Genomic DNA, 72,089 nt, shown 5'->3' with positions numbered 1-72,089 from the left:
AGCCGTTTATGCCAGATTGTTTATCCCAGATCCAGATTGTTTATGAATAAATTAAATAGGATTGGTCCCAGGACAAAGCACTGGGGGACCCCACTTTCCATCCTGGGCCATTCTGAGTACTCCCCATTTATTACCACCCTCTGAACTCCCCCTTGTAGACAGTTTTCAATCCATGTACTCACCCTTTGGGCCATGCTGATAGACCTTAGTGTGTACAGTAAACAGTTATGGGGAACTGTATCAAATTCCTTTGCAAAACCCAGATACACCATGCCTACGGTTCTTCCTTTATCTAGATGGCAGCTCACCTCCTCATAGAGAGGTTGTATATAATCCCTTATCATCCCCTCCGAGAGCTTGCATACTATTGATGTTAGGCTTAGGCCCCTTTCACACTGGGGTGGTGGATGTGTCAGCGGTAAAGTACCGTAAATTTCCAGCGATATTCGGCCACTAGTGGGGCGCTTTTAACCCCCGCTAGCGACCGAAAAAGGGTTTAAAATACCGCCCTGCTAGCGCACCGCTCCAGTGTGAAAGCCCTCGGGGCTTTCACATTGGAGAGACAACAGCAGTTCTTTCAGGGCGCTTTGCAGGCGCTGTTTTTAGCATTATAGCGCCTGCAAAGCACTTCAGTGTGAAAGGGGTCTAACTGGTCTGTAGTTCCCAGGGATATATCCTGGTCCTTTTTTAAATATTGGTATTACATTAGCTTTTCTCTAATCGGCTTTTACCATTCCAGTCAGTAGACTGTTCGTAAAAAAATAGGAACAATGGTCTGGCAATTACTTGACTGAGTTCCTTAAGGACCCTCAGGTAAAAGCCATCTGGTCCCTGTGACTTATTATTGTTACGTTTTACAAATCTATTCCTAAGTATATCCTCTGTTAGCCATGAGGGTGGTTCCTGTGACGTGTCACAATGTTAAAAATTGCAGTCTTGGTTACTGATTTCCCTCCTTTTCCCTCATGAAGACTGAGAAGAATAAATTCAAAATCTTTGCCATCTTTCCATCCTTTGTACCCATATTCCCTTCATCATTCTTTATGGGGTCAATATTATCTGACCTCTCTCTCTTGCTGTTTATATACTTAGAGAATTTTTTTTTTTTACATTTATACGTAACCTGGTTTACATACATCAGCAGAATTCCAAACTGATTAATTTCAGCAAATTGATTTTTTAAAAGCAGTTTTGTCAATGACTTGTTTTCATCAAGTACGTAAACTGCTGCTGAACCTTTGTTGTCTGTTGCTCTCTTCCTGCTCTCCCCCACCTAGAGATTAGCTGAACCATACTCTCCTTTATTACTCTCTTTCTCTGTCAGAAGAAAGGAAGACTTGTGCATTGCTTCCTCTTGCCACATATTTTAATATGGTATAGTCAATGAAATCTGCCAACTACTCATAGTCAATCTGTGGGGCTATGGTGGGCTTAGCAGAGAAGGAGCAAGATGAGGGCACATTAGTATCACTGTAAACCTAAAAGGAGGTAGATTAGAAAGGTTTTGTCAGCCACTCAGTTACTTCCTGTGTGTGGCTGTGTTCAATCACTTTGGGAAAGGCAGGCATGCCCACCCCTAGTTTGTGTTGCCATACCACTTTTTGTCCATGATTTGTCCATGCAGCACCTCTGCCTTTTATTATGAATCCACCAGTTATTGTTATCTTTTTAGTGATGATTGCTTAGATTTGAATTAAACTATGGAATCAGGGAGGAGAATGTTTGGATGCATATTGTTTACACATTTTTGTGGTTTTCTTTAACCCTAGCAAAAATTTTAATAAAATAGAGTTAAATTAAAAAAGACACCAAATAAATAACACAAAAAATGTGGCGGGCGGAAGCATCTAACAAGCAATGGGCAGTCACAAAAGAAGTAGTCAAGTCACAAAAAGGTCTTCTGGATATATTAATAGCACTGTGAATATGGGGAGGATACAAAAAGATATGTACATTGGCTCACCACACCGCAATCCACAGCCTAGTATACATAGGGGGTTATTTACGAAAGGTAAATCCACTTTGCACTACAAGGGCAAACTACAAGTGCAAAGTGCACTGGAAATTTCACTGAAAGTGTTCTTGGAAGTGCAGTCACTGTAAATCTGAGGGGTATATCTGAAATGAGGGGGGAGCTCTTCTGATTTGATCATCCAATCATGTGGAAGCTAAAATGCTGTTTTTTATTTTCCTTGCATGTCCTCCTCGGATCTACAGCAACTGAACTTCCAAGTGCACTTTGCACTTGTAGTTTGCACTAGTAGTGCAAAGTGGATTTGCCTTTCGTAAATGACCCCCATAGTATCTCTGTCTACACTTTCTCTTCACAAATTGTTTGTCAGCGCTACTTAAATTTTCAAACACACTCACAATATGGCTACTGTAACTAAGATTATTGGCTTATATCACTCGCTTACCGGGGGAAAATGCTGATGTATGTATTATTGTTTGTCTTGATTTCTCATGCAAATTTATCATCCAATAGTTCGCCATTTGGCCCAAATGTGAATTCCAAGGATCAAACTCAAACTTAAAGGGTAACTCGAATCTCATCCTTTGTATTGGGTCAAGCTTACTACAGAGCAATGCTGATCTGCAAAACTCTGTAATCAATAATATTTCACAACTGACCAAATATGGTCATGTGGCTATACTAGGTCAAAGATGTCCTTTTGTGCACTTGTATGGACCAAAACTTGAGCTCATCCCTATTTGTCATTAGATCACCAGTAGTGTTGGGCGAACAGTTCAGCCCGAGCATGATTTTGGACTAAACATTGGCTCTTCGGCCCATTCGTCCAACACCCAAATTTGCAGGGTGTTTGGTGGGCGTTTGCCCCACAAAACACCCTACAATACACTGTGCACTTCACGGTGCAATTTGCACCCTGATTGGGAAAAGCTTTGCCCAATCAGGGCGCAGTATATACTGGTTGTTAAGAAGCCGGCTGCACCATCCTTACCAACCAATGAGTCATCAGCTGTGAAAGGGTTTCCCAGCTGACTAAAAAAAACAGTGTGGGGTCCCCCTTCAATATCCATACCAGACCCTTATCCAGGCATGCAGCCTAGCAGGTCAGGAAAGGGGGAAATGAGCAAGTGGCCCCCCTCCTAAACCATATCAAGCCACATGCCCTCAACATTGGGGGTGGGTGGCATGTTGATGGGGACAAGGACCTCATCCCCACAACCGTGGCTGGTGCAGTGTGCGGGGTGATTGATAATGTATTTACATTGGGGACACTATTATTTTTATTTTTTGATAAAGGAATTGTCAAAAACTGTGTTTTTATTACTTTTTGACACTTTTTTGATGAATGGGTAAGGGTACTATGTACCCGATACTCATTCACATGTGGGGGGCCTTGTTAAACGGGGCTTCCATATTCCGAAAAGGCCCTCTTCCCGCAGAACTCCATAACCACCAGACATGGTTGTTGGGATGAGGCCCTTGTTCCCATCAACATGTGAACAAGGTGCTTTGGGGTGGAGGGGAAGAGACCCCCCTGCCCCAAAGCACTCACCCCCCCAATGTTAAGGGCATGTGGCTTGGTATTGTTCAGGAGGGGGGGTAATTGCTTGCCCCCCCCCATTTCCTGGCCTGCCAGGCTGCATAACATTATAAGGTTCTTGTATGGATTTGGCACAGTTTTTGCAGGGTGCGGCAATTGCAAACACGAGTCATTTTAAATGTGATTTTATTTTTCTTTAGAAATTTAATTTTTGCTGCAGCATGTTCTATATGTGCTACAGATGCGCCACTTTTTAAGCAGACTAAGGGAACTCCCAAGAACTATATTTAAAGGGAATTTTTATTTTTAGTGTCGCTCTTTAGACATCATTGAAATCAGCGCCCCTGAAAAAATTGTTTTTAGTTCAATCTGATTGTATTGAGAAAAAACACAGATACAAGTATATAGCGCAGTCAGGTATCATGAAGCATAGAGAAGTTCACTGTCTACAATTCACAGTGTGTCACACAGAGTTAGAAAATAGTAAATATACACAGTGTATGAAGATAAAGTAGATAAGCAATAAGCACAGTTAAGGCATCAAATATTGCAATTCAAGAATGATAAACGGCAAAATATTATTGTTATCAACATAATAATAACAACACATATATGCTGAGGGGATCGCATAGCATAGTATAGTATATTTCACTGATGCCATGTTACATGGGTGTAATAGGATCATAGGAGAGGAGGTTTCAGGGAAAGAGAAGGAGGAGCGGGTTTAATTGAAATGCAAAGAACAGATCAGACACTTTTGACACTTTTTTTGGGACCAGTGACATTTATACAGCGACAAACTTGTACTGTATAAATGTCACTGGCAGGTAAGGGGTTAACACTAGGGGGCGATCAAGGGGTTAAGTATTCCCTAGAAAAAAAAAACTTGCTGCTCCAGGTGAGACAGGATTTCACGGTTGCCCGCCCCCGGCTTGCCTCCACATACGACCAACAATGAAACAGATGGCTGCACTGCAAGATCAATCAAAATTCTTTAATTTCCAATCATCCCAAGTGTTACAAACAGACAGGCAGGTAGACTAGTTTCACACACTAAGGCCTCGTACACACGATAGGTTAACCAGAGGACAACGGGCTTGGAAGCATTGAACTTCATTTTTTTCAGCACGTCGTTGTGTTTTACGTCACGGCGTTCTGACACGATCGGTTATTTAACCGATGGTGTGTGGGCGACGGACCAGTCAGCTGATCAGTCAGCTTTATCGGTTAACCGATGACAATGGTCCTTCAGACCGTTCTCATCGAATGGACTGATCGTGTGTACGAGGCTTAACAGGTGCGCTTATTCATTACACAGAAGAGTCGGCATTGTCCTCTTTATATAGTCCTACCCAATTACATGGCAGGTGACACAAATCATTAATTTGCAGACTTTGACACATGTGATTCACATAAAAACTAATAAAAGGAAAAACAAATGAGAAAAACCATAAAACCATAGAGGAATATATATTTGCACATATTCGTGTATCTATATTTATAAACACCAAGTGAAAAGATTTTTATGTGCTGTGGAAAAACAAAGAAAAATTCCAATAAGAAACACCAACCTTAAAAACATTGTAATATTTTATGATCGCCCTAATTGTTTAATGGTAAGGTATGTATGTGTTTACTATACTCCATTGTATATTGGTAATTATATACTTATATATTTTGACTAACCCCATAATAAAATGTATCAATAGTATAGGGAAGTTATCCAAGGTATAAAGGTGGGAAAAGAGGAGTATAGTCCGAGACAAAAACAGAAAGGATACAACGACAAAAGGCACAGGGTTCTTTGTAGGACAAGTACAGATAAAGATATATGAAAATTCCTATCCTATGCAACTTCAATCCCATAGCCGGTCACATACAGTACATAGAGAGAAATAGAAGGAGAAATATGGGCAGTAAAATCAAGGCCCAATTGAAAATTACCCCTCCACCCTCAAAAAATCCAAACATGAAGCTTGCAAACAATTAATGTATTAAATGGCCTGCTATCAAAATATATGGCCTTAAAAATATTGTAACCATAGGGCAAATATTGTGCATACATCCATATATATAATTTCAATAAAATGAACATAAGAGTACATGAGTTTATTGGTATAAACCAAACACATATATACATAACATGTATCCTTTCTAGTACTCCCATATAGATGGCTGTACCAACATTTGAATGAACATGGATGCAGAGTAGGCTAAATGTAGATTTGATATAAGGTGAATATAAATAAAAATATGATTATATAAAAAATAGAAGATATGTAGATATCAACACAGGATGAATAAATACTGCCAGAGAGTGTATTATTTGTTCTAATCGTAAAAATGGGTCACATCCCATTCAAAATTTAACCCATGCAGGGAGCAAGTCTGGAGATGAAATTTCCAGAAAACCTCTCTCCAGCAGAATAATCTAAACATATCACCCCCCCCCCCTAGCTGAGATCACAGCTGATCATCGCGTGAACCAAGAAGTGCCAGTAAATGGCTTTCCTCGGTTCACACTGACAGGGAGAAGCGATCGGTGGCTCTTCCTGTCACAGGGGGGAGGGTCTGTGCTGATAATCAGCACATTGAATATCAGCACAGCCCCCATCAAAGGGTGCCCATCAGCTGCCAATCCGTGCCCATCATCTGCCAGCCTGTCAGTGCCCATAAAAGTGTCGAGCAGTATCCACAACAGTGCCAATCAGTGCCCAAAAAAAAGTTCAAATCAGTGCCCCATCAGTAATGCCTGTCAATACCCCATCAAAGTGCCAATCAGTGCCACTAAGTAATGCCTGTCAATAGCTTCTCATCAGTGCTGCCTATCCAGTGCCACATATTAGTGCCTATGAGTGCCCATCAGTGCCGCCTATCAGTGCCATCAGTTCCACCTATCAGCGCCATCAGTGCCACCTATCAGTGCCGTCAGTTCTGTCTATCAGTGATGCCTATCAGTTCCCATCAGGTTTTTTTCTTCAAAATGTACAGCCTTTTTTTGTCTATAGTGCAAATACCAATACCAAAAGAAAACTCTATTTGTGGGGAGAAAATTATAAAAATTTACTTTGGGTACAGTGTTGCGTGACCACGCAATTGTCGTTCAAAGTGCGACAGCACTGAAAGCTAAAAATTGTCCTGGGCAGGAAGGGGGGAAGTGCCTGGTATTGAAGTGGTTCAGTACTGTGTACAGAATCAGTGCAATACGCTGGATTTTTGGGGGAAATAGTTACATTATATTTGTTTCTTTTGGGTTGGAATATCCTCATCTTCTCGATCCTAGGTTTTTTAATATGTGTATATTAATCTATACTTTATCGTGTGTGTATATATATATATATATATATATATATATATTGCAGACATATCAAGCATTCGCTAACAATGAGGCCCCGTACACACGGTCGGACAAATCCGATTAGAATGGACCGAGGTTCAGTTTCATCGGTCCAAACCGACCGCGTGTATAGCCCATCGGTCTGTTGTCCTTCAGTCGAAAATGTTAAAACATGCTTTAAAATCCACCCAATGGCCCGCTGCCCGATCGGTCCAAACTGATGGTTAGTACAGAAAGCATCGGTTCAAAACCCGCGCATGCTCAGAATCAAGTCGACGCATGCTTGGAAGCATTGAACTTCATTTTATTCAGCACGTCGTGTGTTTGACGTCACCGCGTTCTGACCCACTTCAGCGGTGAACCGATGGAAATGGCCCGTCGGACCATTCTCATCGTATTTGTCCGACCGTGTGTACGCGGCCTGAGAGGCTCAATCTATGAAATGCGTCAAGCTTTACTGAATGCAGCTCTGTGTTTTTATATAAGATTTGTTTTATTTTATGTCCAAGTTTTTGACTCTTATACATGATCAAATCTCACCAGAGTATAGTCAGGCCATTTTACTCCATTACAACGACACGTCTTTTCAAGTGGTTATCTGCTGTCACAAATTTTATTTAGTCAACAATCCTCATGCTACGTCTTGCATTTTAGAATCGACTGTTCTGAATGTAATTTATGCAATGTTTTTTCATTGTCTATGCCAATAAACATGCCAATATTTTGTTACTATAAAAGTTATTACTTGCCTCATTTAAAGTCCCAACCTCTTTTATTTGCATCTCTATGAACAGGGATGGAGGGACACATCATTGTGTGTTCATCATATGTTCCTCATTTAAAGTCCCAAAACCCCTCAATCATTTAGCTATTGTATTTACTTTAATTATGTAATCACGTGGAAATAAAAATTTATGTCAACTCTATATGTCTCCCATAAATGGTTTCCCTTAAATTCGGAGCACTGATATTAAAGCATATCTAAACCCCAAAACAAAAATGTAATATATTGCAGCTTAGCATCCCTTAGATGTGATGGCTTCATTATTTTTCCTTTCTGTTTTCACCCAGATATCGACCTTATAACAAGATCGTACTTAACCACACAGATACTGTTGGCTGGTAACTCTTCTCATCCAGCAATTAGCTTCCCTACATACATCAACACAGAAAAGCCCTATTTTTTAGTCATTCAAAGTTCTTATTTCAACTGAAGCCTTGATGCAGGGGGTATTTTTTCTGACCTTCAAAATGCAGTGACTGTTTTTAGTATAAACCAATAAATTAATTTTGAATCTTTATCTTTGATCTCGTGTTCCTGCCACCGGTACATGTTTTTTCTTGTAACCTGCTGGGTATCCATTGGAGAGTAGCCCTGTCTGTTGTGAGAAACCTAACCTGCACCAGTGTTGAATATTGTGTGTATATACAGTAAATATGCAAATACATTTCTTCCAATGTTTGTGTTTTCTCACTACCGTATTTGCCGGTGTATAAGACGACTGGGCGTATAAGACGACCCCCTAATTTTCCAGCTAAAATGTTGGTTTTGGGATATACTCACCGTATAAGACGACCCCCTTCCTACTAGTCATGCCTCGCCTCGCCTCACCTCACTGTGCCATTACATGCCAAACTGTGCCACCATTACATGCCAAACTGTGCCACCATTACATGCCTCACTGTGCCATTACATGCCTCACTGTGACATTACATGCCTCACTGTGCCATTGATACATGCCTCGCTGTGCCGTTGATACATTTCTCACTGTGCCATTGATACATGCCTCACTGTGCCGTTGATACATGCCTCACTGTGTCACTGCATGTCTCCATCCCTTACCTTATCCCTGAATCTCAGACCGCGGCCGTCCATTTTCAAAAGCCGCGCCTCCTCCTTCTGCTGTTCCCTGATAGGCGGAACACTCAGCTTTCCAGGAGACACTGTGTTCAGCTTCACGCCTATCACGGATGCCCTCTCGTCCGAGAGGGCATCCGTGAAAGGCGGAACACTGAACAAATTGTCTCCTGGGAGGCTGTGTGTTCCGCCTATCACGGAACAGCAGAAGGAGGAGGCGCGGCTTTTGAAAATGGACGGCCGCGGTTAGGTTACCAGCGTATAAGATGACCCCCAACTTTTAAGAAAAATTTCAGGGGTTAAAAAGTCATCTTATACGCCGGAAAATGCGGTACTTTGTATGAATGTACATCAAAGTTTTTTATTTCAATGGCTGACTGAATCTCACCTTAGGCTGCTCTCCTAAATTCACCTACAAATATGTTTTTTTTCTATGCATATGAATTACATGGGGGGAGGCTAATGGGTAGTTTACAGAAGATAGGTTAAAAGTAATATAGTTTGTGCTTTCTGTTTAACTTACAGGTGGTGACAAGGACCAGATTCCCACCAAGATCAAAAAGTATTGTAGTACAGTATATTTTTATTCTGAAAATAAAAACTAATATGGCCACCACATGGAAGGACTAGTAAGCTGCAATATATGTATTCTTGTATTTAGATATCAAAAATCAACTATTATATTGGAACTAAACATAGTTTTAGATTTAATGAATCTGTTTATGCACATGTATTGTTCTATATTCAATTCCATCATAACCTACAAAGAGCATTTTTTCAAGCAAATAAATATTTTGAAATTCAATGAGAAATGCATACAACAAATATTAAAATTATGTTTACTGAGTATAGTAGCCTTTTTTTATTGTAATGAATTTGTATTTCATGTACCCAGTGTCATGCATAAACAACACTCTCAAAGTGTTTTAATGTTTGCATATTGCATTCTTTTCAGAACAATCCTGAAACATTCACAAACAAACTCAGGTTTAAGCATGCTTATGCAGAATATTTTGCAGATGTAAAATTTCACCAGCAAAAGAGAGAGAGAGAGAGAGAGAGACACACACACTGAGATAGATACAAATCAATAATAAGCAAGATATATAGATATACATTCTGCTATTGCTTTTGAATATTGTATATACAGTAAATATACAAATACATTTCTTCAAACAATGTTTGTGGAACACTTATTATTGTGATAATAAATGTATATTGTTGCTTTGGTAACATCTTATGATGTACAGACAATGGGCCAGATTCACATAGGTTAGCGGATCTTTAGATCCGCGTAACCTATGTGATTTAAGATCCGCGGCCGCAATTTTTTAAAGCAAATGCTAATTCACAAAGCACTTACCTCAAAACTTGAGGCGGCGTATCTTAAATCCTCCGGCGGAATTCAAATTCCGCAGCTAGGGGGAGTGTAGTATTTAAATCAGGCGCGTCCCCGCGCCGATTTAACTGCGCATGCGCCGTCCGCAAATTTTCCCGGCGTGCATTGCTCCCAATGACGTCGCTAGGACGTGAATCGACGTAAGCAAACGACGTAAAATTTCAAAATTTGACGCGGGAACGACGGCCATACTTAACATTGGCTGCGCCTCATAGAAGCAGGGGTAACTATACGCCGGAAAAAGCCGAACGCAAATGACGTAAAAAAAAAACGCCGGGCGGTCGTTCGTTTCGGAATCGGCGTATCTCCTCATTTGCATAATTGTCTCGTTAATAAACTGAAACGCCACCTAGCGGCCGGCCTGGAATTGCAGCCTAAGATCCGACGGTGTAACACAGTTACACCTGTCGGATCTTAGGCATATCTATGCGTAACTGATTCTATGAAGCAGTCGCATAGATAAGACCGAAGTAAATCAGAGATACTACGGTGTTTTAGGAGATACACCGTCGTATCTCTATGTGAATCTGGCCCATTATTCATATTGCTAAAGTGCCATTTTCAGAAGTATGTCTTTGTTGTTTTGAATATTCTTGATTTTATGTTAGCCAAGATGAGCAATGTAGTTACACAATGTAAGTGTTGAAAATGTGTAGCAAGTATAATGACTGGCATTTAAAGAAATGTCACCAAGTCTGCTATTCACTGCCATTTACTTTTTAAGGTGACTTTTAAAAGTGTTTCACCAAAATCTACACTGCTTTTCATGGCTTGAGAGATGTGACTTTTTTTTTACAGTCTCTTTAATTAGTGTCAGGGTTGATATTTTAAAGTCTTTTAACAAAATGCATTGTTATATTTAGCACAAATACTGCCAGTGAATCCTGTAGAAATAAAGCTAACGTTTTAGATTGAGACTTTCTTCAGTGTTAGAGATTGTTAGCAAACTACTAACAGCAGTATAGGTAGTAATGGTAGTAATATTGATAATAACAACAACACAAACAGTAACAACAATAATAAAATAACACTATTTATAGAAATAGGAAACAAACAGTATACTCCTTAATTTATAATATATTTTGTTGTGTTCTATTGCAGTGTTTATGTGCTTGGCTTCTGGAGAGAGGGCACTAGAGATAAAGCTATATAACAGCTTCAATCATCGTCCCTGAAAAATGGATTCTTCCAAGGAGACATTTTTTTGCCACTGCTGTACATAATGGTTACGATACCCATCAGCATTCACTCTCAACTGTTTCAAATATGATGAGATGAGGAAAGACAAAAAAATGTCAGCTGTACAGGGGGTCCCCGACTTGCAAATGCCCGACTTCCGAACAACTCCTACTTACGAACGAGACGTATCTGCCGTTCTGCTCATTTTCAGCGGTGGGCACATTCGAGGAAACATTGGAAAACATCAGAAAACTACGTATCCCGCGTTCTGCGCATGCGCGGCCATTCAACGGAACATCGGAAAACATTGGAAAAAAACATAATTGCCGTTCTGCTCAAGCGGTTTACGACTTATGAACATTTCTGACTTCAGAACAACCCTAAAGTCCCTAACTTGTTCGTAAGTCAGGGACCCCCCTGTACATGGGAGGCCATAACATGCCTTGTTAATACTGTCCAGGTGGTCAGGGAGGGCAATGGCATGACTTTTGGTCTGGACAAATGTGAGAAATGTGTAGTGAAGACAGGATTCAGCAGTAGAAAGAGAAAAAGCATTGTGACTAGATCTTCCAAGAAACATCATTGAGGATAACGAGTAGTCAGTGCACTAGCTTGTAAATAGCTACTTGAGAAAATAGACAGAGTCTGACCATGATGGAGAAAGGAAACCTCATATTTGTAGCAGATCTAATTTTGTGCATGTCAAATTTCTTTGGGGGTGGGCTCTTGTAGAAAGCCTACTCGGGGGTTCCTCAGGGCACAGAGTTTAAGCCCCAGCCTGATTTTTCAACAGGGCCCCTGATGATGGGGATGGACTTGCAACAAACGGAAACCAGGTAACGACCCCCAGGTACGTCCTGAGATCACTTGTGTGTGTAGACTTTAGATGGCAGGAGACAGAATTTATATCTACATATAAACAAAGCAATGTAAAACAATTTAAAGGTTACGACACAAAAATATATATATATACATACCGTATATATAACCCAATGCTGCACCTAAAATTAGTGGTGTACTAAAAATGACCGAATCAAATTAAAAGTGCTTCTGCATACCCTCCATGAGCTGTTTTGTGAATCCAATACGAACCAATTATATATTTTATTAATACAGCCCAGAAAGACATCGATACAAAATGTATATGGACGTCTCCACCAGGGCTAATACATACATTTCACATAAAATATAATTTAATCTATACAGGCATATTACACCTATGTAACAAAATATAAAATTTTTAATTTTTACAATCATTTATGTGGATATTAAGCTATCTACGAATTGCATGCATAAATATATCATTTGCCATTTCCAGAAAGCAACAGACAGGTGATACCACCATCTAGAGGACAAACATGCAATTGCATTGTTAAATTCATACACAATTAAAACAAGAAGAACCCATAAATTTGCCTATATACCGTATTTATCGGCGTATACCGCGCACTTTTTTCCCCTTAAAATAAGGAGAACATCGTGGGTGCGCGATATACGCCGATACCCGCTTCCCACGCTCAGTTTGAATGCCTGCGCCGACATATACCGAGTGCAGTACACTCGGCTACATTCGGCCAGGCTCGGCTTCGCTTGTGGTCATGCATAAACGTCACAGAACGTGAGCACGAGCGAAGCCGAGCCTGGCCGATTGTAGCCGAGTGTACTGCACGACGGTATATGTCGGCGCAGGCATTCAAACTGAGCGTGGGAAGCGGTGTTTCGACGGGTAACAGCGCGGGAGAACACCACCGAAGCCGCAGACGGATGCCGGACCCGACGAGGAGGACACCACCAAAGCCGCAGACGGACGCCGGACCCGACGAGGCCACCGATGGACGCCGCACAAGACACCAAAACTGTAAGTACTAAAATGTTTTTTTTACAGGAATGTGGGTCCACATTAGGGGTGCGCGCTATACGCCGGAGCTCGCAATACCCCGATATCCGGTATATATATATATATATATATATATATATATACAGACTACATATAAATCTATAAAGCACAGGTGTACATCCTATCATTATGTTTCACAAAATATTAACTCCAGGTGTTCCTTAAAAAAAGGGGCGTGAATGAACTTTTCTAATTAGCTCAATTCTATATATTACATATACAGTATTATTTAAACCATATGTCACTAAAAAACAGTGAGGAAACAATTTAGATCTATATAAATATTAAGATCAGCGGGCATGAGCGAGCCAAGCTCAAAAATCCATCTAGTTTCAGCCTGAGAGACAAATGCCCTCATGTCACCCCCTCTCCAATGGGGCAATATTTTAGCAAAATCAAAAAAGGGAAAAAATAACAAAAAAGGAGATATATACACACCCTAAAGAGTTAAACTTCCGTTTTATTTCATTGCTAAAAAGAGCAAAATACAAAAAGGTAATAGCAAAAATACCCTGACCCCCTATATATAGGCCAAGAAGGAAGTCCCAGAACGGAAAGGGGATAGTGGTCTAAAACCTCCCCACAACTATAAAACAGATGATCTATGTAAGAGAAATGCCACCCCTCATGTATTGAAGAGGGCAAAGGTAATCCTCACAGTCCACAGATCCCTCCCTCCCCTAGTATAAAAGCACCCCCTATAAATACCTGATTGGTATCCAAAGCCACCTATATATGGGACCCAAGCAGAAAAAATCCTAAAAGGGACAGTGTATCTCTGTGAATCACAGGCTATATTCACACTGTCTTATCAGTTTAGTTGCCCTTCTCTGCACTTTCTCCAGTTCCCCAATATCCTTTTTGAGAACTGGTGCCCAAAACTGAACTGCTTATTCCAGATGAGGTCTTACTAATAATTTGTACAGGGGCAAAATTATATCTCAAACCTCACTTAATACAAGAAAGGACTTTGCTTGCTTAGGAAACTGCAGCTTGGCATTGCATGCCATTATTGAGCTTATGATCTACCAAAACCCCCAGATCCTTCTCCACTACGGATCTCCCCAGTTGTACTCCCCCTAGTATGTATGATGCATGCATATTCTTAGCCCCCAAGTGCATAACCTTACATTTATCAACATTAAACCTCATCTGCCACATAGTCGCCCAATTAGACAGAGCATTGAGGTTGGCTTGTAATCTGGACGTTATTCCACTGCATAGCTTGGTGTCATCTGCAAAGACAGAAATGTTACTTTTGATCCCATTAAAAAATAAGGGTCCCAACACTGAACCTTGGGGTACACCACTGATAACCTTAGACCATTCAGAGTAAGAATCATTAACCACTACTCTCTGAATTCTGTCTTTTAACCAGTTTTCTATCCATTTACAAACTGATATTTCCAATCCTGTAGACTTTAACTTACACAGGAGCCGTGTGTGGGGAACTGTATCGAACGCTTTTGCAAAATCAGAGTATACCACGTCCACAGCCACGCCTCTGTCCAAGGTTTTATTTACCTCTTCATAAAAAGAAATCAGGCTTGTCTGACAACTTCTGTCTTTCATGAATCCATGCTGTCTGTTGCTTAGTTTTTTCTAGCAATAACTCATCCATGTGGTCTTTTATTAGAGCCCATTCACACCTAGGCGTTTTGTCGCCTGTAGTGTGACGCCCGCTGCCGCCCCGACACGCCAGAGGGATGATGTAACATTGCCCTCTATGGAGATGGTTCACATCTCCACGCCGAACGCCTGCCGCCTGTCGCCTGAAAAAAAGTCCCGGACCTTTTTTTCAGGCGTCTTTCGGCGTTCGGCATAGGAGATGTGAACCATCTCCATAGAGGGGGTGAAGGCTGCATTCACAATCTCGGCGTTTTGTCGCCGCGAATCGCGGTACAAAACGCTGCTATTTGTCGCCGCAATTCGCTGGACAAAACGCCGCGATTTAGTACGCCGAGGTGTGAATGCAGCCTTAATCTCTCCAGTATCTTCCCAGCTATAGAAGTTAAAATAACAAGTCTATAGTTACTTGGTAAATACTTTGTTCCCTTTTAAAATATAGGCACCACATTGGCCCTGTGCCAATCCAGTGGTACTATTCCTGTCATTAACGAGTCCCTAAAAATTACATACAGTAGCTTTGAAATTACAGAGCTCAATTCTATTAGGATCCGTGGGAGGATGCCATCTGGTCCAGGTGCTTTATCTACCTTTATTCTGTCTAAATCTTTCTGGACCATATCACTTTTGAGCCATTGTGGATTTGGGGCTGTGTCACTACCACCACCATGCTCCATTGTATACACAGAGCCTAAGAAAGTATTTAATAAATTAGCCTTCTCTTTGTCCCCAGTCACCCACTCTAGATTATTTTGTAAAGGGCCTACATGCTCAAACCTGACCTTTTTACTATTAATATATTTGAAGAATTTCTTGGGGTTTTTCCTACTATGTTTTGCAATCTGTCATTCATTTTGAATTTTTTGCATCCTTGATTTCCTTGTTACATATCCTGTTATATTTTTTGTAACATTTAAACAACACTAGTGTTCCTTTATTTTCTATATTTTTTAAAATCTCTTTTCCTATTGTTTATAGCTTTTTTAACTTTGACAGTGAGCCACATAGGTTTTATTTTTAGCCTTTTAAACTTATTGCCCATGGGAATAAACTTTGCAGTGAGGTTCCAAACAGTCTTTTTAAAGAATTCCCATTTCTGTTCTGTGTTTATCAATGCCAATATTCCCTCCCAGTCTAAGTCCTGGAGAGCAGCCCTCATCCTTGGAAAATTAGCTCTTTTGAAATTAAGTGTTTTTATCTTTCCTGTATGTATTTCTTTCTTACAGCTAACATCAAATGAAATCATGTTATGATCACTGCTACCCAGGTGTTCCTTTATCTGAACATTAGTAATAAGCTCTGCATGGTTTGAGATTACCAGGTCCAACAGAGCATCATTCCTAGTTGGGGCCTTAATAAACTGGACCATAAAATTGTCCTGTAATAGGTATGTAAATTTTTGCCCTTTAACTGTCCCAGCAGTGCCATTACTCCAGTCAATTTCTGGGTAGTTAAAATCCCCCATTATTATCTCTAGAAAGTGTAATCTCTATTTCCTGGGTGCCTAACCCTCCATGTATCTACCAGCTGATGCTCCGGTATTTTTTTTTTACGCCCTTCTGTCTCTTAACTATGAAGCGAGAGATCTTTATTTACTTTGTACCTTTTTCTTGGGGTATTTATTCCCCGTACATTATAAGTAATTATGTTTATTGTGGCCATGGTTCATCATAGAAGAGCAGCTGGTAAATTGCGGCAGGTCCAGAGAGAAGGAGGAGAACAAAAAAAACAATCCACCCCCATCCCTCCCTGCCCTCCCCCTCCTTTCTTCCTCCCCCACCCTCCCCCTCCCTTCCTCAAAGTCCTCCTCTCTCAGGAAGATGGACTAACTCCATGTTGTTTCATGTGCGGGTCCGATGACATCTGTTCAGATGTTGTGTGGTTCCCATGTCTCCTTGGGGGAGGGCACTCCCACATCACCAACCCCTCCACTGTCCCTCCGACCCCCGTACCCTCCACCACACCCACCCACACCACTGCCTTCCCCTTTTAGCTCTGGGCCATATCCCAATATTTCTTACTCACAAGCTTCTCTTGGCGTACCTGTCTTGTACTCTGCCCCTACCTCCCCCTACTACGTGTCCAGTGCATGCTACTTAGAGCTATTTGTTTTAAGACTGCATTCCTTTAAATGCTTCCTCAGGGGAAAAAGCAATATAAAATACAAAGAAAAATTGACTCCTGGTGACCCCTGGTGACCCCAGTTATCAATAATGTGAAAAGAGAAATAGGAGCCGGCACCAATAAATACAAAAATAAATATATCTGTGTTCTAGTGCAGCTCCAAAAATTTGTAATAACTAATAAACATAATATAAAAAGGTGAGAGAGTGCAGCAAAAATATAGGCATTAACCAAGAAATTAATTAATTAATATAAATTGCATAGTGCCAACAAAAGATCAAAAATCTATATGGATAATATGTAAACAGTATGTAAACAGTATAATAAATCGGGTTTTCTAATACTCCAACGCTGTGCTTCCTAAAAGTGCAACGTGCTTCAATCAAAGTGCTTCATCTGAAGTGCCATACAATTGTGCTCACCAGATATCCAAGGCCATAGAATGACCACCAGGCATATAAAGGAAAATTTCCTCTGTAGGTATTTCCTCCTTCAAGCCTCACACAGGCTAAAATCACTGTTTCCAGATATTGGCAGGATTTTACTTCAATCAATTATAATGTGAGAATAAATTCTTCAGCCAGCCAGTCAGCATAACCATATACATCCATGTCCCCCTTTCCATTCAATCTGCAAGGATTTTGCTCCCGAAAATGAGCCACATAGAGGCAAAAATAGTGTAATACAGTCTTTTTTATCAGTTAAAATCACTTACAAGACTTGTAACTTGTGTCAGGTACAGCAGGTTTTGCAGCACAACTTGAGGGTAGGCAGAGGCTGGTCCGTCACAGGTGTGTGATAAAAACAATGAGGCATTTGCCTCAGCTGTATCAATGGGTGTGGAGAGCTCCTAGTATCATGCGTGCCAAGCCACACCATGACCTGATCTGTTTCTCCATGTCATGCTTAAGTTGGCTAAAAGTCTGGTCTAGATTTATAGAATTTTCATTCTGTTCTTGAAATATATTGTCTATATTTAGGTGTCTATTATTCAAAATACTATTATACAATAATGTGTACAAAGAATGTGTAAATTGCTTAGTAAATGAAAAGCTATACAAAAACAGTCACTTCCAGCGCAAATAGGTCTTCCAAGGTGTGGTGTAACAGATATCAGCTAAAATGGTGGTGTGAAAGATATATATGATATCCCAAAGCTAGGTGGATGCTGCTTTCCTCAGATGGTGTAATCCAAAAGGAACTACAAGAAAAACAGAAATGTAAGGCGTGCATACCTAGTGCATTACCAGAGATAATTTAATAATAAGATTTTTTTTGTAAAAGTGGGTACCGTATTTTCCGGCGTATAAGACGACTTTCTAACCCCTTAAAATCTTCTTAAAAGTCGGGGGTCGTCTTATACGCCAGTAACCTAACATCTTACCTTACCAGAATCGCGGCCGTACGATTTTTCAAAAGCCGCGCCTCCGACGTCTTCTGCTCCATGATAGGCGGAAACAATCAGCTTCCCAGGAGGCACTGTGTTCAGTGTCCGCCTATCACGGAGGGCCTCTCGTCCTGTGTTTAGTGTCCGCCTATCACGGAGGCCCTCTCGTCCTCGGACGAGAGGGCCTCCATGATAGGCGGACACTGAACACAGTGCCTCCTGGGAAGCTGAATGTTCCGCCTATCACGGAACAGAAGACGTTGGAGGCGATTCGCATGGGATAAGGTAAGGGCACAGTCTGGTCATGTAATGGGGCAGATCTGGTCATGTAATGGGGCACGGTCTGGTCATGTAATGGGGCAGGTCTGGTCATGTAATGGGGCAGGTCTGGCATGTAATAGGGCACGGTCTGGTCATGTAATGGGGCAGGTCTGGCATGTAATGGGGCACAGTCTGGTCATGTAATGGGGCAGGTCTGGCATGTAATGGGGCACAGTCTGGTCATGTAATGGGGCAGGTCTGGCATGTAATGGGCACAGTCTGGTCATGTAATGGGGCAGGTCTGGTCATGTAATGAGGCAGGTCTGGTCATGTAATGGGACACAGTCTGGCATGTAATGGGGCACAGTCTGGCATGTAATGGGGCACAGTCTGGCATGTAATGGGGCACAGTCTGGCATGTAATGGAGCACAGTCTGGCATGTAATGGGGCACAGTCTGGCATGTAGTGGCATAGTCTGGCATGTAATGGTGGCACCGTGAGGCGAGGCATGACTAGTAGGAAGGGGGTAGTCTTATACGGTGAGTATATCCCAAAACCAACATTTTGGCTGGAAAATTAGGGGGTCGTCTTATACGCCGAGTCGTCTTATACGCCAGAAAATACGGTACTCACAAAATGCAACTGACAAAAGGCCATAAACACAGTGCATTGACATGCACAGAACACAGGGTACAGCTAACGTGTTTCAGGGGCGCTAGGCTCTGAGGAAGGGGGTGCGCCCCGGAAACGTGTTAGCTGTACCATATGTTCTGTGCATGTTCTGTGTTTATGACCTTTTGTCAGTTGCATTTTGCGAGTACCCACTTTTACACAAAAATGTCTTCTTATTAAATTATATCTGGTAAAGCACTAGGTGTGCGCGCCTTACATTTCTATTTTTCTTGTAAATGAAAAGCTATGTTCACTTAGAATCCCCACCTAGGCACAATGGAATAAAAAATAAAAAAACATTTTTTTGATTTTATGTGTTTGAGTGAGTTAAGTGAACAGAGCTTCACCTTATTCACTAAACTAAGTCACACTTAGAAGCACACCGATTTAAAAAAAACTTTGGTAAATGCGCATTGGCTCTTGAAACCTGGGTTAGTGATATTGAGGACACTGTTGCTCCACTTGAGGCTGAAGTTAAAGTGGTCATAAACAAACTCAATTCAAATACTACTAAGGCAGAGGACCTTGAAAACCAGATCCACTGAAAAATGTAAGAGTGGTGGGCCTTCTTGAAAAAGGTTATAGTAATAATCCCTCTGCGCTTGCCAAACGCATGGCTTTTAGATGCTTTTGGTAGGCACCACCCCTCGTCGGTATTTGTTGTGGAGCATGCTCATAGGGACACCACTCGCTCTCTTCCATCAGATAACCTTCCAAGACCTTTTCTCATTCGACTTCTGAATTACAGAGACCAAAAAAAAATTGTGCAGTGTTAGGGCCCTGAAAGAAATCGGCTATACTGGCTCTAAACTTATGTTTTTTCCCGACTTCTCTCCAGAGGTGCACAAATGTTTGGCCTGTTTCCAAGTAGTTAAGAAGCAGAAGCAGTAACTGGGTGTTCAATATTCCATTCTGTACCCTGCCCATCTTCGGGTGACTTATGATGGTCATGTACAGTTTTTGGACTCTCCTCAGGCTGCTCAAGACTGGCTGAAACGCCACTTCAATATTTGCCCACGGGTTAAAAATAATTAAAAACAAATATTTTTTTCTTATCCTCTTTGTATTTTCTTCTTTTCTTTTTAAAATCTATGATTTTTTTGATTGCAGTAGTATTACATTCTGTATTTTCAAGATACATTTTTCCCCTGGAATTGAGTTGGCCGGACTCATGTTGTCTTCCTGCAAAGAGCTATGTATCTCCCTTTTATTTTATTTTTATTGTGCTATTGGGTTAGACTAGACCCAGCATGATGTGGTAACTCAAGGTCCCAATAAGCTTACTGTGGTGCTGCCAAAAATCTCCAGAGGTATTGACCTGATGTTATGGGCACACTTAATCTACTTTTAGATGTAAACCTTTTAGTGGATCCACGTACATGCTTACTGGGCTATGTTCTCTTTTCTGTGCTTAAGCCGCCAATGTGGATCACTGTTGTACGTGTGCTGTTCATGGCCCATGGGCAAATTGGCTTTAAGTGGACTTTCCCACACTGTCCGACCCTATCTGACTGGATATTCGATCCTAATAAGCGTATTTCTTATGAGAGACATACTTTCATTTTTTGAAACTCATTAAAGAGGTTTAATGCAATTTGGTATAGGGTTAGGTTTCAAGTCCTTTTAATGATGGCTGCATTGTTTATCTTTAAAAGCAGGGCTCCTATGTAGAGTTGTATTTTTGTGCCATTTACTCTTTTATTGGTTTGTTGGCATATAGGTATTATTCTCTGTGTATTTGTAGTTCTTTGTGTTTTTTTTATTTTTTTTGCTTTTCCCCCCCTTTTTTCAGTGGTTGTTTTTTGTGGTGTACTGTATTTTGTTCATCTTGTTTATTTGTTTATGTTTCTTAAACGTTTTCAAACAGAAAAATAAGTTCTGATTGGAAAAAAAAAGAAACACACTGCAGTGAACATTCTTTATTCCTATAGTAAATCAACCCAATTAAGTCATTAATAATTTGTTTATTATATTTTTCTAAATTCTAAATGCATTTTTTTTTATCTAGAGGCATTAAAATATCTTCTTATATATCTAAACATTTTGATAATGTTTGATACTGTAGAGCACACAATTTTACTTTAATACACAAATACAGAAACACAGAAAACACAAAATAACCACAACAAATATTTTTGTAAACTGAAGGGACAAAAGTTTTTGCATAGTTTTATATATACTGTTTCTGTGGTCAAATTTCCATCAAATTTCCTTTTTCTTTATGTTAAATAAACTTTGCCAAATTGTACCTTTTTTGACAAATTGAAAAAGCTGGCAAAACATTAAAGAATATAATAGAATATATATATATATATATATATATATATATATATATATATATATATATATATATATATATATATATATATATATATTAGGGCTGTGGAAATTAACTATTAATTCATCAATTAATCTTAAATTTTTTTAATCGATCAAAATCTTTTTGATCGATCAAAATTCTTTTGTTTGGTACTCACCTCTCCGCCGGCTTCCGGGCCTTCAGGGAGTTCCTTCGGAGATCCAGTGACATCATGGACATTGGCGGTGCTTGCCGTGTCCATCTGAAGGGCTCTTTTGCTGTGCCTTCATATCTGCATGCCGGCGGGACCTTACTATCTGCCACACGCAAAGGCTGTTAAACTTCCCTCTATCACTTTCCTCTATCAACCTCAGATTCTACAGCCATCCACTGGAAGTTCTGATAGTTCCCTTCACGGGACATCTACATGCCGACGGACTGATGTTAACCCCTCCTCATCTGGATTCAGCAGTGGTATCTTTGTACACATTTTTATACCAGTATCATACTTAGCTACATGTTTTTATGACTGCTTTTGCTACCGTTTGGTATTACTCGCACCATTTTTACAGTTTATGTAGCTACATCGATTTTATCTCCAGTGCAATATATATTTTGTTACCTACTTGAAGACTATAAAAGTTTTAATGCTATTCCCATCGAGCACTGCCTTTGTGTTTTTGGTATCCTGCTATCCATTTTTACAGTGGTTGGTAGCTGCACTGGGAATCAGCCTGCAAGGAGATCAGCTAAAAGTAGTTGGATCTGTATGTGCATTATAATTAATCAAAATTAGTCGATTAATCAATTAAAAAAAATTGATTAATCAAACACAAAAATTTTAATCAGTAACAGCCCTAATATATATATATATATATATATATATATATATATATATATATATATATATATATATATATTTTTTTTTTTTATTTTTATTTTTTATTTACCAAATACAGTGTAAGCTTCATGTCTTTAATAAATACTGGTTACTGTGGCAGGTGTTTATGCATATGGATTCATTTGTTCCAGTACGTTGTTCTAATATATCTCATGATAAAGGTTTAACTTTGTGCATATATGAAAATATGACACATTTGCAAGCATGCAGTAAAGTGGATGTAGCAAACGACATATAAATATTCTATTAATATACAATTTTGACAGATTGAATTGTGTTACCTAAGGGCTGCACTGTTTCTGTTTATAATAAGAAGTGCAAATGCTTCCTAGGCATATCAAAATTTAGCACAAGAGGTCATGAAATTGCTGAGACCCCAATTTTTTCCCTTGCTTCAATAATCACAATGTGCCCTTAGGCACAATGCATTGATTTACATTTGAATTGCAGAACTGAACATTTTTCCTCTTTGTTCCGTGGACTAAAGTTTTTTTGAAGTAAAAGTTTAGTAAGATATATTATATGGGAGCTTTACTAAGTAATGTTGTTTTTTTTTTTTTTTTATGTCAAGGTGTAGCTAGAGTCGGCAATTACCAATGTCATTCCAACAACAAGAAGCTAACATAAAATTGTACACCAAACTTAAACATAGCTACTCATGCTTAGTCAGTGTAACTATACCAGAAATACTTCATATTTACTAAACAAATGTGTCTATCAAAAATCCATAACTAATAATAAAGGGATGTACTGTATGTACTGTAAGAATGTGGTATCTCTAATGTCATCTCCACATACAGTAAAACCTTGGTTTGAGAGTAACTTGGTTTGAGAGCGTTTTGCAAGACAGGCAACATTTTTTAATACATTTTGACTTGCTATACAAGCGATGTCTTGATAAAAGAGTAGCGTCATGTCACAACTGAGTATAAAATAGAAGAGAACTGTAGCAATATGGTTACATTTAATGAAGGTATGCAGGCATCCGGGGTAAAGCTGTCCACATAGTCCATCCTCTGCACCACCATTGATGTCATCCCTTCCACGAGCGATTCAAGCCTTGTTTTCAGATCGCTACACTGCAGGGTAGTCTTCCTGATCACGATTGCAGACTGACAGCGGTGAGAGCCAGCGGTGAGGAGGACGGTCTATGTGGATCGCTTTACCCCAGATGCCTGTCCCATGTGCCTCTTTTAACCACTTAAGCCCCGGACCAATATGCAGCTAAAGGACCAAAGTTGTTTTTACAATTTGGCACTGCGCTGCTTTAACTGGTAATTGCGCGGTCATGCAATGTTGTACTTAAAAGGAAATTTGCGTCCTTTTCTTCCCACAAATAGAGCTTTATTTTGATGGTATTTGATTGCCTCTGTAATTTTTTTTTTTTTTTTTTTGCGATATAAACGGAAAAAGACCAACAATTTTGAAAAACAATGATATTTTCTACTTTTTGTTATAAGAAAAATCGAACAAACTAAATTTTAGTCAAACATTTAGGCCAAAATGTATTCAGCCACATGTCTTTAGTAAAAAAAAAAATCGCAATAAGCGTATATTTATTGGTTTTCGCAAAAGTTATAGCGTCTACAAACTAGGGTACATTTTCTGGAATTTAGACAGATTTTAATTTATGACTGCCTATCTCAATTCTTGAGGTGCTAAAATGGCAGGGCAGTACAACCCCCCCCCCCCCAAATGACCCCATTTTGAAAAGTAGACACCCCAAGGAAACTGCTGAGAGGCATGTTGAGTCCATTGAATATTTTTAGTCCCAAGTGATTGAATAATGACAAAAAATAATAATTATGGGGGTACCTAACGCTATAAAAACCTGGCGGCGAACCTAAAAAAAAACTAGCTACCTAGCGACACCAGTGACACTAATACAGCGATCAGAAAACCGATCGCTTAGTGACGCTGGCAATAGGGGGTGAAAGGGTTAACTAGGGCGGTGATCAAGGGGTTAAACCTTTATTAGGGGGGTAGGGGGCTACACTGGACCTAAAGGGGCCTAAGACTAACTGCCCTGCAACTTTTAACTGTCACACTGACACTAAATGCAGTGATCAGTAAATAATAAATGATCACTGCAATTAGTGACACTGTGACAGGGGGCTGGGGGGTGATCGGGGGCTGTTGGTGCAACTCACTTTGTGATGTCTTCGCTCCTCTCGCCGAACAAAAATACTGCTGAGGAAGTCCTTCGGCGGAAGGAGATTGGCTGGGAGCGATCACGAGGGGGTGGCCAGAAACGAACAGCCGCCCCCTCATCCCGGATCGCTCCCAGAGGCTTACCGACCGCCGCATGTACCGGGGGGTCCCGATCTGACGCACGGGAAGGCAGGCATGTACAGGTACGTACATCTGCCTGTCCGTGCCATTCTGCTGACGAAAATGTACATGCAGCGGTCGTTAAGTGGTTAATCATCAACCATGTAAGTTGCTAAATGTTGTACCTTCATTAAATGTAAAAATATTCCTACACTTAGAGGCGCCTCTCTTCTCTTTTATACTCTCTAGCTCCTGCTGGATTTTGCTTCTAATCCCCTAGTGGAGGCTTCCATTTGTGGATGGACATTTTATGGTTACACAACCTATCACATTGCTATAATCTTTTTATATGGACTATAAACTAAAAAACTTATGAATAGATTGTTGTGGATCCAATCATTTGAGTTTTCATTATTTCTTATGGGAACATTTTCTTTGATATACAAGTGCTTTGGATTACAAGTATGTTTCTGGAACAAATTATGCTCCCAATCCAAGGTTTTACTTTACTGCACATTGGGTTATCTTCAAGGTGGGTGGCCAGCAACATTATTTCGTTTTCAAAAGAATGAGGAATGGTTCAAATTTCTATTTTCATGTCCTGCTGACAATGTTTAACCAGATGGGAATTGGGATAAACCCTCCAAGAAGTTACAAAGGCAGAAATTCTTTCTTTTTTTTTATATATAGTAGAGTGGTATGGTAAAAGAAAAAGAGGGAGGATGATATTGAAAGAGCTCAGAATAGCTAAAAGGAGAAATACTGTACATGGAGGCACAGCAGACTGGAGAAGAGAAAGCAAATAGATGGAGAAAGGATAGGCAGAACTCAGACGGGGAAATCATACTACAGTATTAATGTCAACCAATAATTGAATAATAGTCATCAATGATTGTTGTCATGTAATAAAGCCAGGACCTTAGGAGGAGGACACTTCTTTCTCTCTCAGATTACTAAAAACTCTGGGCCAGATTCACATAGAATTGCCCAGGCGCAGCGTATCAGAGATACGCTACGCCGCTGTATCTTACCTGGCTCTAAGTCGAATCCAGGAAGATTTCGCGCCATAAGTTACGGTGGCGTAGTGTATTTCTCGGCGCGTATTTCAAATTGGGCGGGTAGGGGGGCGTGATTCATTTAAATGAAGCTCGTCCCAGCGCCGATTGAACTGCGCATGCTCCGTTTTGAAATTTCCCGCCGTGCTTTGCGCAAATTAAGTCTCACCAACGTAATTTTTTGAACTTAGACGTGAGTTACGTCCTTTCCTATTCACGGACAACTTATGCAAAAAAAAAAATTTGACGTGGGAACGACGGCCATACTTTAACATGGCAAGTCTATCTATACGCCACAAAATAGCAGCTTTATCTATACGCTGGGAAAAGCCGACTAGAAACGGCGTAAGAGAATGCGACGGCCGCGCGTACCTTCGTGGATCGATGGAAAAAGCTAATTAGCATACCCGACGCGGAAAACGACGCAAACTCCACCCAGCAGGCGCCGAAGTATTGCACCTACGATCCAAAGGCGTACGAAGCCGTACGCCTGTCGGATCGAAGCCAGAAGCCGTCGTATCTTGGTTTGAGGATTCAAACTAAAGATACGACGCTGCAAATTTGAAAGTACGCCGGTGTATCAGTAGATACGCCGGCGTACTTGCACTGTGAATCTGGTCCTCTGTTCTATTGATGTCTCCTCTGACTACACATCTTTCAAATGCTACAATTAATAGTTATATTTATATGTATCTTTAGGTGACAAAAAAATGCATTTTGCCCAAATCAATGCAAGTTATTTTCCAGAAAATCTCTGCGTAACATTGAATAGCCATAGAACATGAGAGTTAAAATATCTTCTACAATACATTGCACTTCATGTTGTGCTGGCTTGAAGTGATCATAAAGGAAAATGTCAAATCTGTAAATTGCTGTCTTTTTCTTCTAACCTCTTTCGTTCCTCTTCTGAGAAGCCTTCCTCAGTTTCTATTAAAGTAAACTGTACTGTTTAAAGGACACATTTTGCTAAAAGCATTGAAGGAAAGATCAGAAGCTAAAATACACAACACTATTTTCTGACAGATATTCAAGAAATATTGTCACTTTTTTGTTTTATGAAGAAACAAACTAAATAACCACAACTTTAGACTGAAAAGCTGATATATGGTCTAATGTTAATTAGCTGAGTGTTTTTTTGAATGTACGTTTGAAAGAAAAGATACTGCTTCACAACGTTTTGGGTTCAAAGCATCAAACATAGATTGTTTCAGAAAATGTATAATCAAACTATCACTGCAGCTGTTAGGATGCACTATTAATCTATAACCACTAGTCCTGACTATTCACTTTTTATCATCTTATTATAATTACCTTATCACCGGCCGACTCTGTTGACCACACCCACAAATTTCTGTGCACAGGGAATAGCATATATAAATGATTGACACAACACCGGTTGATTCACAATATACTGTCTGTTTTATTCCGGCTCAGACAGGGTGTTAAATATGAATGAAAGATGGATGTTATCAACCATTTTCCACCAAAAAGGTGTACATGTTCAAATTATATATTTCCTTTCTGTCCGAGAAATAGCGTTCGAAGAATAGGCTGTAGAAGTACTGGCAATCTTTCCAGTAGAAGAAATGGACGTCATAGGCGCATCACGTGACAGATGGTTCCCCCTGCTGGCCTATAAAAGGCTGCCACTGTCTGAACCACATTGCTGGATTGTCTTCAGCTCTTCCTGTTCCTGTGTTATACTTTCAAGTGATTCCTGTTGTGACCTTGGCTTGCCTTCTGACCTGCTCTGATCTCCTCTACAGTGTTTGATCCCTGGCTTGGCTCATGGACTTTGCTATACTTACACCTGCCTGATTATCAGTGTTTGACCACCAGCTTGGCTCACAGACTTTGTTATAGTTGCACCTGCCTGATTACCAGTGTTTGACCCCCCCTGCTTGGCTCACAGACTTTGCTATACTTACACCTGGCCTGATTACTAGCGTTTGACCCCTGGCTTAGCTCACAGACTTTGCTATACTTGCACCTGCCTGATTACCAATGTTTGACCCCTGGCTTGTCTTATCACTTACCTGTGATTGACTGTCAGCTGACCTGCCCACATCCTACAATCTGCTCCCCTGTGTTTTACCCTCAGCCAGGCTGTTACTAGTGTCTGGATTACTCCTTGTCATCTTTGCAAGCAAAGTCTCCAAGTAATCATCAGCTCAAGCCTTCTCAACCTTCTGGCAGCCCATGCTTCATTGAGCCCTATACCTCCTGTACCACCTTCAGGGGTATACTGTGTTTAGCCACAAGGGGGTCCTCTCTCAGCATCTTGGCCTTGGAAAAGGTACCTGACAGTACAATCCAGCCATGTCAGAGGCCAACAGAGTTGGCTCCCCACTCGAGGCTCTGTGCCAGCAGGTCACCATCCTCACTCAGGCATTACAGAGACTCCAGGAAGGTTACATTCAATTGGAGGGTAGTCTGCAGCACCTGACGGTCTAGCCTTCTCCTGTAGATTCAGGTCCATTAGCTTCCAATACAGAATCCTCCTCTTCTCTACAAAACTAGGCAAGTTCAACTTTAGCAGTAACAGGAACACCCTTGAACCAATAGTTCCTACACCTGAAAGCTTCCTGGGGAATCGGAAGAAATTCAGAGCCTTCAAAAATGCTTGCTCATTGTATCTAGCCCTCCAGCCCAGAACCTTCTTCTCTGAGTCTGTGAAAGTGGGATTTATCATCTCCCTGCTATCCGAGGAACCCCAAGCATGGGTCCATAGCTTGCTTGAACAAAAGAGCCCTGCATTGAACTCTGTAGACACCTTTTTCAAAGCAATGGCAGAGCGCTATGACGATTCACAGTGCTCAGCAACGGCCGAAGCCTCTCTGCATACCTTGCTTCAGGGTAAACGGCGGGTAGAAGATTATACCGTTGACTTTCGAAAGATGGTCTGCTGACACTGGGTGCAATTGTGTCTGGTTTAGCTAATTGTTAACACGGTGCTTTTTGGTGGTAAAGCAAATGTACGAGATTATAGGGAAGAGATTGTTTTGTTGAAAGAGGTCTGTTATACACTAATCGCTATTATCTGACAGCTGTTTATTTGCTGTCTGTGATCAGAAGACCTGTTTACTTGCTACTGCACATTCATATACTTTCTGTTTGACCTAGACCAAGCAGGATATACGGCGCATGTGCGGGACCATACGACGGAGTTTATTGGCGCTGCATGGGTGTATTCAGATGCTCCACAGCAGGTACTGCCTCCCCCTTCACAACTGAAACTAATAATAACAATTAAGTGGGCGTTTTGGCACCAAAACCAGTTCTTATTAATACTGGTTTGGGATGTGAGCAGCAATGGACGCTGCTGTGTTGTCTAGTGGAAGCTGTTTTAGGTGAGTGTAAGACCGTGTACAGACGACCAAACATGTACGATGAAACCGGTCCGCCGGACCGTTTTCACCGTACATGTCTGCCCGGGGATTTCTGTATGGTGGCTGTACTCACCATCATACAGAAATCCGCGCGTAAACAATACGCGGGGCGTGTCCGCGCCGTCGCCACGACGATGACGCGGCGACGTGGGCGGCCCTGCCAGTTCAATGCTTCCACGCATGCGTCAAAGTCATTCGACGCTTGCGAGGGATGGCGGGCGCTCGGACATGTACGGTAGGTCTGTACAGACGACCGAACATGTCCGAGCGGACAGGATTCCAGCAGGCTGTTTTAAAACAAGTCCAGAAATATTAGCCCGGTGGGCCTACACACTCGGGCCTACACACGGGCCTACACACGACCGAACATGTCTGCTGAAACTGGTCCGCGGACCAGTTTCAGCAGACATGTTCGGTCGTGTGTACGGGGCCTAAGTGATTTGGCTTTGATTATGGATACTTTGAATATCACCTGTGAGGTTTTGACTGCAGCTGACTGGTTATATCTAAATGCAGATTTTATAAATTTTCTGGCTGAGCAGTAGGAATTGGATATGAAGCAGGTTGGTTGCCATATAATATATTTAAATCGATATAGACCCCTGGATAATGGATTTGTTGGTACATTTGCAGTTTGTTGGCATTTTCATTGAGATTGTTTTCCCATTTGTATGTGCATGATGGCTAAGTAATCAGACTTATTTGACCATATATCATTATCTTTATATTATGCCTAGACTTTAGCCAATGGAACATTTCGGTAAAGAGACATCAAGTTTTTGAGCTCAATACCATTACTGAATGCCACTTCAATATCATTGAGGTATATATTTGTTTGTCTTATTCTGCTTGATGGGAATGCTAGGGAAATGGACTCTGCATTTGGAAGACTGATTATGTGTTGTATTCAGATTCCTTAGGCCTCTGGGGTCCAGTGCCCAGTAAGTATTACATCATTGTAGCCATCGAATGCAGCTAGCGCCCTTTGCAACCTTTCTGTATGCTTAACAATTTCTTACCTATTATTATCTTTAGAATAACAGATTTGGTCAATTGTGTCTGTGTACTGGTTGATTTACTTACAGAAGACATTGTTTGTTAAGCTGCTTCCGGATGACACCTGGCACGCCACTCTTATGAGGGCCCTTCTCTATAAGTGCCACTCTTTACACGTTTTATCTATCTATATGTATATGCTGCACATTTCATCTGATTAAAAATGTGATGTTTCCCTCTTTTCTTTTGTGCAGGATCTCTGTCTATAGTCAATGAAATAAGGTCCTGAGGAAACATAAAAACGACAAGTCAACCTCTTTGACCTAGTGGCAACAGAGATCTATTATGGTCAAATTGATGATAGCTCTTTCTTGTTTTTATAGAATGTACAAAAATGTTTTAATTAATACATTTTTTTGTAATTTTTTGTACTAAAGAAATTTAGTGTTATTATGTAGTGATTGTCCTTCTCTGGTACCAGTAAAGTCCACTTAGTCTGTCCAATTTTCTTTAAACAATCTTTATATGGACAAGGTACCCCCATAGCCGACACATTTTTTATATAGTTGATGTAATTTATTGGATTCCCATTTTTTTTGCCTGGCCCCCTAGCTGACATGATACCCTGCATGTAGGCCTTGTGTCCATTCCATAGGGTGAATGCATCTACTTTAGGGGTGTCATTTAGAGTAAAGTAGTCCTGGGGTTATTGAGATAGCACCCTGTTGGTTGGAGATTCCTTGATACTCTTGTTATTACAACACCAGGTGTCATTCTCTGAGATCGTTATGGTGACATCCGCATGGTTGGACCATGTGATTACAGCAATAACATAGGAGAACACCCTTTGTAGTAACCATTTATCCATCAAAAACATATTAATTCAGGAATATGAATTGTGCCTAGGGGAATAGTATGTGAAATCTCTTTCAGATGCATGCTGACGGTGCCAGACATAAGGTATTTCCATAGAAAGAAGTGATCTCAGAGAGTTAGAACATCTTCCCTGTTGAGAAGTTGTATCAAGATATGGATCAACAACAGAATTGAGATCACCACATACTATCAGGTTTCCTCTCCTCAAAGTAGTAATTTGTTTAAAAAGCTTATGACGGCGCATATACTCACACAGAGATATAAGTTAATTATCACTGGTACACACTAAATTTACATACTGACCATTCTTATCAATTAGAGAAGCCTGAAGTAAGAAAGATATGGAATTTCTGATGGCAATAGCGAATCCTCTCTTTTTGGAGAAAAGGTCAACCGAAAAGATACGAGGGAAGTCTTTGTGGTGAAATTTAGGCCCAGCTGAGAGTTTAAAGTGATTCTCTTGGACTTTAAGGATGCATAAATGGCTTCCTTCCATAAAGAGCAATGCTTGGCCAGATGGTTGAGGCCGCGGGCAATAATTGCTAAAAGTTTTAGTGGCATTGCAATGGAAGGGTGAAGAAGTGCATTCCACATCCTAAAGATTGTCCTTCTGTGATTGTAGGAATGAAGGGAGGAGTCAGAAATGGGAAAGCAGTAAAAATATTTGCCAGCACACCATGGAACGACGTAAATAGCATCCAAACGGATGTTTTATTGCATGATCACAACACAAAGAGAGTGCCACGTTTCGGAGCCATGCAGGGCCCCTTTGTCAGGCATGTGATCGCGTGGCTCCAAAACGTTGCACTCTCTTTGTGTTGTGATCATGCAATAAAACATCTGTTTGGACGCTATTTACGTCATTCCATGGTGTGCTGGCAAATATTTCTACTGTAACATGCACCAGTATCCAGCTGGTTGTTGCTACAAGCACCCAAACCCATAAGCGGATCCAGGAATGTGTGCGATAGTAATATGAAGTAAGAAATGGGAAAGCATCCCAGAGATGATAAAATTCCTTTACAGAGGGTTAAACATAAAAGCTGGAGATGGACGCCAAAACAAAACACAGGAGTCAGGTAACATGGTACGTAGGTAAACAAAAACGTAAACCTGCGTTAACAAACAAAGAAGGTAAATGGGTTCAGAAATTAACCAAGTGTAGGGGGAACCTGGCAGAGCTATGGGGATCAAGGGGGCTAGGAAAAAGCACAAAAGTGGTGAAGAGCACTGGAGGGGTTGCAAAACGCTGGGGGGGGCAGAGAGAAGGGTGTGGATAGTATTAGGGGATGGAGAGCATGGGGGTAGTGGATAGGGAGGGAAGAGAGCACTGGGGGTCAGAGAGCACTGGCGGGAGTGGAGAGCATGGGAGGGCAGAGAGCAGGGGGATGGAGAGCACTGGGGTGGTGGGAGAGCAAATGGGGTGAAACGCACTGGGGGCAGAGAGCACAAGGGGTGCAAAGGGAACACTGGGGGGAACTGGAGAGCACTGGGGGGGACTGGAGAGCAATGGGGAGCAGCTGGGAAGCAAATACAGATGGTGCAGGGCTCAAATAAAATAATTAAAGATGATTAGAAAGTCCATAAAATTGCAGTACACCTCCAGTGAGTGCCAATGTAGACAGACAGAGGAATGTGTAGGTATATTCACACGTGCTAGACACACATCCACCACCACATGAAATGGCCTCTCACCTCACCAACCTGGACCCTTTTGATTATGGAGGGTCAAATGCGCTTTATGTTGAATATCAGCAAATCCAGCAGTAGTAGAGACGTCAGCAGAGAAACCGATAGGTCATCCCAGGTCATGTAATAAACAAATGCCAAAACAGCAGTGCTCTCCATTTGGATAAATGATTTAATCGTAATAAAAGATAAAAACACTCACAATGAAGGCACCACAATCGGCGTCGATGTATACAAGCATGTATATTGAGCAAAGTGATAGCAGCGGGTGACGTCACGACGCTCCTTCTGTACGGTTACGTTCTCTATGGGCGGGGCCTTCTTCAGCAGTGAAGGAGGCGTGGAGAACACCCGCTATTTATGTGTGTAAGTTGCCATAGGAACCCAGCGTCTTACTTATTGGAGAGTCAACATACATCGAGTGTCCTACTCGGTGTATGTTGACTCTCCATAAGTAAGACGCTGGGTTCCTATGGCAACTTACACACATAAATAGCGGGTGTTCTCCACGCCTCCTTCAAAACTGAAGAAGTCCCCGCCCATAGAGGATGTAACGCGTACAGAAGGAGCGTTGTGACGTCACCCGCGGCTATCACTTTGCTCAATATACACGCTGTATACATCTGCACCGATTGTGGTGCCTTCATTGTGAGTGTTTTTTATCTTTTATTATGATTAAATCGTTTATCCAAATGGAGAGCACTATGTTTTGGCATTTGTTTATTACATGACCTGGGATGACCTATCAGTTTCTCTGTGACGTCTCTACTACTGCTGGATTTGCTGATATTCACACATAAAGCGCATTTGACCCTCCATAATCAAAGGGTCCAGGTGGTGAGGTGAGAGGCCATTTCATGTGGTGGTGGATGTGTGTCTAGCACGTGTGAAGTTACCTACACAGTCATCTGTCTGTCTACATTGGCACTCACTGGAGGTGTACTTCGATTTTATGGACTTTCTAATCATCTTTTATTATTTTATTTGAGCGCTGCACCATCTGTATTTGTTTCTCTACAGGGATTTTGTGATTATTGACCCTGGTGTTCAGCTGCTATACAGGGGTTCATTTGTCATTTTTGCGCTGATTTATTTTCTTCTTTTTATTAGGAGCTGGGGAGCCCGGGGGGATCTGGAGAGCATTAGGGGGAGCTGTAGAGCATTAGGGGGAATTGGAGTGCACTGGGGGAAGCTGGAGAGTGGGGGGGGGCAGAAAAGAAGTTGGATAGGAGAAGCAGCTGCATATAGAAGAATTTAATGTCTGCAGAAGGGAGAGGAGGAGCAGCAGACATTCAGTGGCTGCAGAAGGAATAGGGATCAATTCCTCTATATGTAGCTACCCCACCTCTCCTCCTAGCCAGGTGCACAGGGGTGTTGCACGGGCATTTACTTTCTCTCCAGTCTTACAGGCAGCATCAGGCCATCTATTGCAGCTCTTGCAGAGGTCTATGGCAGCTCCCTTATGGTCATGGGGAAGCTTGGTAGTTTCTGCCTCCCAGCCCCGACTGCTGAACTAAATAAGCAGTCGGCCACAGAGAGGCCTGGTAAGTGGTGGGGGCTCTAGGAGCAGCTCAGCTATCGCAACTGCTTTAGGCCCTGTATAAACATGTGGCCTGTTTGCACCAGCCCACCAGGAAAATGCCTGCTGTGCCTTATGGCCAGTCCAGGCCTGGTCATCATACTTGTGATGTAGTGGCCCAAGTCACGCAGCTTTCTTCACAGAGTGCTTGTGAACAACTTTTTCCTATTCATGGTAAGTCTTCAGGAGAGGGCGCTAGTTGCGGTAGGTCAGCAGGAACGATATTCCAATCTTTGAGAAGGTGAATTCTGTCTTCCTGGTTGTCAATAAGAGACATTGAACCCTCTCATGTGATTTTAAGAGATTTTGAGAGTGGCTGGATAGTTACGATCGACTACGTTTTGGTGCTTTCAAAGATCCTTAGTTACAGAGATATTTTTTTTCACCCCTGTAGTGTATAAGCAGAGAGATCTGGCAGATTTTGAAGTGTGGCCACATGTTCAGGCAACTTGTCCCTCTGGCGAAAAACAGTGAGGATTTTTTCTTTCACTTGAAAGAAATGTATCCTTAACAGGACATTTCTTAGGGTCTCTAGTGGCAAAAGAAGGGCTTGGGAACCCTGTGGATCCTGTCAAATGTGAGGTCTGCAGACAATATTGATGGTACAACTGCCAGGAAGAGGTCACGCACGTAGTGAGGAAGTTGGGATGATTGAATTGATTCAGGGATCCTGCTTATCTTGAAGATGTTATGGCTGAGAGAACTTCTAATTCTGCTAATTTGATTTTTTGAGATATCTTGCTGATGAGGCTTTAAGGGCTCCTTCCCCTGCAAGGCACCATATCCCTTTGATGATAGGAACATAAGAATCATGCCCATAACCCTGGTCCAGTGGCTGTCCTTAAAATAAGGAGATCCACAAATATTTGCCCCATTCTACATAAATTAGTGAGGGGTACATAGTACTCCTGGTTGCTCATTCATAAAAAAATATAGAATGTAAATCATCACACACTGGGACAAATGTCAGATGAAAGATGTTGCTGATGCAGGCATGCAGCAATATCTTCTTAGCAAGGAACATAATATTTGACATATTTTTACAACAAAGTTGTTTTAGCCAGTAGTAAATTATTAGGATAGAGAGAGAAAACATACACAACTATCTTAGCCAGCAGCCAGGAATGCAGCTATTATGAATAAGTTGTAAGATGTTATAAGTTGCAAGCCATGACAACCTGCTTGAGAAGCCCATAGCCTACTTATTAAATATTAACTTCACTGGGGTTAAAGTAAAATTTATGAGAAACACTGCATTATCATTTGAACACACTAAAGATAAACTATTCTTGAATGTTAGTTTAATTAATTTCCAGGGGAGTGTTAGTCTGCGTGTACTTGTAAAGTTAGCAGCACAAGTTAAATTAGACCGAACAGATTATGTAATACAAAATGAACTACAATGTTAACCCAATATTGCATTGAACATACATATGAAGACCTTAATACCAAACTTGAGGTGCTGTATCGCAATAATTGATTAAACGTGACTCATGTTAAGATAACTCACAGAAGTAAACAAACTAAAGTAAAAAATAACCTGTTTTTATACCGTTTAAAATAGAATGAGTAAAAATGTTTATCTCCCAAGTAAAGAAGTCATTTACCTAATAAAATAAAACACTGATTCATTCATATAGTTTGTAGTAAAATGATATTCCTAAAGTTGTTCTTTAACCTATTTGTGACTGCAATAGAATTAGGCATAGAGTTTTTGTCAAGTCAACAGAGGCATAATAACACTGCTAAACTTGGTCTGGGTGCTTAAGCTTCATAACTTTGGTCAAAAAAGGGTGAAAATTCATGTTGTGGCTTATGATGGTTGCAATTACAGATGAACTCTGGTTTAAGAGCATTGCGTTTTGATTTACGAGCAAAATTCTGACTCGGTTTGCTAGTGTTGTCTCGCAAGACGAGCAGAATTCAACCTAATAGGGCCTGCAGTACCGCATTTGGCCTGAGGTACGGGGGCGCCGGAGCTGAGCAGAGCCGAACAACGACGATCGCAGCCGATCAATTCCATTCGGCAATGCTCAAAAAGAAACGGAAATACATAGTTTCCGAGCCTTTCTGACGTTTGCCCAGGTCAACCGATGTGTCCTTGGGCTTTTCTGCCCCTTTCCAAAGGCTCTCCGATGCCCCCCCACCTCTGGCCGCATGCAGTATTGCATCCCATTGAAGTCAATGCGGAACAAATTTTTTTCGTTTCCATTGACTTCAATGGGGAAACTCACTTTGACATGCAAGTTCTTTGAATTATGATCATTCTCCTGGAATGGATTATGCTCGTAATCTAAGGTTCAACTGTACTGGTAAAATACAAAATGACTTGCTGAGTTTGTCTTCGGTACATTTTAGTCACAGACCTAAAACAAGCATGCTGTAAACTAGTGTCAGAAAATGAACAGAACTAAGTCAAATAAGCAATGTAGCGCAAACACTTATGACAAAACTAAAATCAATGATATTGAAAAGGAACAGTCCATATTAATCACACGAAATTCTTCTTGGAAGATGGTCGGCATACACCAGAAAGTCTCCAAGTGCTTCTGAAATAATATAGGTACTGCGTGACACCCTCTACCAATGTATTCTTGGCAGCTCACCTCAGAAGAAGGACCCTGAGTATATCAGCCAGATCTATAAGGCAGTTCACTTTAAGGGATGAACAGACAGGAATTCTGGATTACATATAATAGATGCCGGTAACTTGACAGATCGTCAGCAATCTCACCACCAACTCCAAGCAGATATATGAAAGAAGAAGCAAACATCTAGTGCCTCTCCGTATGCTATAAAATGTATTTAGCTTATGTAAAAAGTGCATCTACTAGCTAAGCACCTTAGTGCAGAGGATTCACAGCATAAAATGTGTGCTCCACGAGACACAGCATGCTATAATGAATTGTCCGGTCCTGGCAATACAGATAAAAGTCATTGAAAAAAAATTGCATGGGTTCCCCCTCAGTCCATTACCAGGCCATTTGGGTCTGGTGAAGGGGGGACCCCACACATTTTTTTGGGTTCAGGGTTCTCCTTAATATTCATACCAATGAATATTAAGGAGAACCCCGAACCCCAAAAAATGTGTGGGGTCCCCCCTTCAGGTCTGGTATGAATATTAAGGAGAACCCCGTGCCAAAATTAAAAAAAAATGGCCTGGGGTTCCCCCCAAAAATCCATATAGACTCTTATCCAAGCATGCAACCTGGCAGGCCGCAGCAAAAGAGGGGGGACGAGAGAGTGTCCCCCCTCCTGAACCGTACCAGGGGACCTCCAGATCCCACCCACAATGTGAATTGGTAAGGGGTACATTGTTCCCCGACCATTTCACCCAAAAAAGTGACAAAAAAAGGAAAAAAACACACACCACAGCTTAGAACAAAGTCCCCAATTGTCCCCAAAAATTCCAGTGCCGTATCCACTACGAGTCCGACCTGCCACTACGAATGATACAGCCTCCGTAGGAGGCGCCCGGCCGAATGACGCATGAGCCACCCATGACGTAGATGGGTGACCCTGTCCTCCTCTGATACAATGCGGTTTCCCGGCGGTTTCCCCGTGGTGTCACAGGAGACCCCACCCCCTCTGACACATCACGGGAAACCCCCGTTGTCATGGGTGGCCCCTGTCCTCAGTTATTTAAAAGCTGTCAGACGGCTTGCACGTCATTCGGCCGGGTGCCTCCTATGAAGGCTGTGTCGCTCGTAGCGGCAAGTCTGACTTTTTATTATTTTTTATTAAAGGACTTGTCCCAAGCTGTGTGTGTGTTAATTTTTCCTTTTTTGTCACATGTTTTTTACCCCTTACCAATTCAAATAGGGATGGCAGGATCTGGAGGTCCTCTTTGTTAAAGGGGCTTCCAGATTCCGATAAACCCCCCGTCCGCAGGCCCCCACAACCACCGGGCAAGGATTGTGGGGATGAGGCCAAGATGGGGACATCCTCCCAATGTTGAGGGCATGTTGCCTGGTCTGGTTCAGGGGAGGCCCTCTCTCGTCCCCCCTCTTTTCCTGCGGTCTGCCCCTTAATATTCATACCAGACCCAAAAAGCCTGGTAATGGACTAGGGGGAAACCCATGCCGTTTTTTTCAATGACTTTTATCTGTATTGCCGGGACCCGACAATTCATTATAGCCACAAGAAGTTTTGAATGACTTTAGAATTGTCATTTTGTGCAGGGACTTTTCTAAGCACGGGAAACATACGCTACTTTATAGGCAATACTATAGACACCCCCATGTACGAAATTTAAAGGAATATTTCACTTTTAATCCATAACAGTTTTATTCAGAAGTTTTCAATACACGTATACATGCAGGACCATACACGTAAGCAACATCTAGCGAAGTGGTCAGTTACATATATGACATTCTGCATAGCTCTATCTGACCAGTTATGTGTCTTCTTCACAAAGTAGCGAATAGTTCGTACTGAGCCTTAGCTACATAAACCGGTTAAGTGCAAGGTACGAGATAAACATTTCAGTGCAACATTGTACTAGTGAACAATCTTGAATCATCCGTGGGTTCACGGGTAATAGAGAAGAAGAAGAGAAGATAAGAAACGGCAAAAAGAAGAAGAGAGGAAAGGGAAAAAGAGGGGATGGGGGGGGGGGAATGGGGTGGGAAATCACCTGTGCGGTTCAGCTACCTGATGTGGGCTCCTCCTCCCGGCGGTGCCAAAGCCACCAAACCTCATCATGGGCTTCCAGCCTGTCTAGCATTCTGGCCGTCATCCTCTCCATTAATTCCACATCTTTTATCCTGGCATACAGGGCCTCAGGGGGGGGGTGGGGCGGAGCGCTTCCAGTGTAAAGCCACCAGACATCGCGCTGCTGTGAGGATATGTCTGGTCAGTTTCTTGTAGGGTGCTGGGATTTTCGGGGGGGAAACCTAATAAGTAAACTTTCAGGGTCAGGGGGAGCGTCCCGTCTAGAAGTCGGTCCAGTAATTGCTGTACCGAGGTCCAGAAGGGGACGATCAATGGGCAGCTCCAGTAGATATGGATAAGCGTTCCCCTGTCCTGCTGACAGCGCCAGCAGGGTCCGAAGTGGTCGGGTAATGGCGTGGAGAAACATCAGGTGTGATGTACCAGAAGTAGAGGATTTTATATATGTTCTCCTTGTATAAAGTACAGATCGAAGTTTTTGCCGCTTGAGACCAGATCGCCCGCCAGTGTTCCACAGAGATCTCCTCGCCTAGGGCCTTTTCCCACCTAAGCATATATGCATGTTTGCCTGCCATTTCCACGGGCCTAGAGTTCAATATTTTATATATGTTAGAGATCAGGCCCCTCTGTGCTGTACCCGCCAATATCAGCCTTTCAAAAGCCGTTGGGGGGGGAAACTGCAGGTTTGGAGCGATAGTCAGGGCATAGTGGCGTATCTGGAGATATCCATAGAACTCCTCGTTCATAGAACAAATCGTGCTTGGCCTGTATGTCCGCGAATGTGCGCATTTTGTGAGTCAGGGGATCCACTAGGTTCCCAAAGTGGAAGAGGTTCCTCGTTGTCCATGGAGCGGACATCCTGTGAGTGAGGCTATCTGGGATTTTGGGGTTGCCGGCGAAAGAGGTCAGGAGGGAGCTGTCGGAGGTTAGCTTATGCTGGCGTATCAATTTGCGCCACGTGCGTCTGAGCTGGGCCATAGGACCTAACAGGAAAAAGAGGGACCCCACAATCAGGAGAATGTCAGTGTTTGTAAGTCACCACATCCCTAGAGTTATGGAAAAAACATGAAATACCCCCTCAAGGGTGGGACTTTATAAGTGACACAAACACGGTGAATGAGTAGAAAAATATATAGCAAATTTATTTAAACAATTTAAGTAAGGACATCGTACAGTGTCCTAGCCAAGGATAAAAAAACCCACATGCAAGTGGTATACAGATCCTATTTGTAAAGCAATAAAACAGACATGAGACAAAAATTGGTCCAACCCGACAGCCGTTTCGGTATCTGTGATCCTTCTTCAAGGGGTATTACAGACGATCATTGTGTCAGAGAAATACATGTCTATTAGAAAAGAGATATATACACATATTACATAGAAAAAATTCAACTTAAACAATATTTACAACTCTAGTGACCGAAATTGTTAAAAACATGGGGAAGGGGGAGACAAGAAAAGGACAGCCATACAACTATGTCATTTATCAAACAGATATGAGTTACTTACAGTCAATAAGATCTGTAGATAGAGTCCTGTCTCAGTGTGAAAGTACGCCAAAAACAAGGGGAGAATGCTGTATATGGAGACTCAATGTCTCTGTGTTCACGGGGAGGATATACAATCATAGCCTACCAAAAAGGTCCACGCTAGGGAAGGAAGGGAAAGAGGAAAGAAGAGAAAAAAAAAAATAATATATATATATATAATATGTATTATATCATTATTTGTTGCATTCAAAGAGTTAAATGCAGACACACATTTATAGCAAAAAAGAGTAACCCCATAGAGCTGGTAATCCAAAAATGGAGAGTAACTTACCAGATATGGGAATCCATATAGGAGAGGGTATGCATGTTGCCAGAGAACAAAAGTTCAGCCACAAGGAGACCAAACTACCCAGATTATCCTATGTTTCAGGAAGGCTGGATTGCTGGGTGATCGCAGGCAGAGATCACTGGAAAAAGGAATTTAGGAGTATATATAAATAATATGTATGGCTAGTCTGGTGAAGTGTGCATAAAGGCACAGCACCAAAAACAAACAATAAGCCAAACATCAACAACCAGTGGTCCTACCTGCATGTGAGAAGTCTCCATAAGTCCAGCAGACGCCATGACAGTCAGAGACAATAGTGTCTGCAATGGGCTTAAATAGAGTCCATTAGTGGCTATGGCGCATGCGCGCGCGCGCACGTGCTGCGTAGTGACGCAATTGCGTCTTGGAAAAAAAAAAAAAACGGGATGGGCTTGAATAGAGTACATTAGCGGCATAGGCGCATGCGCGCGCGTATGCGCTGCGTAATGACGCAATTGCGGAAATTACGCTATTGTGATGAAACTCGCAAGTGGACACCAGCACATTGATATCAATGCGGTGACTACAATTATTGCCTGCACAGTCCAAATACATTTAACAGACGCCATGATAGTCAAAGGTATGGACGTCGCATGTGTCGATCAGCATGGTAACACCATTGCTGCAATGACACATGTAGTAGCGTTGGCATGATGACGCAATCGCGGCAGACGGGTATAAAGTCGCAATTATATCAATGTCATATGGTGATTCCATATATGACATTGATTAAAAATTGAAAATAAAATTAAATTAAAATTGGAAATAATAAGGGAGGAGATATCAATTAAATAAGTGATTTTGCCAGTGCCAATCACCCTTACACAAGTATATAACCCGAATTAGGATGACAATGCATCAATACGGGGAAAAAAAAAAAGGGGGGGGGGAGGGAAAGAAAGAAAGAAGGAAGGGAGATGGAGAGGGCCTTCTTCGCACAGGGCGTGCCGGATATCGCCCAATAATGGGAAGGAGCCGGCATGGAGTGTGCGCTGACGCAAGAAAGCAGTAATTACTGCAAATGTGGGGGGCAAACATAACAAAACCCAGGTGGTGAACCGTAGGTGCGCATGATATGCCCCCCACGTGCGTCAGGTGGGGGCCAAATAGATACCCTCACCCGCGAAGCATTATACAGCAAATGAGTGTACAAAAAATGGTCGCATGGGGATGGATGTGGAGAAATCTATTCCTCCCATCCCCCGGAGGAAAACCCCTCCAGAAAAGGGCGATAGCTAACTATTTCATTAAGGCCTGGTTTTCTAGTAGCATCTAGCATGGCTATCCATCTTGTCTCCCTCTGCAGCAAGGTCATATTCCAGTCGCCCCCTCTACTGTTGGGGTGTATTCTATCCAAAATGAGGAATTTGATTTTAGGGATCATCCCACCATGGGCGTCTCGAATATGGCGCCCCAGGGGGAGGTCCGGGTCTGCTTTCCGCATACATGTAATATGTCTGGAAGCGCGTTTAAAGAAAGGTTGTTTCGTTTTTCCAACGTAAAAAGCCCCACAGTGGCATGAAAGTAGATATACCACTCCAGGTGTTTTGCAGTTCGCAAAGTGGGAAGGTCTGAAAGTTTTAACCATCAGGTAAATAGTATATTGTCCCCAATGTTCATATATTGACACAGATTGCATCCTCCACATCGAAGGTGCCAGGCCTTTTACATGGATCTGTGCGAAATTCACCCACGTATTCACTCTGAGTAAGGCTATCTTTGAGTGACTTGGTTTTACGGTAAGTGATCAAGGGTCTTAATGGTACATAGGGGGCTAGTAATGGATCTACACCTAAGCAGATGCCAATGTTTAGAGATAATCCTGCCCACATGTTGCTCTGCCTATTAAACCTGGTAATGATCCGAAGGGCATTTGGATTTGCGTCGGTCGGTAATTTCTTACATTGTTTTTTCTTGGTAAAGTAGGTCATTTCTTGGTCTGGCACTGGCTTTCCTAAAAGGCCTTTTTGAGGCAAGTTTGGAGAGTAGCCTCTTTAGAAGGAGCCGATCTCTTAGCTTGTCAGCTTCTATTTTAAAGGTCTCATCCTTTGTACAGTTGCGGCTAGCCGCAAGTACTGGCCAGAAGGAATAGATCTAATTAAAGATACAGGATGTGCGCTTTGTGCATGTAGAATAGAATTACATGCAGTGTCCTTTCTAAACAACGCACTTGTAAGTTTACCAGATGGGTCTTCTCTATGGTCACATCCAAAAAATTGATTGAGACATCACTATAAGTCCATAGTGAAGGTTAGATTGTATGTGTTGTCATTCATGGCTGAAAGGCATGCTAATAACATTTGGGGGGTACCCAGTCCAGACCAGCAGGATATCGTCAATATATCGACTCCAGTGTATAATGTGGTCTGTTAGGGGCAAGTAAGCCTCCTCAGACAGAAACCCCTGCTCCCACTCCCCCAGGTACAGGTTTGCGTAGCTTGGGGCACAAGAAAGTCCCCCATAGCTACGCCCTGTACCTGGAGGAAGGGGAGCCATCAAATGAAAAAAACGTTTCGAGTAAGAACATGTTCCAAGGCTGAAAGCAAAAAATTATCAAAGGTCCGGTTGTCTCGATGGGATTGGGGATAAAGTGTGTCTGATCACCTCGATGCCCCTCCGGTGGGGAAATGGAGCTATAGAGAGCCTCCACATCAATAGCCACCAGAAGGGCATCAGGGGGAACCGACCAGACCATCCAGTTGTTGAGAAGGTGCAATGTATCTTGAACAAAGGAGGTAAATTATTGACATATGACGTATTTGTTCGTCTATAAAATTTACTAATGTATTCTGTGATACTGCCACAACCCGAAACGATAGGACGTCCGGGGGGGTGGTATCTTGTTTTTATGAATCTTGGAAGGACTATAAAACGTGGAATTCTGGGGTGCATAGTCCTTACAAAAATCCACGTTTGAAGATTAATGGTTTTATAGCATACGCATTGTCAATAAGTTTGTAAAATTCTTCATAAAACGTATTGATCTGCAGCCTAGAAATTTTGGTATACATTCACTTGTTGCTCAAGATTTTTAGGACACATCTCTTTGTATTGCTGGTTATTCATAATTACTATATTACCGCCCTTATCCGCTGGTTTGATAGTTAATTGTGTTTGTTTGATAAGGTTATCTAGAGCAAGTTTTTCTTTTTTGGTCAGATTAGATGAGCAGGTGGGGTGAAAATTTAATCTGTTGATGTCCCTAGACACCATGGTTAGGAACGCGTTCAGATTCATATTGGCGTTTAGAGCGGGAAATTTATCCGATTTTTTCTTTAATGATGATTGTATTTTAGGTAAAATTATTGTTTTTTCTGGAACAACAGACGTCAATCGATTTTATCAATTAGATCTCTATCATCATGGTCCTCTGATAAATCGACCAGGAACTTTACATCGTGTTCATGTTGGATTAGTTCAGCTTCCTTTGCATCGGGAATATGCTTATTTTTGTCATACATACTTTTTAGGAGTAGTTTTCTTGAAAAAAGATGTAGATCTTTTATGGTTTCAAATCTATCTACATCTGTATCCGGGCAGAAGCTGAGACCCCTTGAAAGCACTGATAGTTCATCTAAAGACAGAGTATAATCAGAAAGGTTAATAATGTTTAAATTTTTTCCCTCATTAGATTGCATAGAGTTCAGCTATGATGTCATATTTGTTGTATTGATGTCCGTCAGGGGGTCCCCCCTGTCCGGCGCTCCAATATGAGGAAAAAGTATGCTAGAGGTTGATTGTTCAACCCCTCCCCCACGTGGTCCAGATGATTTGTTACTTGCACCCTCACCATCAACTAGACCTGAGTTGACTTCCACTGTGCATTGTTTTTTGTTAATGCCTTTATTGGGAGATTTCCATTTATTCTTAAATGTTTTTTTCTTCTCAGGATTGGATACCTGAGAGGAAGAGAAGAGAGAGGAGTTCAAAGAAGTATTGGACCCCTTCTCTCTACCCGTGTCTCGCTTTTTATTAGATTTCTGACGAGCATTAAAATTGCTTTTATTATGCCAATGGTATGCCCTTGATTCCTTAAAAGCAATTTTGTCACGCCAAAACTTTCTCTCCTTGGCAGTTAGAGTATGTGCTTGCTAATAGGGTCCAGACGGGTTTTAATGCTTTCTCTTCTTGGGCTTTATAGCATCAAGGTTTTCACATGATCTTAACTGTGTATAGACTTTATCAATATCCAAATTAAGCCTAGAAATCTTGTGGAATATTCATCAATCAGAAGTCTCATCATGACGAGACTACACTGTTGTAGATTTTTTTTGTGCCCATTTTATTTAAACGATTCTTCAATGTTTTTCAAAAGTGGGAAAAATTTGGATACGAGTCCTAAAGGGTTCATATCTTCTCTGATATATTGTTCAAAACCCTCAATATGCCATAATAGATGTGCTTTTCTCTCAACTAGTCTTGATAGTTGTGAGAAACATGCCGTCATTTCGGAAGTTTGTGTCTCTTTTTAGCTTGTTTCTCTATATCTGGCCATATGACCCTCAAAATCTTTGGGATCTAAACATAGTGGGACCTAGTCAAGATGATACAGTAAATCAGAAAGAAATCACAAAATAAAAAATAAAAAGTAAAATATTCTAACTTCAATTAACTTGAGCTAGAGGACAAAACAGTTCAATCACCAAGAGCCGCAAACAAGAAAGGAAAAATAGTCTCTAAAATATATGAACTCTCTATGAATTTTTAAGTAAAAGAGTACATAAAAAAGAGTAGACAGTCTCGAGATTGTGGGAAAAAAGATATGGGGGTTTGGGTATTTGCTACCCTAAATATATGAAAAAGAGGGACCCCACAATCAGGAGAATGTCAGTGTTTGTAAGTCACCACATCCCTAGAGTTATGGAAAAAACATGAAATACCCCCTCAAGGGTGGGACTTTATAAGTGACACAAACACGTGAATGAGTAGAAAAATATATAGCAAATTTATTTAAACAATTTAAGTAAGGACATCGTACAGTGTCCTAGCAAGGATAAAAAACCACATGCAAGTGGTATACAGATCCTATTTGTAAAGCAATAAAACAGACATGAGACAAAAATTGGTCCACCCGACAGGCCTTTCGGTATCTGTGATCCTTCTTCAAGGGGTTTACAGAGACTATTGGACAGGAAATACATGTCCTATTAGAAAGAGATATATACACATATTAAATAGAAAAAATTCAACTTAAACAATATTTACAACTCTAGTGACCGAAATTGTTAAACAAACATGGGGAAGGGGGAGACAAGAAAAGGACAGCCATACAACTATGTCCATTTATCAAAACAGATATGAGTTACTTAAGTCAATAAGACTTGTAGATAGAGTCCCTGTTCCAGTGTGAAAGTACGCCAAAAACAGGGGAGAATGCTGTATATGGAGATCAATGTCTCTGTGTTCATGGGGAGGATATACAATCATAGCCTACCAAAAAGGTCCACGCCTAGGGAAGGAAGGGAAAGAGGAAAGAAGAGAAAAAAAAAAAAAATAATAATATATATATATATAATATGTATATATCATTATTTGTTGCATTCAAAGAGTTAAATGCAGACACACATTTATAGCAAAAAAGAGTAACCCCATAGAGCTGGTAATCCAAAAATGGAGAGTAACTTACCAGATATGGGAATCCATATAGGAGAGGGTATGCATGTGCCAGAGAACAAAAGTTCAGCCACAAGGAGACAAACTACCCAGATTATCCTATGTTTCAGGAAGGGTGGATTGCTGGGTGATCGCAGGCAGAGATCACTGGAAAAAGGAATTTAGGAGTATATATAAATAATATGTATGGCTAGTCTGGTGAAGTGTGCATAAAGGCACAGCACCAAAAACAAACAATAAGCCAAACATCAACAACCAGTGGTCCTACCTGCATGTGAGAAGTCTCCATAAGTCCAGCAGACGCCATGACAGTCAGAGACAATAGTGTCTGCAATGAGCTTAAATAGAGTCCATTAGTGGCTATGGCGCATGCGCGCGCGCACGTGCTGCGTAGTGACGCAATTGCGTCTTGGAAAAAAAAAAACGGGATGGGCTTGAATAGAGTACATTAGCGGCATAGGCGCATGCGCGCGCGTATGCGCTGCGTAATGACGCAATTGCGGAAATGACGCTATTGTGATGAAACTCGCAAGTGGACACCAGCACATTGATATCAATGCGGTGACTACACTCGAACAATTATTGCCTGCACGTCCAAATACATTTAACAGACGCCATGATAGTCAAAAGTATGGACGTCGCATGTGTCGATCAGCATGGTAACACCATTGCTGCAATGACACATGTAGTAGCGTTGGCATGATGACGCAATCGCGGCAGACGGGTATAAAGTCGCAATTATATCAATGTCAATATGGTGATTCATATATGACATTGATTAAAAATTGAAAATAAATTAAATTAAAAATTGGAATATAAAGGGAGGAGATATCACTTAAATAAGTGATTTTGCCAGTGCCATCCACCCTTACACAAGTATATAACCCGAATTAGGATGACAATGCCATCAATACGGGAAAAAAAAAAAAAAAAAAAAAAGGGGGGGGGTGGGAAATTCCCATTATTTGGGCGATATCCCTGCACGCCCTGTGCGAAAGGCCCTCTCATTCTCCTTCTTCTTTCTTTTTCCCACCCCCCCCACCCTTATTTTTTTTTTTTTTTTTTCCCGTAATTGCTGGCATTGTCATCCTAATTCGGGTTATATACTTGTGTAAGGGTGGATTGGCAACTGGCAAAATCACTTATTTAAGTGATATTCTCCCTTTATTATTTCCAATTTTTTAATTTAATTATATTATCAATTTTTAATCAATGTCATATATGGAATCACCATATTGACATTGATATAATTGCGACTTTATACCCGTCTGCGCGATTGCGTCATATGCCAACGCTACTAATGTGTCTTGCAGAATGGTGTTACAATGCTGATCGACACATGCCGACGTCCTTACTTTTGGACTTATCATGGAGTCTGTTAAATGTATTTGGACTGTGCAGGCAATAATTGTTCGAGAGTAGTCACCGCATTGATATCAAGTGTGGTGTCCACTTGCGAGTTTATCCACAATAGCGTATTTCGCATTGCGTCATTACGCAGCGCATAGCGCGGCGATGCGCCTATGCCGCCTAATGTACTCTATTCAGCCCATCCGTTTTTTTTTTATTTTATTTTTTTTTCCAAGACGCAATTGCGTCACTACGCAGCACGTGCGCGCGCGCATGCGCCATAGCCACTAATGGACTTATTTAAGCCCATTGCAGACACTATTGTCTTGACTGTCATGGCGTTGCTGGACTTATGGAGACTTCTCACATGCAGGTAGACCACTGGTTGTTGATGTTTGGCTTATTTGTTTGTTTTTGGTGCTGTGCCTTTATGCACACTTCACCAGACTAGCCATACATATTATTTATATATACTCCTAAATTCCTTTTTCCAGTGATCTGTGCCTGCGATCACCCAGCAATCACCCTTCCTGACAACATAGGATAATTCCTGGGTAGTTTGTCTCCTTGTGGCTGAACCTTTTGTTCTCTGGCACATGCATACCCTCTCCTATATGGATTCCCATATCTGGTAAGTTACTCTCCATTTTTGGATTACCAGCTCTATGGGGTTACTCTTTTTTGCTATAAATGTGTGTCTGCATTTAACTCTTTGAATGCAACAAATAATGATATATACATATTATATATATATATTATTATTTTTTTTTTTTTTTTTCTCTTCTTTCCTCTTTCCCTTCCTTCCCTAGGCGTGGACCTTTTTGGTAGGCTATGATTGTATATCCTCCCCGTGAACACAGAGACATTGATCTCCATATACAGCATTCTCCCCTTGTTTTTGGCGTACTTTCACACTGAGACAGGACTCTATCTACAGATCTTATTGACTGTAAGTAACTCATATCTGTTTTGATAAATGACATAGTTGTATGGCTGTCCTTTTCTTGTCTCCCCCTTCCCCATGTTTTTTAACAATTTCGGTCACTAGAGTTGTAAATATTGTTTAAGTTGAATTTTTTCTATGTAATATGTGTATATATCTCTTTTCTAATAGACATGTATTTCTCTGACACAATGATCGTCTGTAATACCCCTTGAAGAAGGATCACAGATACCGAAACGGCTGTCGGGTTGGACCAATTTTTGTCTCATGTCTGTTTTATTGCTTTACAAATAGGATCTGTATACCACTTGCATGTGGTTTTTTATCCTTGCTAGGACACTGTACGATGTCCTTACTTAAATTGTTTAAATAAATTTGCTATATATTTTTCTACTCATTCACGTGTTTGTGTCACTTATAAAGTCCCACCCTTGAGGGGGTATTTCATGTTTTTTTCTAGGACCTAACAGGCGACCGGGGTCAACCTCCACATCCGCACTCCACAATAAGTTGTTTGGGTGCTCCGGGGCCAGCCACAGCTTTTCTATTTGTGTCCATTTGTTGTATGATCGTAACGTGAACCAGGAGGTTACTGCTCTCAACTGGGTCGCCTGATAGTACTTAACTAGATCAGGGTATGCAGACCCCTCCGACCTCGCGCCAGCAACACGACGGGGGATTTCTATGACGCTTGTACTTCCACGATAAATGGAGGCGAGATCGGTTGCAGATTTTCAACTGGGCTGTAGGGCACTGACTGGGCCAGGGTTTGAAATAAGTAGAGTATTTTTGGTAGAATCGCCATCTTTACTGCCGCTACTTCCCCAGTAGGGAGATGTGGTGCTTTCTCCCATTGTTGTACAAAGGGTCCCCTAATGCTGCGGAAAAGAGGAGGAAAGTTCTGCTGGTAAAGGGTGGCGTAAGGTGGGGGTGATGTGGATCCCCAGATACTTCAGTGAGGAGGTTTTCCAGCTATAGGGAAATGGATCTTAGGTGGGCACTCCCCGTCAGGGATGTTGATCGGGAGCACTTCCGATTTGGAGGCATTTATCTTTGTAGCCTGAGAGCGCTCCAAAACGATCAAGCTCGCATGCAGGTTAGGGCACGGGAAATCTAGGCTGGGTGAGTGTGAGGATGATGTGTCTGCAAATAATGATATTTTGAACTCTTGGTCTCTAACTAAGCTCCCTCTAATATCTGGGTTCTGACGGCATGGTTGCGGCCAGGGGTTCTACGCAGAGCGCGAAAGCAGGGGAGACAGAGGACACCCCTGCCTGGTGCGTTAGTTACCGAAAACGCGGTGGAGAGGGGCAAGGGGGTCTGACTTGGGGAGGATGGGTCGGAGTACAGGTGTTGGATAGCCCGCAGGAATGGTCCCTCAAATCCCACACGTCGCAGGTAGCAAACAGAAAGGCCATCCAAGCGGTCAAAGGCCTTCTCGGCGTCCAGACCTAATAATATGGACCTCTGACCCTCCTATTTGCACCCTCCACAGGTCAATTATTTTCCTGGTGTTGTCCCCAGCTTGACGTAATGGGACATATCCCACCTGGTCCTTGTGTATAAGGGAGGGGAGAACCGAGTTCAGTCGGATGGATAATAATTTAGTGAAGATCTTCAAATCTGAATTTAGAAGGGCGATAGGCCTGTAGTTGGCACAGAGGGAGGGGTCCTTATCCGGTTTTGGAATCACGTGATGAAGGATCGTTGCATGTCCTGGGGACAGAAGTGTCCCTGAGAAATGCATTGAACAGTTTACACATGCGGGGTAACAATAGGGGAGGAATGTCTTATAGTATTCATAGGGGGAAACCATTGGTCCCGGGGCTTTGTGTGAGGGTAAGGATTTAATGGTCTCTTCCAGCTCGAGTTAGACGCGTTCAGTGGGGCTAGGGTCAGAGGGTTTGAGCCTGGAGACTCCACCTTGTTCCAGATACCGAGTCATGCGTTGTGTGAGGTCAGGAGATGGAGGGTTATGGGGATGTCTGGGTTATTGTATAGAGTTGTGTAAAAGTCTGCAAAGGAGTGAGCTACGTCCTTAGGGTGTGAAACCAGGTCTCCCGATTTGGTCTTGACCTGGTGCGGGGTCGCGGCTTGTGCGCTGTCACGGAGTTTTCTGGCCAGGAGGGAGTGGGCTTTGTTACCCCTATCGTAGAACAGTTGTCTAAGCCTAAGTAGTGCTTTCTCCACCCTGCCTAGCGCTATCTCTCCTAGGGTAGCCCTCAGCGCGGAGATCTTTTTTTAGAAGCGATAATGTAGGAGTATCCTGCAACCGTCGTTCCAAGACCTTAAGTTCCGCCTCTGTACGTTGTTTCAAAGCCTGAGCGTCTTTTTTCATGGCTGAGGACAGGCCTATGCATTTCCCCCTCAGCACTGCCTTATGGGCCTCCCAGAGAGTGGACAGGGTTATATCCGGAGTGTCGTTTTCCCTCAAAGTAATTCTCAAGGTGGATTCCAACTCTGTTTTCGAGGGGAGGTGCTGAAGGAGAAATGTGTTCAGGCGCCAGGTGCAGGGTTTGGCAACTGGAGAGCCTATTGCTAAGGTCATCAGCACTGGGAATGATCAGACCAGAGATCGGTTGGATCTCCACTGCCTTGACCAGCCGCAGGGCAGGGTTGTTCACAAAAAAAAAAATCGATTCGGGAGTGCGTGCGGCGGGGGGGCTGAGTAGAATGTGAATTGGCGATCGCTGGGGTGGAGAACCCGCCAGGCATCAAAAAGTGCATAGCGTCTGGAGACTTGCCGGAACAGCCTCGAGTCCCTAAGCACCCGGGTCTGGAGGCGCCCTGGGGCTCACCACGTGGCGATCTGAAGTGGCCGATTGGACAAGGTTGAAGTCCCCCCCGATCACTAGAATCCCATGGTCAGTGCGGAAGAGGCGCGCATACACCTTGGACAGGAACCCCAAGCTGCCGGACGTTTGGGGCGTAGATAGCGCAGAAGGTCACCCTTTGGTTCTGCCATGAGCCCTGGAGGATGATGTAGTGACCCTGTGGTCGCTATAGTGGTGGGAGCTAACAAAGGGAGACCCTTTCTTAATAAGTATGGCCACTCCGGCCTTTTTGCGGGGCCCTGAGGAAAGGTATATCTGAGAGTAGTATCGTGATGCGAACGCAAAGGAGCCCCCTTTATCTAGATGCGTTCCCTGGACCATAACCACGTCTGCCCCCCGACTGCCTAAACTCTCTCAGGGCTAGATGTCTCTTTTCTGTTGGAATTCAAACCGTGGACATTTAAGGAGAGTATCTTAGCCATGAGGATGTGTGGTGCGGGAGGGAGCTATACTTATCTGATGTGGATGGAGAAGATTCGGGCGCCAGAGGCTGGAACCAGACACCGCAGGAGGAGAACCGAGACCATTCCGGAAGTGCTGAGCAGAACCACACGATGACGGGAGGTGAGGGAGGGAGAGAGGAGTCTAGAGAAAAGGAAGAGAGAAAGGAAAAAAACATTATAATGAGGCAATAATAACAAACCATTAACTTTTAATTCACGACTGTTAGGGCCAACTGGCCCAGGTCTGACGGGCTTCCCGTGGGCCTCACCAGCCCGGCCCCTGAGGGCCGTACCAGGGGAGTCCAGGGGAACCCTAGAGCGATCATGCTGAACAACAAGACCGCAGAAGTCAAAGTCCAGAACATCTGGGAGCTAAATAGGGGACATGGGGGAGGGGCTTGAAAGGTCTCTCTCTAAAGTCTCGGCCGGAGACTTGCCCTTTATGCTAAGCTAGACTAAAAGCTTGGGCGCGGGGAAGTGGGCTCATGCTACTAGATGGGTGTCCAGGGCGGGGTCCCTGGCAGGTAAATAAGGTTGGGCGTCTTGTAGATTGGGACCCCGTGCCCGGGGATTGAGTCAGTTCTTCCTTGTGGTGTCCGTGTGGGCTTCTCTTGGGTCCCTCCGAGCCTCTGGGTCGTTTGGGCGGTGGGACTTTCTGCCACACTGAGGAGTGGCAGGGGGCGGTGTGGCCACGAGATCCCAGTCTGGCAGCTGGGGAATCCGAATGTCCAAGACTTCACAAAATGCTTGCAGGTCCTCCGGATATCTCAGGACCGCCGACTTGCCTTGTGTAGTCGCTGTGAGGCTGAACGGAAAGCCCATCGGTACGGGATATTTTCTTCCTGCAGGGTGCGTAGCAAGGGCTGTAGTAGCCTGCGCTTCTGTAAGGTGATCCACGAAAGATCCGGGAAGAGCTGGACGGGGACCTCGTCTAAGGTCACTCGACGGGCGAGGCGGGCCTGACGCATTATTTCCTCCTTCAGGGGATATGAGCTTAGCCTGCATATTATGTCTCTGGGTTTGGAGGCGGGCCCTTTGGGGCGCAGCGCCCGGTGAGCTCTGTCCATTTCAATGGGTTTAGTCGGAGGCTCCCCGATCAGATTGTTGAACAGGGTGTGTAAAGTAGTGCGTACATCTTCCGGGCCCTCCGATTCCGGTATCCCCCAGACGCGTATGTTGTTCCAACGCCCCCTGTTGTCCAGGTCCTCTAAGTGGCGTTGCATGTCTCTAAGCATTGTACGATGCTCCGTACCTTGCGTTTGTGTCTTGTGGATCGCCAGTTTGGTTTCCTGGATTTCCTCCTCCGCCATTTCCACTCGGTCAGCCAGGTGCTTGAGGCCCGATTGAAGGTTTTGGATCTCAGCTCTGCAGGTGGATTTCACGTCCGTTATGAGCTGTTTGAAGTCCTCCTTGGTAGGCATCGCTTGAAGGTATACAAGCCATTGTGGGGGGATGGACTGGTTTGCAGCAGTGTCCAGCGGTTGTGGAGGAAAGGGAGGATGTGATGGAGGCTGCTTATGAGTCTGCCGTGGGGTCCCCCAGATGGGGCTCTCGGATCTCCAGTCCCCCTGCGTGTCGCAGGCCCCAGGCCTGCTGGACCGGGTGGCCCTCCCCCTCCCTGTCCCTAGATGAAGAGGGGCAGGGGGCATGTCTTTTGCGGCATAGGAGGCCAGAGGTGCTGGGTGGGGTGAAGCTTGAGTGGGTGACCCAAGGTGATCTTGGTGCTGCAGCCCCAGGGGGGATGATGTCCCTGCTGAGTCCCTTGGGACTAGTGCTCTGCCCAGCCTGGATGGAGCAAATGGATGTGAGCTGGGGTGGGCAGCATGCGGCAGTGCTGGGAAGTCCTCTGCTGCTCCCGAGGGGTCCGGGGAACTGCATCCCTCCCCGCTTATGGCCGGATCCGATGCTGATCGCAGTAGCTGGGGATAGGCCTCGGAGCACTGTGTATAGTGCTCCGGGTGTACCAAGATGGCGGCGGCCTGCGGATTCGACTGTAAGGCCTCAGTGACGGGGGGGCCAGGCCGGAGGTGTTTGCTCACCCGACCAGCGGCGCCCGCTCCCGATCGTCTGCGGGATGATCCTCCTGTCCTCGGGCGTCCGGAGCAGTGCTGGGATGGAGTGGGAGAGCCGCGGGGGGGACCGCATGTCAGCAGCGTCTGTGTCCGGCGCCATCTTTGATCCCCTGTCCTGCGGGAGTCCGGGCTGTGTAAAGAAGGCCCTGAGGTCCGCAGATGTCCCCGGAGGGGGCTGGGATGATCCCCTGGTCGTAGAGGACCTAGTCGCCCTGGAACGACCCATGGATGGTGGGTGGAAAGTCCCCAAAATCGCCGGTAAGCTGTGGGCAGAGAGAGAGCTGCAAAGCTAGGCAGGCATCCGAGTCTGCTTCCGGTCATGCCCCCCTGGAATATTTCACTTTTATTGTTTCACTTTAAGCGGTATTAAAGCCACTGCTCCCGAAAAAATGTTAGTTTTTAAAACTTTTTTTGCATTGATACATGTCCCCTGGGTCAGGACCCCGGTCCCCAAAAACTTTTTATGACAATAACTTGCATATTAACCCTTAAAATTAGCACTTTTGATTTCTCCCATAGACTTTTAAAGGGTGTTCTGCAGCTTTTGAATTTGCCACAAACACCCCAAATTGTTTGCTATTCAGCGAACGGGCGAACAGACAATGTTCGAGTCAAACTCATGTTCGACCTGAACATAAAGCTCATCCCTATTTATGAATAACAGCTCATTCTGCATTTTTCTGCACCTCTCTGCTCCGTACCTCTCCACTTCAATGTAGCATGAACAGGGCATATAGATAAACAATTAGATTTTGTCTTAACCACTTGCTTACTGGGCACATATACACCCCTCCTGCCCAGGTGAAATTTCAGCTACCGGCACTGCGTCGCTTTAACTGACAATTGCGCGGTCGTGCGACGTAGCTCCTACACAAAGTTGACGTCCTTTTTTTCCCACAAATAGAGCTTTCTTTTGGTGGTATTTGATCACCTCTGCGGTTTTTATTTTTTGCGCTTTAAACAAAAAAAGAGCGAAAATTTTGAAAAACAATGTAATATTTTTTACTTGTTGCTATAATAAACAGCCCAATTTTTTTAAAAAACATTTTTTTCTCAGTCTAGGCCGATACGTATTCTTCTACATATTTTGGGTAAAAAAAAAAAAATCGCAATAAGCGACTGGTTTGCGCAAAAGTTATAGCGCCTACAAAATAGCGGACAGAATTATTATTTTTTATTTTAATTTTTTTACTAGTAATGGCGGCGATCTGCCTTTTTTTATGGAACTGCAACATTATGGTGGACACATCGGACACTTTTGACACATTTTTGGCACCATTCACATTTATACTGCGATCAGTGCTATAAATATGCACTGATTACTGTATAAATGTGACTGGCATTGAAGGGGTTAACACTAGGGGGTGAGGAAGGGGTTAAATGTGTACCCTGCAGAGTGTTTCTAACTGTGGGGGAAGGGGACTGACTAGGGGAGGTGACCGATCTGTGTCCCTATGTACAAGGGACACAGATCGGTCTCCTCTCTCCCTGACAGGACGTGGAGGAGCGGAGGCCGTACAAAGACGGTGGCTCAGAGATTTACAACCACCCTGCGGCCGTATATAGTCGTACGACCGTCAGGAAGTAGTTAAACTGCCTTCTTTTTCAAAATCTATCTATCTATCTATCTATCTATCTATCTATCTATCTATCTATCTATCTATCTATCTATCTATCTATCTATCTATCTATTTTTCTATCTATCTGACTATCTATCTATCTATCTATCTGACTATCTATCTATCTATCTATCTATCTATCTATCTATCTATCTATCTATCTATCTATCTATCTATCTATCTATCTAAGGCTGGCCAAACGTTATTCAATTTTCTCTTACAAATTTCCATTAGATTTACCAAAACCATATAACCAGTTTATATGTAATCAGGCAGGCCCTTGCACTACATAGTTAAAGGTAAATCTAAAGGATATTGAATAAACAAAATTGTATAATGTATGGCAGCTTTAGTATTTCTTGTTTTTGCTAATAAAAATGTTTGTACACTTTAAATTCTTCTTCAAATGCCATTTTCTATGGATAAAATGTCAACTTGGAGTGGTTACAATATGTGTGTGGCATTGCTACCTTATCTTTGTCATTGTCTTTAAAATGAACAAAACATAACTTTATACTGCGTACACCGCGTATACCGCGTACACACCATCACTTTATGTGATGAAAAAAAACGACGTTTTAAATCATGAAATAAAACAACGTTTTTGAAACTTCCTTTTCAAAAACGACGTTGCCTACACACCATCGTTTTTTTAAAATGCTCTAGCAAAGCACGGTTACGTTCAGCACTCTTTTCCATTGAAGCTAGCTTCATAACTTGCTTCTGAGCATGCGCGGGTTTAAAAACGTTGTTTTAAACGTCGTTTTGCCCACACACTATCATTTTAATTGACACAAAAAACTACGTTTTGAAAAACGACACAAAAAATTGAAGCATGCTTCAATATTTTTTTGTCGTTTTTCACAAGACATAAAACGACATTTTCCCCCACACACAGTCATTTTAATTGACGTTTTTCAAAAGTAGAGGCTTGTGTGAATAATTTCCATTAAAAATGCCATGGTTTAAGTGTTCCATTTTCTCTGCTCTGTACTTCAAACTGTTTTTTTTTCTTCTCTAAACAATAATGCTGCTTTTTCCATTCGTGTGCATGTCAAAAGTAACCCCCAGCATGTTCGCATTTGTGGTTATTCAAGCATTATGCATGAGAAACATTGGTTTAAGCTTCTGAAAAGCAAACCAGACTTACAGCTGTGTGAGACAAAGCAGTAAAATGTCTTTAAAGTGGATGATATTTCCCACCACAATTTCAATACCGATCATGACATGGCTGTTTCACATACAGTGGGAAATCATTTTAATAATCAATGCCATATGGTGTACACAACCGCTCGCAGTATATCAAGGCATATCACAATACAAGTTTATGTTTTTGAAACAACCAATTGTGTCCAATTGATTAGAGTATAGTGCTAAAAAAAAACATTTATGGTATTTCAGTCATTTCGTTTTAGTTTTCCTGCTCTGGAGAGTATACTGTATATAATTAACTCTCAAGATTTTTTATACATAATAACCACTTAAAGGCCAGACATTTTTTGTGAAAATCAGTAGTTTTGCTAGAAAATTAGTCAGAACCCCCAAAAATATATATATTTTTCTTACAGTATTTGCGCTGGGGTTTTTCAAACGCAATTTTTGGGAAAAAATACACTTTTTTTAAATGAATGCAAAAAAACACAATATACTTGTATACTACAATAAATATTAAAATGATAAATTAAGGGCGTGACCACGCAATTTACATGTCCGCGGCTACGAGCTTCTTTACGGGACTTACAGTAGAAGGTCGTTTGTGATGAACCGCTGTTATCAGTGAGCTGATGCCGAAGCTGTATGTGACACGCTGTTTACCCATTCATTTCTTGTAAGCATTTTATGTATGCAGGGGGATTCACAAGTTTATTAAACGATTTACACTATGTAGTGCATCCTTTTGTATTTTTACATGCCCACATTGCTTGCACTCAAACACCTTCTGACCGAGACCCGCACTACTGCACTCTAGTAACCCTACATCAAGACTATCAGACATCAGGAGAGAGATCTGCTGCTACACCCAGAGAGGAGATTACAGGCAATTAATCAATAATCGTCTGGTGAGTACATTAACATAGGGGAGAGCAGAAGTAGCAAGAAAGGATGATCATTGTGGATTAGAAGCACCTGCATGTTTCAACCTTTTTTTTTTTTTTTTTCATTCAAGTTTAAGTTTATTTTCAAAATAGAGACATTACATTTGAAAAAACATAACAAAAAAATCATTATATTGTATTACATAACTTCATATTTCGTAGTATACTCCTTCTAGTTTCATCTTGGTCTTAATCGAAGAATTATTCATTATCAAGAGATAATGAATACAACAATAGATTATACGTTTCTGTAAATCAACCCAACTGAAATGGAATGGTTTCTCCAACCTTCTTATACCTAGTTATCCTCTAACTCCTGTCTAAATTCACATTATCTTACATTATGAATCATAACAAGAGCTGTACCTCTCAAAGTTTCAACCTTTTTTGATTATAAGAACTGTTCAGAGTGACTTATATGAATTGGGGGATTTGATAATGTTTTTATAAGTTCTTGGAGCAAAATTCTAATCTTCATTGGTTTTTACCTTGACTTCTTAAGTTGTTTTGTAATAATACTCTGACTAGAGGATATCTTACGACTGATTTTGTTTTGTAATATATGGCAACATATTATTAGTGGAATTGTTTCCAGTTCCATTTAAGTGCTTATAATGTTTTTTTTATACATATTTTTTTATATTTTTAAGGAAGCATATTTTATACATTTTGATTGTTATATAATAGCAATTTTATTGCAGTATATTACCACCTTTTTTTCCATTTGCGCACTAAGGATCGGAGCACCTTAGGGATTTTTCTGATAACAGTATATTTACTACAATAAAGTGCATTTATATGTAGTCTGATGTTTGATACAAAAAAAAGAGCATGAAACCAACACAAACAATAGTGAATGGATTACCATGGAGTTGGGGTCCCCTCTGAAAATCAAAGGACACTCTGTGGAGAGTAATACAATATACTGTATATTAATGTAAATAGTGCATGTCTGATGATATAGTGAGGACAGAAGCCCAAAGTATAGTGTCAGTAAGAGTGAATCCAGATGAGGAATCAAAGTAGAAAATAACATATAAAATGAAAACATGTAGCTCGCACTAAAGGAGTAAATTACTTACTCCCTTACTACACATACCTGTGTGCTTCATTTATAGTCCCAAATTTCCCTCCTCTTCTATCTGTACCAGGGATGGAGGCATATGACTCTACTTAGTCATTGCCCCATTTAAAGTCCCACATATCCCTCTTTCTTAACCAAGGGGCAAGGTCAGGTCCATGTAGCATGTGGGTGGCAGCCAGGTAGAGTTCCTGATGAAATGTGTTGGGGTTTCCTATTTCCAGCTTTTACCCATCGTGAAAGGGAGGACTAGTTATGTCAACATGTTTTTGTGGACTTTAACTTAGCATTTAATGCTATCTCCCTGGTGAGGCTTGTTCACAGGCGTGAACTGTTGTGCTTGAGTACTCTTCTCTGCAATTGGATTTTGGACTTTCTTATCAATAGGCCTCAACTAGTAAACATTGGACAACTGTCCTATTTCCATTTTTTTCTAATTACAGGTTTTCCAGAGGGTTATGTGAATTATTGTTTACCCTGCACGATTATGACTGTGCTACCCAATATAAAAGGTGCTCATTACATTTGCAGATGATACCACCATTTTTGGGAGGATTGAAAATAATGATGAGAAACCAACCTGCAGCTTAATGTTAATAAAACAAAGGACTTAATAGTAGATTTCAGAAAAAGATTGATGGTTGAGCAGATAACCAGTTTAAGGTTCCTTGAAATGCGTAATATGTGTACATATGTGTACAGCTTTCGTAAGCCACAGCACAGACTTTTTTTTCCTAAATAATCTATAGAGGGCTAGATTATCTGATCATGTCCTCCTTCTTTTTTACACAGGAACAGTACAGAGTTTTTTTCCCTGTAAGTTAAAACTGTTATGTACCATCTCATTTTATTCTATACAGTAGGTTTGTAGATGATGAGGACGAGAGAACCTTTTAAAGCATGCTATTAGATTGCTTCTAAAGGAGATAAGAATGATTTCCTTTTTTATTGGTTTTATTATATTTTTATGGGTGATATCTTGTTTTATATGTGCAGCAGTATATGGGTGATATCTTGTTTTATAGGTGCAGAAGTATGTTTTCTTATGTGTAGTTTGAGGGATGGGGGGACTGCAACTGTATTTCAGTGTATTAATTTTTACTGTGTAATGATAATGATTTTTTTGAATCCTTGAATTCTTGATATTGAAGAGAGGAGACAGGGATTGGTGGATTTTTTTACAAGGTGAATTGTAAATTACAAATGTGCCAGATTGGAGCTATAGTAGAGTGTTTTACAAAGCTTTCAGGCACCATGGGAGAATGTATGTCCCTTTAATACGTATGGGCGGAAGTAACGTTTTGATGTCGCTTCCGCCCTGCTATGGTATGGAGACGGGTGGGGGCCATCTTGCCCTCATTCGTATTCATACCTAACATGACACAGGACCCGATCGCCTCCACTGCTACCGACAGCTCCGGTAAGCCTCGGAGGTTGCGGAGAGCGGCGGGAGGGGGCCCTCTCCCGCCGCCGATAACGGTGATCTTGCTGCGAATCTGCCGCAAACACCACCATTATCATAAACATGACTGACCACTGAAAAGATGGATATCTCGGTTGTGACAGTAGCTGCTGCTGTTACCGAGACATCCATCTTTAAAATGCAGATATATATGTACAGGAGCCGGTCCTTAAGTGGTTAAGGAACAACTTCTCCCTCAATGTCTGCACTCTGGTCAATTCCATTGGACATAAATCAGAAATGCCCCCAAATCCCCATTAGCATACATCACAGTGCTTCTATACGAAGGCAAGGATCCCACACCATGTACAAGTTACAGACCTTGCTAATCCTTTCTAATTATTAATACTAAACTGCACTTTAAAATTCTAGCCTCAAGACCCCAACCCCCATGTCCTCCTGGACCTTTATAGATCAGGTAGAATTATACTGAGGTAAGGAGGTGAAGGACAGTGTTCTAAGAACCATCTACCTATTAATTCACATCCCCAAATGTCAGCAATATCTGCAAAAAAAGCATTCAACCAGGTAGCGGATTTATGCTGACAACCCTTTAACATATGGGTCAAGGCACTATACTCCTGTCTGATGCCCAAGGTATGCATAAATGGAACACTGTCCCAAACATTCTGTCTATATAATGAAACATGCCAGGGGTGCCCTTATTATTTGTGATATCCCGTAAGCCCCTCTTAACCACAGTGTGCTTAAACCCATGGAATTAAAATGGTAGACAAAGAATACAAAGCAGCAGTATACTGTATGTCTGCAATTGTAAATACTAGTACCTACCTAAGAATGGTGTAGAGAATTGAGGACAATATGTGGCATATAGGACTTAAAGTGGTTCTAAACTCAAAAAAATGTTTTCCTTAATACATTCTCTGCATTACGATAATTAAAATCCCACTACCTAATCTACCCCATCCCTAAACAGCACTGTCTCTCCTCTCTTACTGCTTTTTCTGACTCACTTTTAGGAGGATCCAGTGGAATGAGACAGGCTGTATCTCCCTCATCCTCTTCCCCTCTCACCCTCCCCTTTTTTCCACTACCATCTAAATTCCCCCTCCGTACCCCGACACCTTCCACCCTTTACCTTACTCCTCCTAAACTATGTTGTCATATGACACTACATCCCTCAGATGTACCTCCTTCTGACTTATAAAAAAAGATCCTCCACTGTTAGGACTGTGTCTGCCTGCTGGTGGCACTGTGGTGCTTTGGGCTGATTGCTTCAGTTCCAGTGTCCACCAGCAGTGGTCTCACAGAAGCCAGCAGTGATCAGCTCCACCTGGTTTCAGCTGCCAGGTGGCTATATAAGGCTGCTCCTACTAACATGCCTTGAGTCACTGTTTTGATTGCATCCTTGCTGCCATATTCTTGTTCTTGTGTATCCTGCTCCTGAGATATCTTGCATCCTACACTCTGCTGCTTTGCCATCCTTGCTGCCAGATGCTGATACCTGTGTATTTTGCTCCTTAGTTAATCCTGCATTCTATACTCTGATGCTTACTCCCCCTCTTGGACCCTGCAACCAGTCTTGATTCCCCCCTTCCTTGCATCCCTGGTATTCCTTGTTACTCTTGTCCTTCATTGTGTGTATATTTTGTATATAGTCAGTTGTTAGGTCTCTGTTAGGTTTATTAGGTATTTTGTCACGAGGGTTTGTCAATGTTTACTGTTTGCTGGTGTGCTTGTCTCTTGTTTTACTGTAAATAAAACTCACTTAAAGCGGGAGTTCACCCATTAAAAAAAAAAAAAAAAATCTCCCCTTAGCTTCCTGCTCGTTCGGTCTAGGGGAATCGGCTATTTATATTAAAATAGGTGCAGTACTTACCCGTTTTCGAGCTGCATCTTCTTCCGTCGCTTCCGGGTATGGGTCTTCGGGAGCGGGCGTTCCTTCTTGAGTGACATTCTTCCGAGAGGCTTCCGACGGTCGCATCCATCGCGTCACTCGTAGCCGAAAGAAGCCGAACGTCGGTACGGCTCTATACTGCGCCTGCGCACCGACGTTCGGCTTCTTTCGGAAAATCGTGACGCGATGGATGCGACCGTCGGAAGCCTCTCGGAAACCTGTCAATCAAGAAGGACCGCCCATTCCCGAAGCCCATACCCGGAAGCGACGGAGAGGATGCGTCTCGTAAACGGGTAAGTACTGCACATATTTTAAAATAAATTGCCGATTCCCCTAGTAATAACGAGCAGGAAGCGAAGGGGGAAAAGTGCCCTCTAAGGGTGAACCCCCGCTTTAAATGATATATGCATTATTTAGTCTGAGTTTCCTGTGTGTAGCTACGTTTTTCAGGTCTCCCAGTTGCTGAATCCTGACACACACACTTTGCTGGATTTTTGATTTAGATACATTGAGCCCATGTGGTCTGAATGAAGCCTTCACATATCTCTCATTTACTGTACAGGGAGTGCAGAATTATTAGGCAAGTTGTATTTTTGAGGATTCATTTTATTATTGAACAACAACCATGTTCTCAATGAACCCAAAAAACTCATTAATATAAAAGCTGAATATTTTTGGAAGTAGTTTTTAGTTTGTTTTTAGTTTTAGCTATTTTAGGGGGATATCTGTGTGTGCAGGTGACTATCACTGTGCATAATTATTAGGCAACTTAACAAAAAATATATATATACCCATTTCAATTATTTATTTTTACCAGTGAAACCAATATAACATCTCAACATTCACAAATATACATTTCTGACATTCAAAAACAAAACAAAAACAAATCAGTGACCAATATAGCCACCTTTCTTTGCAAGGACACTCAAAAGCCTGCCATCCATGGATTCTGTCAGTGTTTTGATCTGTTCACCATCAACATTGCGTGCAGAAGCAACCACAGCCTCCCAGACACTGTTCAGAGAGGTGTACTGTTTTCCCTCCTTGTAAATCTCACATTTGATGATGGACCACAGGTTCTCAATTGGGTTCAGATCAGGTGAACAAGGAGGCCATGTCATTAGTTTTTCTTCTTTTATACCCTTTCTTGCCAGCCACGCTGTGGAGTACTTGGACGCGTGTGATGGAGCATTGTCCTGCATGAAAATCATGTTTTTCTTGAAGGATGCAGACTTCTTCCTGTACCACTGCTTGAAGAAGGTGTCTTCCAGAAAATGGCAGTAGGACTGGGAGTTGAGCTTGACTCCATCCTCAACCCGAAAAGGCCCCACAAGCTCATCTTTGATGATACCAGCCCAAACCAGTACTCCACCTCCACCTTGCTGGCGGCCGAGTCGGACTGGAGCTCTCTGCCCTTTACCAATCCAGCCACGGGCCCATCCATCTGGCCCATCAAGACTCACTCTCATTTCATCAGTCCATAAAACCTTAGAAAAATCATTCTTGAGATATTTCTTGGCCCAGTCTTGACGTTTCAGCTTGTGTGTCTTGTTCAGTGGTGGGCGTCTTTCAGCCTTTCTTACCTTGGCCATGTCTCTGAGTATTGCACACCTTGTGCTTTTGGGCACTCCAGTGATGTTGCAGCTCTGAAATATGGCCAAACTGGTGGCAAGTGGCATCTTGGCAGCTGCACGCTTGACTTTTCTCAGTTCATGGGCAGTTATTTTGCGCCTTGGTTTTTCCACACGCTTCTTGCGACCCTGTTGACTATTTTGAATGAAACGCTTGATTGTTCGATGATCACGCTTCAGAAGCTTTGCAATTTTAAGAGTGCTGCATCCCTCTGCAAGATATCTCACTATTTTTGACTTTTCTGAGCCTGTCAAGTCCTTCTTTTGACCCATTTTGCCAAAGGAAAGGAAGTTGACTAATAATTATGCACACCTGATATAGGGTGTTGATGTCATTAGACCACACACCTTCTCATTACAGAGATGCACATCACCTAATATGCTTAATTGGTAGTAGGCTTTCGAGCCTATACAGCTTGGAGTAAGACAACATGCATAAAGAGGATGATGTGGTCAAAATACTCATTTGCCTAATAATTATGCACTCCCTGTATATATCAAGTATGGCAAGAATAATGGAATATATTGTTTTACGAAATCAAACATGTAGTAAAATTAACTTACAAATGTGAATATAATGCAATAGAGGTTTGAAACATAATCTTATATAGAAGTATGGATAAATAGTTATTTGCGGCCAGAAAGATGAATAAATAGTGTCTTGCTGTATTTAATAAAGGTAAACATATTTAGTTGTGGAGATATTTAGTTGTGTTGAATGGTATCAGAAAACAAACAAAACAGATGATACAAGCAATTAGCCTTCAAAATGTTCGCCATACTTCACAACACACTTTTGGCAATGCGCTTAAATCTTCTGGAAACTGTCACCAAAGGCCTCTTTAGGAATCGATCTCAGAACCGCAAAACGCTCTTTAGGCAGAAAAATAGAAACAAGTCAGCAGGGTGGCAAGGAAGGTAGTGAACGTCATTTAATCGGTTGCCGCTTAGATTCCAGATCGAACTGGTAGCACCAAGTCTCATCCCCTGTGACAATGGTTTGCAGAAAGGATGGATCCTGGTCACATATGGTAACAAAATCTCCAGGGGTTCCATCTGATTTGCTTTCTGTTCGTCTCTCAGCTTGTGCAGCTTCCATCCTGTACACTTGCACCAACATTTCATGCATCTCCGTCGCTGTTTTCCGCAATTTGTAGCAGAACTTGATGTTCATGCTAGTGACCCTACCTCTCACACTGACTTAGTTTAACTGCCAGCAACGGGTTTACCCTGATGGTCACATGTACTCCACGCTAGGTGGCACTTTTCAACTTGTCTTTGGATTGCCATGTGCATGCATGTGCACCTGGCCCATGTTGCCTTTGAAATTTCGGGCCATTCACCTAACTTTTTAGACACACCTCATAAATGCAAATATGGTATCCAAGCACCAGAGGATGGTGACATTATGCACTGACAGGGTGTATGTAAGGAAATCATGACACATGCCAAAAAAAATTCCAGAAGGAAAAACACTGCGTTAGATAGATAAGTAGGTAATGAACCCCAATAATATGTGATAAATTAATAATTAGCTGACAGTACCAAAAAATTTGTGATACAAAAAATTCCTAAAACGTGTGTAAAATACAGTACAGCGCTCAAAAAACAAATACACGAAGAAGATCTAAAATAAATGTATCTTAAATAGACAATATTGAATAGTGAATGAGAAACACTTCTCATACTGGCAAATTCATATAAACAAGTGACAAAACAAAAAAAAGAAAACATATGTGAATATAGAAAAGTCCCACTATATTGAATATATGAAGAAACATATGAAAAAATAAGTCCTTGTAGGATAAGTGACTCCTTGAGGGGTAAATCCAAATACACACCCAAAGACTTGCAAATTAAAGGGGATGTATATATATGCCCATTTGCCCAGCCGTGCCATTCTGTCGATGTAAAAGTGCGTGCAGCGGTCGGCGGTCGGCAAGTGGTTAAGGAAAACTAACAAAACAAATCCCCACAATAAAACAAAGTAACCCTTTTTGGGGTTGTTATGCTACATATGTTGTATGTAACATGAATGTTTATTATTATATAACACTATTTGGATTTATACATCTGTGCATATATGCTTGTTTTGTACTATTATGCCGTGTACACACGATCGTATTTTCCGTAAAAAAAAGTTGGATGTGAGCTTTTGGTCAGAAATTCCGACCGTATATATGCTCCATCCAACATTTTCTGTCAGAATTTCCGTCAGTAAAAGATTGAGAGCTGGTTCTCTATTTTTCCAACAGAAAAAGTTCTTGTCAGAAAATCCACTCATCTGTATGAAATTCCAACGTGCAAAAAAACACACATGCTCAGAATCAAGCAGAAGAGCCGAACTGCCTATTGAAATTCATTGATCTTGGCTCGTCGTACGTCTTGTCAGAATTTCAGACAAGATTTGTGTGACCGTGTGTATGCAACCCAGGTTTGACCCAACATTCCGTCAGAAAAAATCCACGGTTTTCTTGTCGGAATTTCCAATCGTGTGTACGTGTAGTGTGCTGTGACTTGTAGTGCATTTTTCCTTTTTTAAATAAAGACAACCATCAAGATTTTTTGGAGTGCGGCTGTCCATATTTTCTTTTTCCATTTGTTGCCTTGTGCATTGCTAGCACCCTTGATGTCCTGAGACTATACTGATCATCCTAACACAATCCACCTGGAGCGGTAACTTTCTTTCTGTGTAAAAGATCACAGCCAGTAGGATGCAAATCTCATTTTTATTCTATTTATATGAAAAACGTCTGGTGTTTGGGATGTCAAATACTTCCTTTATCTAAGTATGAGTTGTCATTGGGGTATATCCCTTTTTGATGAAAATTCTCCTGAGACTCTTCAAGCAGATGTTTTTGTAGTGTCAGAACAGATCCTATTCTATCTTATGGCTTGACTGCAGATGACCAATTATTTTTTTGACAAGGGTGAACACCATAGGTGTGAGCAGCCTATTGCATTAAAGCGTGCACCCCAAAGCTCAAACACACATGCCTTTCTCTGCAGTCTCAGCTGCACAGGACAGTGAATAAATAGGAAGTGCTCTGTGCTGAGCAGCTTCCTGTTCATTCACAAACTGAACCAAAGTAAACACAGTTTACTGTGCTTCAGTTATGAACACAGAGAGTGTGTTCATTTAGAAAAGGAAGGTGCTGGTAAATTACATATTTACTTGTCCCCTCCCCCACTTTCCACTCTGAAACATCTTACCGCAGCAACAGGGGGGAGGGGAGGAGGGAAGCCAGAAGCACTGTGGGGCAGCGGGTCAATATGGGGGAAGCCCGGGCAGTAGAGGGAATCGAAACTGCATGTAATGATTGGGGTGTGCCCATGCACTGTGTCTGAGGTATGAAGGTGGTCTTTAGGTGGCAGTATATAAATATCTGTAAGCTTGTTTCTTTATCTTTCATTGTAACCCTTTGTTGTTTTACATAAATATATGTGGTCTTCAGACCTAGTATTGCATAATCCCTGATGTAGAAACCTTCCATGTTTAAAGAGCATCTTTAAAAACTTAAGTTAGCAAAAAAAGATATAAATAAAGCTTGACTGAAAACATCTGAGCTTATAATTTCACCTTGGAACATGCAACATGCTACATCTACTGTATATATTCTCATTTTGCTATACTGTACAAAACACAATAATACTGCTTCTAGAGCAGAATGGCTTACGTTTACTTTAGTGGAAGTCCAGGTTTGCAAAATATACCGTTAATATAGGTAAGTATGGGTAAGTATGGGTAGTCTACCTCTGCAAAATGTTCTTACATATGCAGTCAAATGTACATTAACCTCTTTGATTTCAAATTATTGATGACAAATTAATGCTGGCCATTCTACTTGTGTTCCTGGTTTAATTTATTGTCTGTCATATTTAGAAAACAATCTAACTTTTTAAAGTGGAGTTCTGCCGAAAAAAAATAAACATAAAATAAAATAAAAGTCAACACCTACAAATACTGCAGCTGCTGACCTTTAAAGTATGGACACTTACCTGTCCAGGGTGCCTGCGATGTCCTCACCCAAAGCTGAACTGTTCCTCGGCTCCCAGGTGGAGGAGCTGGCATCTCCAGTAAGGCAAGCCTTGCAGCTTCACAGCCTGGTTCCCTGCTGCATATGTGTAAGAGAACTGTCAGGGTTGTCCCCGCAAATACGCGGCAACGTGCGGGCGAATTCGCGGCAACATGCACAGCCTATTTAAAGGGTGCACTGACCCCAGCCTAGTGCTGACGGATCTCAGTGGTTCCGGTCCCTGTTTCTTGTGCCTGTTCCTGTGCTTCTGATTCCGGTTACTGAACCTCGGCTCCCCTGACCCTGCTTTTGGACTCGCTTCAGCTCTGACTCTTGGTTCCTGATTTTGGCTTCCCACGTGACCCTGCTTTCTTCCTGATGACTTTGTGCCTCACTGCCCGCTCGCTGCTGAACCCGACTTCCCATGTGACCATGCTCCTATCTCCTGTTTTGCTCCGCCCAACGTCCCTGCAACCTGCTGCGACTTCGTCTCTGCAACCTGCTGCGACTTCATCTCTGCAACCTGCTGCGACTTCCTGCCTTTTAAGATTTGCATCACCTGCTGCGGGCTTCCGGAGTTACATCTGCGGGAACTTGTGTCTCCCCTGGCCCTTGGTTTTCCCTGTCTCCACTCTCAGCGGGACCAGGGCCGGTGATTCAAGAGAGGCTGACCTCGTCACTTCAGACTTCACCCAGGTACGTGACAGTATCCGTCAGCCAGCTATGGAGTCTGCAAGGGAGGCCTCTTCTTTCAAAGACCAATCCCTCTCGGCACTTGCCCACACAGTACAGAATCTTCAGACAGATCTGAATCGGATGGAAGGTCAGCTTGGGGATCAGCCTGTCTCCTCTCCTGCTGTTGTGAACTCTTCAGTTCAAACAGACTTCAGTCTGCGCTGTGTGACCGCCACGCCTCCTGAACCCAGAGTGCCATTGCCTGAGCGTTTTTCTGGAAATCGCAAACAGTTTCGTACTTTCCAAAATGCCTGTGAACTGTATTTTTCCTTTCTTCCCCAAAACTTCTCCTCCGAAGACACCAAAGTGGGGTTCATCATCACCTTGCTACTTGGAGAGCCTCTTTCCTGGGCCCATCATCTTCGGGAGCAACAGGACCCGGCCCTGGCAACCACGGACTCCTTCTTCTCCGCTATGTCCCAGTTGTATGCCGACCCTTTTCTCCAACAATCGGCGGAATCCACACTCAGTACACTCCAGCAAGGCCCAAGGGCTGTAGAAGATTATGTGTCAGACTTTCGTGTTCTGAGTATAGATACTCAGTGGAATAGAGCTGCTCTCCATCATCAATTTCATTGTGGACTCTCTGATCCATTAAAAGATGAATTATCACGTGTGGGAATACCCACCTCCCTGGAAGATTAAATTAATCTTGTCATTCAGATTGACCGTCGGTTACGAGAAAGGCAATCAGAGAGGACCAATACCAAGCCACCTGCATTTTCTAGTCCCGACTCTTCAATTTCCACCAGTTCTGTTGGATCATTGAAAATGTCTATTAAGAATAAGGAACTCCATGAACTCCCACGTGAAAGCTACCCGAGACCAGCTCTGTCTTCTTCGGAACGCCTCTGGCGATTACGAAACAGACTATGCATTTACTGTGGGGTACTGGTCACTTTATTCAGACTTGTCCTGTGAAACCTCCCAAATCCGCCTCCCTGTTGCCTCACATGATGCATCTCCCTGGAAGGGGCCCGAGCCACCTCTCGTTACCACTTCAGCTACAGTTACCAGAAAAGACTGTTCTTGTATCTGCTATTATAGACTCAGGGGCTTGCAGTTGCTTTGTGGATGTTGCATTCGCTACCTTACACCAATTACCCCTATGCTCCAAGAGGCAGGGGTTTATTGTTCATTTAGCAGATGGTTCTGGTCTCAAGTCTGGACCAGTAACCCAAGAGACTATACCTATTCCCTGCCGTACTGCCTCAGGACATCTGGAACTCCTTCGTTTGGATGTGATTGCTTCTCCCATGTTCCCTATAATCCTGGGGCTACCCTGGCTAAAAGCCCATAACCCCCATATAGACTGGGCCACTGGAAAAGTTTCCTTCTCATCCGATTATTGTCAGGTACAATGCTTTCTAGAAAGGATCTATAACTCTACTCCCCTTCTCAGTATTTGTCCGGACCCTGAAACTGTAAAATTAGTGCCCGTTGCCTACCATGAATTCTTGGATGTGTTCAATAAGAAAAGTGCAGATACCTTGCCCCCACACAGGACTTATGATTGTCCTGTTGAACTTTTACCCGGATCCGAGATTCCTTTCGGTCGAATCTACCCGCTTTCAGAACCTGAACTAGAAGCCCTGCGCAAATATATAGACGAAAGTCTGGAAAAGGGGTTTATTCGGCATTCTTCCTCACCTGCAGGAGCTGGTATTTTCTTTGTCGAAAAAAAAGACCACTCTCTAAGACCCTGTATTGACTACCGGGACCTTAATAAAATCACTGTCAAGAACCGTTACCCCCTCCTGCTAATTCCTGAATTGTTCCAGAGGTTGCGAGGAGCACAGATATTTTCCAAGCTCGATCTTAGGGGTGCTTACAATTTAGTCTGGATCAAAGAAGGACATGAATGGAAAACAGCTTTCAGAACACGCTTCGGGCATTTTGAGTATCTAGTTATGCCCTTCGGTCTCTGCAATGCCCCGGCCACCTTCCAACACTTGGTAAATTATGTATTTCGGGACTTTCTTGATCTGTTTATCATAGTCTACCTCGATGACATTCTCATATTCTCTGAAACGATTGAACTACACCGCACCCATGTGAAGAAGGTCTTGAGTAGACTCTGTGAACATCACCTCTATGCCAAGGCTGAGAAGTGCGACTTCGAAAAGCAGACCATACAGTTTCTTGGACTTGTCATCTCTGCTGATGGCATTTCCATGGATCCCCAGAAGGTCGCTGCAGTTCTGGAATGGCCGGCCCCTACTGACAGGAAGGCAGTACAGAGGTTTGTGGGTTTTGCTATTTTTTTATAGAAAATGTATTAAGAATTTTTCTGGTATAATCTCGCCTATTACCCAACTAACTAAACAGCATGTTCCTTTTCGATGGACTCCTGAAGCACAATTATCATTTGAACAATTAAAGACCCTGTTCACTTCAGCTCCCATCCTGAAGCACCCTGATCCGTCCCTGGCCTATGTTTTGGAGGTGGACGCTTCCGAAAGTGCCGTTGGGGCCATTCTGTCACAGCGACAAGGTCCTAAATTCTTATTGCATCCCGTAGCCTTTTTCTCCAAAAAATTGAATCCTTCTGAGAGGAACTATGATGTTGGGGACCGGGAACTGTTAGCCATTAAAGCTGCACTTGAGGAATGGTGTTATTTGTTGGAAGAAGCCGCCCACCCTATTCTCATCTTCACGGACCATCAGAACTTGGAATATTTGAGGACAGCGAAGAGACTAAGACCCCGGCAAGCAAGGTGGGCATTATTCTTCTCCCGTTTCATATTCCATATTACCTTCAGTCCTGGTTCTAAAAATGGCAAACCAGACGCGCTTTCGCGCATGTTCCATGATTCAGTTCAACTTTCAGAGCCAGACACCATTTTGCCAGCCAAGAACTTTCTTCTTCTTCAGTCAGACCTGATGTTCCAAATAAAGACAGATGTGACAGAGCATCCCCCATCTCCAGATTTATCTCTCCAGTTTAAAGATGGGCTCTACTATCACATGGAACAGATCTTTGTCCCGGAACAGCTCAGAGTCTCTGTTCTCAAACGGTGTCACGCTCATCCCCTGGCAGGCCATAGTGCCCTATGAGGAAGTGCTTTTTGCCACAAAACTAGTCAGGGCGTACCGAGTGGCACATTGCCATCACCCCATTGGACTACTCGGAACTACACGGGTTATCTGCATGCCGCTGGCCAGAGCTGCAGGTTTAAGGCCTTTTTTTATGCTGCAAAATGTGAGTGTATTTCTTATAACCACTTTGTAGAAATAAACGTTTTTAAGTGATTTTACACTATCGAGACATCTCTCTTTTATACATATGTGACCATTTCCATTGGAGTTATTGCTGGATGATCCGAGTTGAAGTGCTGTCCCCTCCCTCTAAGCCCAGCTGGTTGCTGATTGCTAAATTGCTATATGCTGTTTTTGGTCTCCTCTAACCCAGGGACCAATTCCATCTGTTAAGCAGACTTGCATATACGTGTGGTGGAGGTCTTCAGCTGCATGTCACATTAGTGTCAACTACCATTCTT

The 72,089-nt window shown here is 42.3% G+C and overlaps 1 long non-coding RNA gene across 1 annotated transcript; it reads left to right on the top strand.

The window, feature by feature from the left end:
* The first annotated feature begins 48,439 nt into the window (after positions 1–48,439).
* LOC120926357 lies at positions 48,440–49,139 on the top strand. The gene is made up of 2 exons (XR_005746945.1): positions 48,440–48,748; positions 48,914–49,139. It is a non-coding gene; the product is annotated as an uncharacterized LOC120926357 (long non-coding RNA).
* The last annotated feature ends 22,950 nt before the right edge of the window (positions 49,140–72,089 follow it).

This window comes from Rana temporaria, chromosome 2 (assembly GCF_905171775.1).
Source record: "Rana temporaria chromosome 2, aRanTem1.1, whole genome shotgun sequence".
Classification (NCBI taxonomy): domain Eukaryota; kingdom Metazoa; phylum Chordata; class Amphibia; order Anura; family Ranidae; genus Rana; species Rana temporaria.
This window is presented reverse-complemented; position numbering and strand designations above follow the sequence as displayed.